This window comes from Hibiscus syriacus, unplaced genomic scaffold, assembly GCF_006381635.1.
Source record: "Hibiscus syriacus cultivar Baekdansim isolate YM2019G1 unplaced genomic scaffold, ASM638163v2 tig00110865_pilon, whole genome shotgun sequence".
In the NCBI taxonomy this organism is placed as follows: Eukaryota; Viridiplantae; Streptophyta; class Magnoliopsida; order Malvales; family Malvaceae; genus Hibiscus; species Hibiscus syriacus.
The window spans coordinates 3,106,211-3,178,299 of NW_024062894.1; the positions used below are offsets into that span (position 1 = coordinate 3,106,211).

The 72,089-nt window shown below is 33.0% G+C and overlaps 2 protein-coding genes, 2 non-coding genes and 1 pseudogene across 6 annotated transcripts in view; 2 read left to right on the forward strand and 3 right to left on the reverse strand.

Annotated features, from left to right (window-relative positions):
• The window catches only part of LOC120143997 (NAC domain-containing protein 72-like), a 1,587-nt gene extending 1,546 nt beyond the window's left edge, over positions 1-41 (reverse strand). The window contains exon 1 of the mRNA XM_039158177.1: positions 1-41. This exon is cut by the window's left edge and continues 591 nt beyond it. The gene's annotated coding sequence lies outside the window, so the exon portion shown is untranslated.
• A 20,881-nt stretch (positions 42-20,922) lies between these two features.
• Positions 20,923-43,669, reverse strand: LOC120143984 (annotated as a pseudogene).
• A 687-nt stretch (positions 43,670-44,356) lies between these two features.
• Positions 44,357-49,313, reverse strand: LOC120144003 (formin-binding protein 4-like). 3 transcript variants are annotated; one of them, XM_039158179.1, is made up of 10 exons: positions 49,080-49,313; positions 48,811-48,894; positions 48,122-48,246; positions 47,107-47,858; positions 45,648-46,948; positions 45,422-45,501; positions 45,223-45,318; positions 45,067-45,140; positions 44,737-44,869; positions 44,357-44,547 (listed from the first exon to the last, which is right to left on the reverse strand). In XM_039158179.1, exons 1-10 carry the CDS (start codon positions 49,162-49,164, stop codon positions 44,464-44,466), a joined length of 2,814 nt encoding a protein of 937 aa, XP_039014110.1. In that variant the 5' UTR covers positions 49,165-49,313; the 3' UTR covers positions 44,357-44,463. The 3 variants fall into 3 exon arrangements, with proteins under 3 accessions (XP_039014110.1, XP_039014109.1, XP_039014111.1); XM_039158178.1 differs by having other exon boundaries at positions 48,811-48,897; XM_039158180.1 differs by lacking the exon at positions 48,811-48,894 and having other exon boundaries at positions 49,080-49,312.
• An 18,273-nt stretch (positions 49,314-67,586) lies between these two features.
• LOC120144021 lies at positions 67,587-67,779 on the forward strand. Its single transcript, XR_005518007.1, has one exon. It is a non-coding gene; the product is annotated as a U2 spliceosomal RNA (small nuclear RNA).
• Positions 67,780-70,803: 3,024 nt separating this feature from the next.
• Positions 70,804-70,997, forward strand: LOC120144020. The gene has a single exon (XR_005518006.1). It is a non-coding gene; the product is annotated as a U2 spliceosomal RNA (small nuclear RNA).
• Positions 70,998-72,089: the final 1,092 nt, after the last annotated feature.

Genomic DNA, 72,089 nt, shown 5'->3' on the forward strand with positions numbered 1-72,089 from the left:
CAAAGAAAAGAGCTGTTCTAGCCAGGGAGAAAATAGAATGAGAAAATTTGAATTTTTTTTCTAGTGCTGGGAGGGGCAACGTATTTAAATAGAAGAAACGAATATCGTTGAGCGTACGGTCGTCCTTGTCTTATTTTCGAAATGGAACACCACTTTATTCTTATCACCATTAAAACCCCGCCACGTGGCTAACATCTTGCGGCCGACCTTATCCGACCACGAGGGTGCACGAACCACCACCAAAAACTACAAAAGCGTATCAATTCTTAAAACACGTAAGGTAACATCAAATTCATATTATAGATAAAAAACTTTTATATAAATTTGGAATATATGTATAATCAAATAATTATTTTATAATTTTAAATAGTTGAATATTTAATAAAATAATAATTTATAGATGATCATTCTATAAATTTAAATAATTAAAAGATTCAATAAAATAATATTTTATAATTGTAATGAAGGACGAAATTATTAAAGATTTGGAAGGAGTGTGCCCCAACCTAGAAATTGATTATATAATTTAAATATTTATTAGATAATTATGAATTATTCTCTACTTTAAAAAAATATATTTTATTCTTTTCAAGTTAGTATTCTGACTCCGTCTCTATCAAAGATTATTTATGTATTTTATTTTATTTTTTTATATTGATATATGAATAGAATATATTAAAAATCCCATCTAAAATATCTTTTATATATATGGCATACTTAAAGTTTGTATTGTGTTACATAATATTCAAAATTATTAAATGTTGGAGCATTAGCCAGCTATTGCATACAAATGTGGGAGTTAGGCTAGATTTTTTGTGACGAATATCAATTTAGGACAGAAAGAGGGAGAAAACTGGTGGCCATTTTCTTAGGTAACACGTTCACCGTTTCCTTTTTTGTCTTTTTCCACATCCGGATTAGGGTTTCATGCATTACATGGCTTTGGACCATTTTTAGTAGTTGTAGCATATTAAAACAAATATTTTGGTAGATTCTTCTCGCCTTTTCTTCTTTTATTATTTATTCAAGTTTAATGTTTATCAACACATGTAAAATTTTGGTAGGAGAAAATTTCTAAATTTTATAAGGGAATGAATTTATCAATTTTACGGGACGAAAATAAATTAACATCAGAAGATAAATATAAATAAAAGTCTAGAATATATGATAATTAAAATTTTAAAGACAGTTGAAACTTACATCAAAATATAATGTTCCCCCAACTTTTAGATCATAATTGAAACAAACAAAACTAGGGTTTAATATAATACGTTTTCAATTCTCAAGATTGTGATTGGTTCATTCTAAATTATCCAAGTCTATATATCGATCATTTTGAAATGACCATCCAGCTCAGTTGGTAGAGCACAAGGCTCTTAACCTTGGGGTTGTGGGATCGAGTCTCACGGAAGGTATTTCATAATTTGGAGGTCTCTTACGGAAATTGCTCTCAACCTGGCGTTGGGGGCAGCCTACTATCCTACCTCCCCCTTACCCTATTACATATGGGAATAAGGGTCATCTATATATCGATCATTTAATTTATTATTGCTTACTAATAAAATTAGGGTTTTATGACATGAATTAGTTGATGAATTTACTTCCTACTCAAATTCCTTTTTGTATTGTGAAGGAGAAAAAATATAGGTAGGCGATAGGATTATTAGCTGTCATAGAGTTTGAAGATTGTTGAACTGCTCTTCTTCATTCTATAAACATGTAGAGTGGAAGGATGTCTTTTTGAAATGTACAAAGAATCAAAAGGGGGTGCTATTGATGTTCAAGTGAAGTCATAATTATTGATGACAAAGAAAGGTTTGGCAGAACATATGTTTTATTTCAAGCTTTTAATCCTCTTGTTTCGAAAAGGTTTGCTTTTCTTTTCACTTTGGCAATCAATGAATGGTGTTTCGATTGGTTGATTTTACAAATACATCCTCCTCTGCAATTATTGCTCACCACTTTTTCTCTGAGTTCTCTTACATGTTTATAGAGTGACTTTAATTTCTAACGAAATTTTTTAAAAATATAGACTAAAATTTTAATATTTTTCTTTAAATAAGTATATGATTTTTTCTCCCCTTAAACACATCAAATTAAATCTAACCATTTTTTTTATTTCAAACCAAATGCTATTGTTGGAAAGGCAGAGTACATCGGGATGGAATTGAAACAAATTCAAACTGTAAGCCAACTGTATTGAATTGTTAGGCCTAATTGTAAATTTTTCAATTAAGAAATATAAAAATTCAACACATTTTATAAACGTGGAAAATGGATTGGGCATGTTTCAAATTTTTTTTGTCGATGTGCAATGTTTCTAATCGGGTACTGTATTTTTTTGTGGTAAATAGCAGAGCAGCCCTTGTGTGATTTAAATAATAATTTAAAAATAATAGCAAAGCAGCCCATGCATCGACAAGTCCCTGCACTTTTTTCAAATGTGTGTGTGTTTTTTTTATCTTGAGGTCAACTCCTTTTCATAAATTTTCCAAAATTTAGTTTTTTTAAAAGTTATTATCGTCTAACTAAAACTATAAATCTTGGCATATACAAATAGTTAATGAATAATAATTGAATCTTAATATTTTTTTTGTTTTGAGATTTATTTGATGTATTATTTGTTGAATAGTGTAAGGTGATGTATATGTTCAAAATCTTTCTACACCATTGATAATGCACACATATATTCCTTTTAACCACCAAGACCAATTTAATGATTTCATTTATATGATCAATTATAAATTTACATATCTTTGTTTAGGTATATATGGAATTTATGATTTTACTAACATTGCTAATGAAATGAAAATTGAAGGATTAAATTGATAGAAAAACTAATAAAAGAATACAATTGAGAATTTTTTTTGCTTGTTATAAATTAGAAAATTTATCCAAATTGTATGCTTCATTAAAAACTTTCCTAATCCTAAATGAAAGAAAAGAGTACGTACAACCCGGATGGAACAAACCAACAACAAACTATAAACTTACAATCCAAATAATACGGCTAAACAAAAATCAGGAATAAACTGCCAACAAGAGACAAACTCTCCAATACACTACCTCACATAACAACAACAACAACAAAACCCAATTCCCATATGCAATGGGGTAAGGGGAGGTAGGGTAGTAGGCTGCCCCCAACGCCAGGTTGAGAGTAGCTTTCGTGGAAGACCTCCGACAGTTAGAAAAATTAAAAATATAGATAAAATGCAAAGCATGTATAAATAAATACATAAATACATAGTTGAACAATATTCATATGCAGTCATAAATATCATTAATATTATATGCGCGTTTGAAATGGGAAGTAATCCCTGCAAATAAATCCCTGCGAAAAAATCTCTGCATATAGACAGAAACGTAAGACCCGACTAAATTTAAAAGTGAAGAGAATATTACACAGAAGTCCACGATAGCAAGCCCAGTTCTAAGCCTTCATAAATACCAATAACAGAAACGTATAAAAAGTAGAATTCATGGAAATTACTACAAAGGCATTAAAAGAAGACAGAGATGATACACCCTAGAGATGTGACCCACACTACTCGACTACCCCTAGTCTTTAGTCTCCATACTTTCCTATCAGAGGTCATGTCCTCGGTAAGGGCTAAATCCATCAAATCAGATCTCAAGTAGTCTTCCCACTTCCGCCTTGGTCGTCTTCTCCTTCTGGCACCGTCGACTGTAATCGACTCTACCCTCCTGACCGCATCCGACGGTAGTTGCCTAAGGACATGCCCAAACCACCGTAGTCTTCCTTCCCTCAATTTTTCAGAAATAGGCACCACCCCAAGGACATCCTAATAGTAGAGTTTATTGTCATATCCCACAGAGTCCTACCGCATGTCCATCGAAGCATTCTCATTTCTGCAGCCTCTATCCTCCTTACATGATCCTTCTTGGTTGCCCAACATTATGATCCATACAATAACGCTGGTCTTATTGCCATTCTATAAAATTTTCCCTTAAGTTTTAGAGGCACCTTCTTGTCACACAAAACTCCAGTAGCAGCCCTCCACTTTAGCCATCCCGCCTTTATACGGTGTGTTACATCATCATCTACACCCCCATCTTTATGTATCATAGACCCTAGGTACTTGAAACAATCCTTTGAGGGGAGAACGTGTCCTTCTATGCATACTTCTACATCTTAATCGTTTTGGTCCCCACTGAAGTTTGAACATAAATACTCTGTCTTTTCAATATTGATCCTTAGACCTTTTTCTTCCAAAGCTGTCTTCCAGGTAATCAGTCTATTATTCAACTCAGATTTTGTTTCAGCAACTAGGACAATGTCGTCAGCGAAAAGCATACACCATGGTACACCGTCTGGTGTCGCACAATAGATGTCGTCCATAATCAAGGCGAAGATGTAAGGACTAAGAGCCAACCCCTGGTGGAGTCCGATTTCCACCGGGAATGCCTCGGTGTCGCCAACTGTAGTCCTAACGTGTGTAGTAGATCTACAATACATATCACGAATCGCACAGATATAAGCAGTTGGGATCCGTCTCGTTTCCAAAGTCTTCCAAATCGTATCTCGGGGAACGCTATCATAAGCCTTCTCAAGGTCAATGAACGCCATGTGAAGATCTCTAGACTTTTCCCTATATTTCTCCATGAGTCGTCGAAGTAGATGAATCGCCTCCGTGGTAGACCTGCCTAGCATAAATCCAAATTGGTTTTCCGAAACCCTAGTAACTTGTCTCAACCTAGCCTCTATCACCCTTTCCCATAGCTTCATGGTATGACTGAGTAGTTTAATACCTCTGTAGTTACCACAACGTTGGGGATCTCCTTTATTCTTATAGATTGGTATCACCGTGGACTCTCTCCACTCCTCTGGCATCTTGGCAGTCTCTAAAATAATATTAAAGATGTTGGTCAACCACTTAACTCCCTCTTCTCCTAGGGCCAACCACACAGTGATAGGAATTTAATCAGGACCGACAGCTTTGTCCCTTCCCATCTTTCTAAGAGCCATTTTGACTTCCTCAAACCCAATCTTACTTGTAGGGCAGTCATTGTCCGTAGTATGATGGTCGGCTGACCCATCAACGGTACTATCTCTACAGGGAGAGGCACCCTCATTAAATAAGCCAAAGAAGTAACTACCCCAAACCCTCTTAATATCATGATCTTTCGCTAGCAGAACACCATTGTTATCCTTAATAAACCTAATGGTACCTAGATCCTTTTTCCTATTCTCCCTAGATTTTGCAAGCCTGAAGATGCCGTTTTTTCCTTCCTTGGTGTCTAATCTCTTATACATTTCCTCGTATGCCTTATCTCTTGTACTATCTCTACAGAAACGTAAATTTCACGCTTGTTAATCAGAAATTACACCTGCATATGGTGTACGCACCGCTCCACCATCAAAAGAAGTTCCAATCAGATTACATAGTAGCAAGACTAACCCTTAACATAAACATGTGTGTGCACGACAAATAAAGGATCGCAAGGTTGACATCCCCAAATCACTCCCTTACTTGTATAATCATCAAATGTCGAAATAACCAAAATAAAACTGAAAAATACTCAACACTGCTAACTCACCAAAAATTTCGAAAATCTATTGAATAATTCGAGCAAACCATTCACGGAAATAAACCAACTGGAAATCAATCCGCAACATGGAAAAACCACAACGTCATCTAACAGCACACACATGATCGCTCTATCAGACTTGAGAACAATCAAGCGAACCAAATAAAAAACATCCACCTTCGATCAAAGCGTACAACAGTAAATTCAAACTCCTAACACTGGTATTCAATGTCTCCATTTTTTAAAAACACGAGACATTCAGTCAAGCTTTTTAGAACAATTGAATTGTCGCAGCAACCAAGAATATACAAGGACTAAAGTAGGTATTAAGCCTTAAATTTTCCAACCAAAATGATTTTTCATAAAATATATGGGAAATCTTTGTTAATGTGATTTCTCAATCTAAACATTTAGCTCAAAAAGGAAAAAAAAAAGACAAAAGAGAACTCTGTAGTCGCCTAGTTAGGTGCAAACAAAATTTGATTGATTAAAAAAATTAATCGTTTTGACTCGACTCTTAATTTCATAAATTTGACTCTTTAATTTCATAAACTTGATTTGATTCGATTTTTTTTAAATTCGAGTTGAGTTATAAAATATAACTCGAAACTTTTAATAATTAGTAGATTAATTTTCAAATTTGAGTTGAATAAATTGAAATCAAGTCGTACCATAATATTATAAATGTTTATAATTAAATTTAAACAAAAATTCGAATAACTCCACTCGACTCAAATTTTATAAACTTGAATCGAATCGAAAAACAAAAAATAAAAATTTGAGATATAAAATAAGACTCGTCAACTCAAATAATTCAAAAAATTTATATACGACTCGATCAAATATTCACCTTACGCCTAACTATCCTAAAACCAACTAACTAAAAATCAATGCTTAACCAATCAATGTTGCTCATTCTTATTGGTTTCTAGATTGACCAATAAAAGAAATATCAGTGCCTAATCTAATTAAGCAACTAAGCTGTATTAACCAGTTTATATATATATATATATATATATATATATATATAATGAATTAATTTATGTTACTTATAAAAGTAAGTGGATAGCTTGCACCTTAGGAAAGACATGTTTGTTACACCAAGTAAAAAATGTGGTTCATGTTGTGTTGATTTAGAAAAACAAGTCACATGATGCTCCTATGGAAAATATCCTGTGCTTTGTATGGCACAAAAAACAAGACAAAGGAAAGGAGACACAAGCCTACCTGGTTTGGTTGGGTTGGGTGCATTTGATAGAGCAATGAAGAAAACAAAGTAATAAACATGGCATTTTCATTTTTGGTTAAGGGATTGGCTGTCTAGAGTTGTCCAGCAGGAGGCCAACAATTGGGGAGGGAGTTCAGGAAAAATAAATAGCTAATATTTAGTTGCATTTGGATTTTGATCTTCAACAAAATAAATGAATTAATAGTTAATATTTAGTGGAATTCGAATATGATATATAATGAAATTAATCCCTAACTTGTGGACAGTCCTTTGTCCAAGTATTTTAAGCAAAAAAAATAACCACAGCACAATAGCCAATGCATACAAGCACCCTTATGTGTAACTATGAAAAAGGTTCCATCAAATTCTCTAATTTTTTGGTGAGCCCAATTCTTATGAGGACCAAATAAGCAATTAATCGGTACAACACTAGCATAATTTTCAATGCAACAACAGACAATATTTGCCCGTTTAGACCAACGGAGTTTATGGCCGGAAAATCTCCTAAGAAGCAAAATTTTATGGGATCACAACCACCATACGCTTCATCAAGACTTATATTATGGATAATGAAATGTTTTCGACCATAAAGATCAATCATGCAACCATAATGTTTGATCTCAGGAATAACTGTTGGGGAAACTGGGTTATTTCCCACACAAACGTAGTTTCAAAATTAACCTAAAATATCAAGATCAAAACCATCAAATATTGCATAGCGGATAAACTCATCAAACTATTGATTATTGAAACACAATGGAAAACCGAATAAAAAACAATAAAAGAGAGAACACACCAAATTTACGAGTTCGATGAGAATATCGTCTACTCCTCGGGCACCACACCAGATGATAACTTCACTATCAACAAATATTACAACAAATGGAATTCTTTAGAATTCCCAAAGTGAGAGAATGAAGAAAACAAGAGGAAGAAAAAACTTGTTTTAGGATGATTTCTAATGAAATACTTAGGCCTATTTATAGTTGAATTTTGAAGACTAAACTTATAAATAACCTAATATTTTAGGGACCAAATATGAAAAATAAGTTGGCCACCTACCAAAGATTTTTTCAATGTATACAAGTTAGCCACCAACCAAAGATGTCAACTTTGCCAACTTTCAATTTTGCCAACTTTTAACTTTGCTAATTTTTCAAGCCAAACATAACAAATCTTCACATTGGCTTGAAATTACCAAGCCTACTCAATTTCTTTAACTCCCCAAATTTCATGAAGCTCTTTTAAGGTAATGTCTCTAATTGCGCTCACAAGCGCCATACACCCAAAGGTGTTCAAACTTTCAGGATGTTAATCAAGTTCAAATAATGATTGAACTTGATTACTGTTACCACCTTGGTCATCATATCTGTAGGATTTTATGATGTCGTAATTTTATGAAGTAGAATCTTTCCTTCTTCAAAGATCTCCTGCACAAAGTGATACCTCACGTCAATATGTTTAGTCCTTGAATGGTAGACTTGATTTTTCGCTAAGTGAATAATGCTCTGATTGCCACAATAGAGATTAATGTGACTTTGAATAACTCTCAAGTCTTCCATCAACCCATTAAGTCAAATTGCTTGCTTCACAGCTTCTGAAACTTCCATGTATTCTACTTCTGTAGTAGACAAAACCACCGTAGATTGCAAAGTAGACTTCCAACTTACTGGGGCTTCAGCAAGAGTAAACAAATACTAGTAGTTGATCGACGCTTATCCAAATCACCAGCATAGTCGAAATCAATATATCCAACCACACACTGACCAAGTGCTTCATCCTGTTCAAAAATTAAACCAACATCCACAGTTTGTTGGAGATACCGTAGAATCCATTTCACAGCTTGCCAATGTCTTGCTCCAGGATTATGCATGTACTTGCTCATAACTCCAACTGCTTGTGAAATGTCAAGACGTGTACACACCATTGTATACATCAAGCTCCCAACTGCATTATCATATGGAAATTTTTTCATATACTCTCATTCTTCGTTAGTTTTAGGAGATAATTGAGAACTAAGTTTCAAATGAGAAGCCATTGGGATACTTACATGTTTGGTATTTTCATTCATGCCAAAACATTGTAATACCTTTCTCAGATACTGTTTTTGTGTTAAGCAAAGCTTCCCTCTATGTCTATCTCTGCTTATCTCCATACCAAGAATTTTCTTAACCTCACCTAGATCTTTCATCTCAAACTCTCGATTCAACTGAGCCTTTAATTTATCTATCTCCTTTTGACTATTCAAAGCGATCAACATATCGTCAATGTACAAGAGAAGATAAATAAAAGATCCATCTTTGAGCTTTTGCAAATATACACAATGATCATATTTGCTTTTAGTGTACTTTTGCCTCCTTATAAAGATATCAAATCGCTTGTACCACTGCCTTGGAGATTGATTCAATCCATATAAAGATTTGTTCAGTTTACAAACCCATTTCTCACAACCAAAATCTTTGTATCCTTCTGGCTGAGTCATATAGATCTCCTATTCTAAATCATCGTGCAAGAAAGCCGTCTTTACATCAAGTTTAGCTAGCTCTAAATTCAACTATGCTACCAAGGCCAACAATATTCTAATGGAGGAATGCTTCACAACAGGGGAAAATACTTCATTATAGTCGATTCCTTCCTTTAGAGCGTAACCTTTAGCTACCAACTGTTCCTTGTAGAGAACATCTTTCTTGTATGAGATCCATCTTTCTTTGCAAATACCCACTTGCATCCAATTACTCTTTTACCTTTCGGTAATTGTGCTAGTTTCCAAGTGTTTTTCTTTTTGAGAGATTGCATTTCTTCATCCATGACACTTTTTCACTTATCACTTTCCAAGCTTTGTATTGCTTCTTGGTAAGTGATATGGATATCATTATCAACAACTAGAAGAGTATAGGCCACCATATCAACAAATCGAGCAGGTCTACGAATTTCTCTCCTTGGCCTTGTAATTGCAAGTAGTTCTGGTGTCTCTAATGGTTCTTGGGTTTGAACATCTTCATCTTCTGATTCTTCTATTGGAGTTGAAGAATCAGCTGTATCAACTTCTGGGATCATCGTCTACTGAAACTCCACCTGTTTTGGAGTATGCTACACCTGCTGTGGAGTACTACTTGTCTGGACAACTTCATTTGTTAGCTTCTTTACTAGGGAAGATTCATCAAAGGTAACATCTCTGCTACAAATTATCTTCTTGGTGTCTAAACACCAAAGGTTGAATCCTTTCACTCCATGGGTGATTCCCATAAAGAGAGTATTTTTTGCTCTCGGATCATGCTTGGATTCCTTCACATGATAATAAACAGTGGATCCAAATACATGTAAAGAATCATAATCAGTAGCAGGTTTTCTAGACCATATCTCTAATGGTGTTTTCCTCCTATCACTGATGACGGCAGACGATTGATGAGATGGCCAGCATATGTCATAGCCTCAGCCCAAAATGTCTTGCCTAACTCAATATTAGACAACATACATCGAACTTTCTCTAATAGTGTTTGATTCATATGCTCTGCCACCCCATTCTGTTGTGGTGTATTTCTAACAGTGAAATGTCGAACAATACCATACTAATGGAAAACGTCAAAGAATAAGTCACTTTTATATTCCCCTTCATTGTCCGTCCTAAGATGTTTGATCTTTCTACCAGTCTCGTTCTCGATCATATTTTTTCATTTATGGAAAATTCGAAGCACTTCATCTTTAGACTTCATCGGATACACCCAAACTCTTCTGGAAAAGTCATTTACAAAAATTACAAAATAATGGTTTCCTCCAAAAAATGATGTCTTTGAAGGACCCCATACATCTGAGTGAATATAATCCACAATACCTTTTGTATTATGTATAGTGGTGCCTAACTTCACTCTCTTCTTCTTTCCCAGAACACAATGCTCGCAAAATTTCAATTTGCAAGCCTTTGTACCTTTCAACAATCATTTCCTTTCCAGAATTTGCAAGGATTTCTCTTCAGCATGTCCCAACCGCATATACCACAACTGGGTTGTGTCCAAATCATCACCTCCGGAAGCTGCTGCAACTGCTCCAATAGTTGTACTACCTTGGTAGTAATACAAATTATTTTTCCTGATGCCCTTCATCATCACAAGTACGCCAGATGTTACTTTTAAAACTCCATCTCTCATAGTGGCTACTGAGCCTTTGGATTCCAAGGCTCCCAACGAGATGAAATTTTTCTTCAAACTCAGAACGTATCGGACATCAGTAAGAACTCTGGTTGATCCATCTTAATTCTTCAATCGAAATGAACCTTTCCCAACAATTTTATAGTCATTGTCATTGCGCATATAAACAACTCCTGTATTTAGTTATACTAAATCGGAGAACCACTCCCGATTAGGGGACATATGATAGGTGCAACCCGAATTTAATATCCATTCATCTAAATGAAATGTTGTTGATGAAGCAACCAATGATATGTCAGAGTTATTTGCATCATGCTCTGCAACACGTACATCTGGAGCAGCTTTTCATTTCTTCTTCAGCTTCGGACAATCTTTCTTCTAATGGCATTTCTCATGACAAAAGGCACATTCATCTTTTCCTAGTCTGGACTTCGACTTTGATCTCCCTCTCCACTTTGGCTTTTGACTTTTCAAGCGACCTCTTGCCACCATGGCCTCCGCTGCTTCGTACTTGCTCTCCTTCTTGGTTTTCTTCCTGAGCTCATAACTATACAAAGCAGCAGTTACATCTTTAAGGGTAACATTTTCCTTACCATGAAGTAACATTGTCTCAAGGTTCTCAAATTCATCTGGAAGAGATGACAACAACAACAAGGCCAAATATTCATCTTTGAAGGTTTCATCCATGCCCAATAAGTCTGCCACTAGCTCATTGAACGCAGTGATGTGTTCATTCATACTGGTGCCTGGTTGATAATCAAATCTGAACAATCTTTTCTTTATGTGGAGACGATTTTGAGAGCTTTTCTTTAGGAATTTTTCCTCCAATGCTTTCCACATCTTACTTGCAGAAGTCTCGTTCTTGAGCCATACTTCTGCTCCATGGAAAGATAAGATCGAATCGTGTTGTATGCCAAACGATTGATTATTCCCCATTGTTTCTCCTCCACATATTCGGGATTTTCTTCCTCAATGGCGATGTCTAGACCTTGTTGGAATAAAGCGTCTAACACCTCGCCTTGCCATATGACAAAATGACCGGATCCATCGAACAACTCCACCGAGAAATTTACATTTGACATTACTCTCCTCACTGGTCCAGATGAAGAGCTTGATGCTCAACTGATCCGTATTTTGACATTTTAATTCTAACAAACAATATTCAATATCACAAACTGTATCTTTTCAGCAACGGAACCACCAGGATAACCTCAACCGAAGCTCTGATGCTAATTATTGGGGAAACCGAGTTATTTCTCACACGAACATAGTTTCAAAATTGACCTAAAATGTCAAGATCAAAACCACCAAAGGTTGCACAGCGGATAAACTCGTCAAACTATTGAATATTGAAACACACTGGAAAAAACTGAATAAAAAACAATATAGGAGAGAACACGCCAAATTTACGAGGTTCAACGAGAATATTGTCTACTCCTCGAGAACCACACCGGATGATAACTTCACTATTAACAAATATTATAAAAAATGGAATTCTTTAGAATTCCCAAAGTGAGAGAATGAAGAAAACAAGAGGAAGAGAGAGCTTGTTTTGGGATGATTTCTAATGAAATACTTAGGCCTATTTATAGTTGAGTTTTAAAGACTAAACTTATAAATAACCTAATATTTTAGGGACCAAAGATGAAAAATAAGTTGGCCACCTACCAAAGAATTTTCCAATGTGTACAAGTTAGCCACCAACTAAAGATGTCAACTTTTCCAACTTTCAATTTTGCCAACTTTCAACTTTGCCAACTTTCAACTTTGCCAACTTTCAATTTTGTCAACTTTCAACTTTGCTAATTTTTCAAGCCAAACATAACAATAACACCATAGTCTCTAGTCATGCCGGAAAATAACCGACAACCATCATCGATAAACCCCATTTAACTACACGCATACAAGAGCCCAATAAAGGTTACTGTTGAGTTAATCGATCTATGGAATTGGCCTAGAGGGTGGTGAATTGGCAATAAAAATTTTGGTGAAAGCTTTTGCAGAAAATTGAAAATATTTGCACAACGATTTAGAGTTGTTCGACTTTCTCAACCAAAGTCTACATCCACTACCTTAGCTATCCACACTAAGGATTTTTCAACAAATTCACTAATTTGTTCTTTCTTTTGAGGAAAAAGAGTAACCTTACAACTCCCTCAAGAATTATACCCCAAATTCTTGAGCACACTCTTTTTCAAAGAGAAATACACAAATTTGCAAACTTACAAGGAAAACCTCACAAGGTAGATTGTTTGCACAATTCTAGAACAAAGAAAGAACACTCAAGGATAAATACAATAGAGCACAATTGGTGTTCTTGAAAGAATAATGAATATTGAATGAAAAATAGGCTTGAAGTGCTCAAACAATGAGTTTGATGCTTTCTCTTGATTCTCTTTTAATTCTTGATAATTGTTGTTTCTTGTTGTTGATCAATGACTTCTAAGCTTGTTTAAATACTCCTACAATTGATTATGAACGTTGGGGATGATTAGTGGAGTCAATGGAGTCGTTTTAGTGTGAAATCAATTAATAAAACAACTTGGAGTGTGAGGGGAATCGGTACACCCTCATGGGGAATCAGTTCCCTAAGTGTAAAATTCAAATATTTCGGCCGTTAAATAGGGGGAATCGGTACCCCCTTGGGGGGAATCAGTTCCCTCCAAGCATTATACTTTTCTTGGAGCCAAACCATTTAGGGGGAATCAGTACCCCCTTTGGGGGGAATCGGTTCCTTATGAGCAATCTGGAATTTTTAGCTTTGAAATAGTTCGAAATACTTTGTAAAAATTGTTTTGAAATTATTTTAAGATTAAAACTTAATTTTACACTTGAGTAAGGATTAAAAATGACATTTGAAAGATTTGGAGTAATATTTTGATATTTTAATAATTATATCGAATATACTCGGAAAATCGTTTGGAAAATCTTAAAATTCATTTAACTTAATTTTTTATATCGAAATATCAAAATATTTTCAAAAATATCTCCCTTTTTGATATAACAAAACATTTTATTAATTTTAAGATTTTGAAATCAAGTTTGAAATTACTCCCCCTTACTCTAACACTTCTCCCTTTTAAAACACTTTAACACTTCTCCCTGTTTTTGTTAAATCAAAAAGACTTTTAAAAGATTTTAAACAAGTTTTTGAAAAACATTTAGCCAATTGATATAAATAAATATAGCGTAAGGTGCTAAGATCACAATCAAGAGAAACGTTAGCCATTAGTTTCATAATCAATATTCATAAACATCCATATATCTAACATGATGTAAATGATGCAAGAATGAATAAATTTAACCAAACCAAATATATAGAAATACAAGTTCAAACATCCATAAACCATGAAATAAGTTCAAATATCCAACAACCAAAGTAAAAAACAATCCAAAGTAAAACAATCATGAACATCAAAATGTTTCACAATTCAAAGTTCTGAGTTCGGGATGATAAATCCATTGGCTCGTTTCCTTATCCAAAGTAAGATTGATTTGGTTTTGAAGAAGGATAGGAATATAGGAAGAGACTCTAAGATTGAGTTTGATAAACAAATTACTAAGGAGACAACCATAAACCAAGGTTTCTATATTCTTGAAAGGAATAGTGTTTATGGAAACTCACTAAAGATGATATGTGGCAGATTAATCTTCTTTTTATGTTGGATATAGTATATCCACCATATATCTATGTTCATAAGGGATGAGTACCTACCTCCGGATGGTCTAAACCACCAAGAGATCATATAATGAAGGATTCTATCACGATAAGTTTTTAGGGTACTCTCACTATCCTTAGACTTAGAGGGTGAATCCACAGTCTTTTTTTCATTAAACCTGAGTTATCTAGTCCAAAATGGGTAGCGATTGTGCCGGAGTTAATAAAAATGAATTGTCCTAAAAGATAGGATCGAATTCCTATAATTTCAGATCGACGCTCATTTTGGACACATACCACATTGGAATAGAAAAATGCGAACTAATTGATGATAAACCAAAGGTTTGAGTTTAAAGAGTTTATCAAACTTCTAGGATTTAAGAGTAGGAAGATATTGGAAGTCCATATCTTCTATAGCTTGGATCGAGGGATACGTTCTTCCTGGATTTTGTATGACTCAAAACAAGTATGGTACCTATGATATATATATTGTTTACGACCAGGTACGTTGAAACAAGAGTTTAGAATGGTCATATTTGGTTTATTTGGATTGGGTGGAGGAATAAGAGGTCGGTTTTGACTTGAGTGACTAGACAATGTCCTAGGTCGTTTAGGATTTGACATGGTTTAAGAATCGAAATAGAATATGTAACATGTAAATTTAAACACATGTATGCAATATAATCAAACCCAAAACTCAAATGAGTCATCAATATTTCAAGGTTCTCTAAACCGAATCCTAAAGGGAAATGTTTTGAAAAACTATTTGGAAAATAATGTTTGAAAATCATAATATGTATAGTTTTTATGAAAACAACATAATTGAATCAAAAACATCAATAACAACAATTCTCGATTTTTTTATTTCGAAATTAAAAGATAATTTGAAAAATTGAGTGTTTTTGACGAAATTGGTTGTAAAATCATCATATAACCAATGCCCGATGTAATGTTCATCTTAGAACTAATCAAAACTAGTCCTAAGTTCAAAAATCAATAAAATTGAGGATTTTGAAATATTACCTTGAAAATTTGGATTTTATGAGAATGTGATGTTGTTTGCAAGGATTAGAAGTTGAAGAAAGATCTAATTCCGACTTGTATTTGATGATTTTGGAAAAAATGGAGATTTAGAGAGAAAGAGAGGATGAACGACGTTTAAGATAGAAGAGAGGGTTTTGAGAGAAAAGGTTTTTCTGAGCGTTTAATAACTAGAACCCGTGGGGGTATCAATTTCCTAAAGGAGGGAATCGGTTCCCATTCAAAGGGGGAATCAGTTCCCCTTCAAGGGGGTATCGATTCCCTCTGCACTAAAATTTGATTTTAAACAGTCAAAATGCTAAATTAATTTTCTCTAGTGGTATTGGAAACTCATATTACGAAAAATTAACTATGTTCAATCAATCAAATTTATCATTAAAATTTATTTGAACATATAATCAATTTTTTACAAAGAATCATAAACTCCCCCTAATTAATAACAAATAATGCAATCAAAATTTATTATAAGCATTTTTTATTTATTCTTAAAAGTGCTAAAATTATTTTAAACACTAAGTGAAGATAGGTCAGTTAAACCTAATTCTCTCCTAAGTGTCCAAAATCTTTCATTGTCTAAAGGTTTTGTAAAGATATCCGCTAATTGGTGCAAAGTATCAACAAATTCTAGAACTACATCTTCCTTAGCGACATGGTCTCTAATGAAGTGATGTCTTATTTCAATATGCATAGTTCTAAAGTGTTGGATGGGATTTTTAGTGAGACAAATAACACTAGTATTATCACACTTGATAGGAATGGTACCTACTTCAATTCCATAATCAAAAAGTTGTTGTTTCATCCATAAAACTTGTGCACAACAACTACCAGCTGAAATGTATTCCGCTTCAGTGGTAGATAATGCAACACAATTTTGTTTCTTTGAAAACCAAGAAATCAACATATTTCCAAGGAATTGGCAAGTACCGGAGGTGTTTTTCCTATCTAATTTGCATCATCCATAATCCGCATCAGAGAAGGCATGCACGCTAAAGCTAGAGTCTCTAGGATACCAAAGTCCTAAACTAGGAGTGTCCTTAAAGTATCTAAAGATACTCTTAACAGCTAGTAAATGTGATTCCTTAAGCATGATTGAAATCTAGCACATAAGCAAACACTAAACATAATGCCTGGTCTACTTGCAGTTAGATAGAGCAAAGAGTCAATCATTAACCTATATAATTTAACATCCACACATTTACCTCCTTCATCCAAGTCAAGCTTTGTAGAAGAGCTCATTGGAGTGTCATGAGGTTTCCCATTTTCCATTCCAAACTTTTTGAGCATATCTTTGACGTATTTAGCTTGATTGATGAAGTTGTCATCTTTTCTTTACTTGATTTGGAGTCTCAAGAAAAATGAAAGCTCCCCTATCATGCTCATCTCGAATTCACTTTGCATTAGCTTAGAAAATTCTTGGCAAATAACATCATTAGTAGAACCAAATATTATATCATCAACATAAATTTGAACTACTAATAAATCTTTACCTTTATGCTTTAAAAACAATGTAGTGTCAACCTTCCCTTTTGAAAATCCTTTTTCAATTAAAAAGTTTGACAATCTTTCATACCAAGCTCTAGGAGCTTGTTTTAAACCATAAAGTGCTTTTGTCAATTTAAGAACATGATTTGGCAAATTGTTTTCACAAAGCATGGTTCTAGCCATTTCTTCTAAAGTTTAATTTTTCCTCTCAACAACTCCATTTTGTTGAGGGGTTCTAGATGCTGAAAAATTATGGCTAATACCATTAGAATTACAAAATTCAGTAAATTCAAGATTTTCAAATTCAGTTCCATGATCACTCCTAACACTAGTTATAGAGTAACCTTTTTCGTTTTGGATTACTTTTGAAAACGTGATGAATTTTTCTAATGCTTCATCTTTAGCACTTAAGAATAGAACCCAAGTATATATAGAATAGTCATCTACCAAGACAAATGCATATTGTTTTCCACCCAAGCTAGTAGTCCTAGATAGCCCAAAAAGATCTATATCGATCAATTGTAATACTCTACTAGTTGATACATCATTAATGGACTTAAAGGAAGCTTTTCTATGTTTTCCTTTAACATAAGCATCCCAGATTTTATCGTTATCAAATTTTAGCTTTGGCAACCCTCTAACTAAATCTCCTTGAATCAATCGTTGCAAAACACTCATACGAGCATGTCCTAGTCTCCTATGCCATAACCAACTATCATGCTCATCCTTAGCAACTAGGCATAAATTAGTCATATTGATAGAATCTAAATGCACCATGTGAATGTTTCCTATTCTATGACCAACAAGCATAATCAAAGTAGATGCAATGTCAATCAATTTTGCAATCACTTAATTTAAAAATAAGACATTGTATCTTTTTTCAAATTCATCTAATCGGATTATGCTTTAATCCATTCACATGCAAAACATTATGCAATGTTGATTATCGAGATTAAAAGCACATGCATAAAGTTTTTGAAAATGTTATGCATTAAAACTAAAAAAAATGCATAAACATTAAGAAAAATTTAAGGTAAAAATTTTGCAAAAACCAAAGTTCTTGAAAAAAAATCGATATCAATTGTTAAAGATATATAAAAAAGAATTTTGACCAAAAATTAATATGATGAACTAGAGTTTATAAAACATTACCAAAAATTACTATGTTCATCATACAATATTTTTAAACATACATGAGATAAAACATAATCATTTAGAATTATTTAACATTTAAAACCTCATGCACGCATAAACTAAATGAGCAACCAAATAAAATAAAAACATTAAGTTTAAAGGTTACCCATTCCTTTTTCATGTGTGGCTAGAGCATCTTGAATATCATCATCTTCATCACCATTGCTCCAACACACCTACAAGAGACATTTAAGTAGATTTTGGTATCCAAATTGCTTTGGATCCTTGAACATTAGTTTCAATGCCTCTTGTTCCTTTTGGAACCCATACTTGTCTAATTTTAAATCGTTTTCCTTTCTTTAAAGGACAAGTATGTTCCTTATGACCATGATAATGACAATGTGAACATATTCTCATTATTGAACTAGATGAATTATTTAAAATGATATCTTTTTCTTTTGTTAAACATTCAAGCTTAACTTTCAAATCGAAATTTTCTTTTTCAATACTTTCAAATTTCATTTTTGAAAGCTCTAAATCCTTCTTCAAGATTTTATTTTGATTTTCAAAATCCATTTTCGTTTCTAAAAGAAGTTTGCTTAATTTGAAAATTTCTTTTTCAAAGTTTTCAGATTTTATTTTTGAAAGCTCTAACTCCTTTCTCAACATTTCATTTTGATTTTCCAAGTCTGTTTTAGCTTTCAAAAGAAGATCATTTTTAGCAATAAATTTAGAAATCAATTTATTGTATTTGGAGTTCATGGTCTCAAACTCCAAAAATAATTCATCATAAGCATTTTGTAACTCATTAAAAGATTTTGAATTTAATCTATTTGAGTTATAAGATACCTTTGGCTCTGTGAGAGCTAATAGAGACATCACCTTTATTGGTTCTTCTTCTTCCTTGTCTCTATAGATCTCCTCAAGCTTATCTCACATCTCCTTGGTATTTGAACAAGAAGAAACTCCTTTATATACATTAGGATCAATTGCACAGCACAACATGTGTATAGCCTTTGTATTTTGTTGAGCTTTATTCCGTTCTTGATCACTCCACTTCTTTGCCTTCTTTGTAGGAGAAGAATATCCTTTCTCGATCATCATCCAAGCTTCCATATCAAATGCTTGGATAAATATCATCATAAGCTTCTTCCAACGATGATAATTTGTTCCATTGAAGTGTGGAGGCACATCAATTGGTCTGGATTCTTCTATGGAGAATGAACCGAAAGTGGACGCCATCTTTATCGATTTAACTCTTCCCGGGTCTACTCAAGAGGCGGTTAAACCTTCAAATGATTCAAGCTCTGATGCCATTTGTTGAGTTAATCGATCGATGGAATTGGCCAAGAGGGGGGTGAATTGGCAATAACAATATTGGTGGAAGCTTTTGCAGAAAATTGAAAATATTTGCACAACGATTTAGAGTGGTTCGACTTTCTCAACCAAAGTCTACGTCCACTACCTTAGCTATCCACACTAAGGATTTTCCAACAAATTCACTAATTTGTTCTTTCTTTTGAGGACAAAGAGTAACCTTACAACTCCCTCAAGAATTATACCCCAAATTCTTGAGCACACTCTTTTTCAAAGAGAAATACACAAATTTGCAAACTTACAAGGAAAACCTCACAAGGTAGATTGTTTGCACAATTCTAGAACAAAGAAAGAACACTCAAGGATAAATACAATAGAGCACAAATGGTGTTCTTGAAAGCACAATGAATATTGAATGAAAAATATGCTTGAAGTGCTCAAACAATGAGTTTGATGCTTTCTCTTGATTCTCTCTCAATTCTTGATAATTGTTGTTTCTTGTTGTTGATCAATGGCTTCTAAGCTTGTTTAAATACTCCTTCAATTGATTTTGAACGTTGGGGATGATTAGTGGAGTCAATGGAGCCGTTTTAGTGTGAAATCAATTAATAAAACAACTTGGAGCGTGGGGGGAATCGGTACCCCTCATGGGGAATCGGTTCCCTAAGTGTAAAATTCAAATATTTCAACCGTTAAACAAGGGGGAATCGGTACCCCCTTGGGGGAGAATCGGTTCCCTCTGAGCATTCTGTTTTTCTCGGAGCCAAACCATTCAGGGGAATCGGTACCCATTGGGGGGGGAATCGGTTCCCTATGAGCAATCTGAAATTTTTGTCTTTGAAATGGTTCAAAATACTTTGTAAAAATTGTTTTGAAATTATTTTAAGATTAAAACTTAATTTTACACTTGAGTAAGGATTAAAAATGACATTTGAAAGATTTGGAGTAATATTTTGATATTCTAATAATTATATCGAATATACTCGGAAAATCTTTTGGAAAATCTTTTGGAAAATCTTAAAATTCATTTAACTTAATTTGTTATATCGAAATATCAAAATGTTTTCAACAGTTACCCCAATAGGCGTCATCCCATTGACAAATCCCGCCGAGCTTGTCCATGGATTGCAAGCCCTTGTATCATAGCTGACCACGACACGCACACCCTTCGTTCTTCCATCTCCTCAAAAATCCTTCAAGCAACGGCGTTCCACATACATGTTATACATCCCAAAAAACCCTCTAATGTCTGTAAAACGCTCATGTTTTGCTTAAGAAATGTCGATCGTATCTTCATGAAATTTATAACCGATACATGGTATACATCCCGACAAAATCTCCACTGATTTCTAGATTTCATTGTCTACTTCAAGATGCCAATCAAAGGATCTTATTTGAAGAGTTCCAGATTAAGCCAGTCCCTGCAATCAGAAAGATAACATGTAAATTTGGCTATATTAGAAGAGAAAAGAAGAGAAGACAGTAGGGATTACATCTTAATATCGTCAAGGTGGTCATCAAAATCTACAACATCCTGCCATTTTTCGGATGAAATGTAATCCGACAAAACAACATTAGCAGCTAGCTCCTTTATTACCAAACGGCTGCCTCCATCTGGTCCAGCCAGTTTCCAGTTCTTGGATGCATCCCGTATATAAAACTTATACGTGGCAAGGCAAATATTCCCATTAGCCAAAGGCATAGTATAGGTTATTGGATCATAAATCATTATCAATCCAAAAAAAATGAAGGAAAACAACTCAAAATGACCAGAGAGTTGAATCAAAAGTATATTACAAAAGATCCAATTGTACTTAAACGATACCTACTGGAGGCCATTCGATGAAATTAATGCACAATATCTGACGGTCACTACATTTATTCGACACAAATAAAACAGTTCCACATTAATAGGCAACAAGAATACTACGAGTACCTATTTCACTAATAGTACTGATATTGTTATGCTTGATATGTAGCATCATATCATAGGGATTAAATGAAGTCTGAAGCATCAAAAGCAAGAAACTGAGGATGGGGAGAGGGAGAGGGATGATTTGGATGATTCACATATAAAATAAATAAATCAGATAACTACAACGTTCACATTTGTTCCACTGCTATTCAATACTTCAAAAAATCTGAGAACTGATATTGCAAAAGGCAATGGGCTCTTGCTCCGATCAATTCAAAGAGATGTAGAAATTTTGTTAAGATTTTCGAAGCTCAATTTGATCAACCGGAAATTGCACAAGGGGGTGAATTGGCAAAAAAATTGTTTAGGGAGTAAGAAAAGTAAAAGATAGAAAAATTGACACAACGATTTATAGTGGTTCGACTTCTCAAATGAGTCTACCTTCACTATCTTAGCTCCTCACTAAGGATTTTCTAACAAATTCACTAATTTGTTCTTTCTTTTTTCAAGGACAAAGAGATAATCTTTACAAGACTCCCTAGCTTTTCAAATGCCCAGCTAGAACTAAAACCCCTTTACAAAGAAAAGAAATGTAAACAAATAAAACCTCTAAAAAGGAAGGTGTTTACAAAATTTATCTCACAAGAACAACATATTTACAAGAGAATAGGAATAAAGAGTGAAAAACTCTTCTCTTGTGTTTGATTGCTTGGATAGGTGTTTTAACCCTTCTTCAAGTGTCTTGTACTTGTATTTATATGTTGGTATGAGTTTGTGGCCTTTTCTAGCCGTTGGGAGTGATTTGGAGCCATTGGGGATGTTTTTCTCTGCAAAATAAAACTGCCCAGTACAGATGGTATCAGTACTCCTATAGGGAGTATCGGTACTACCTTTGTTATTTTTAAATAAAACTAGTTGTTACTAGCCGTTGGGCCTGATGGTATTGATACTAAGCCTATGGTATCGATACTACTATGTAAAGTAGTATGGGTACCCCTTTGGGTATCAGTACCATTTTTGTATTCTGGAATTTGAGCAATGCTGGTAGTATCGATACTACCTAGTGAGTATCGATACTTCCTTTACCTTTGGTATCGGTACCATATGAATAGTATCGATACTGTTCATGAGGTATCGATACTGTAAGAACAATATCGATACTTCTTGTCCAGAAAAGCATTTTGTGCTCAATTCCAAGTTAAATGGACTTTGAATTATTTTTTTGAAAAACTTTGAAAACTTTGAATAAATTCAATTCAATTCCAAAAACATTTTGCCTTAAATTGTTATATTAAAATACAGTTCAACAATCTCCCCCTTTTTGATATAACAAAACATTTGAAAAATTATTTTTGGCAATAATTTCCCCTTAATGAAAAGGATATTAATTGTTGGGAAATGTTCAACTCCCCTTTTTCATTGAGAAATTAAATTTTCAAACTCATACTTCTCCCCCTTTTTGTTATATAAAAAATATTTCAACTTTAAAGTTCAAAAATAAAATTGGAGAGTAAGTGGTAATTTTGACATAAAAAGCATTTGAAAAATCAAAAGCTCCCCCTCAATAAATGCATTCCAAACAAAATTTGACTTTAAAAGCTTGACACTTAAAAAATTGAATTTCAACAAAGAATAACAAACATGTTCGTAGCACATGAAATTCAATTTATCCAAGTCTAAAATACTTTATGCAATACCAATTGTTGAAATTATGTGCATATGCATAAAGTTATACAAAACAAATGTTATGCAAAAAAAATTGATATCAATTGTTAGAGAGATATCATTTGCATTCTAAACCACATGCATAAACATTTAAATTTATGTCAAAAATTAAAGTTTGTAAAATCAAAGCATTTGAAATTTTGATATCAATTGTTAGAGAGATATCATTTTCATTTAAAACCAATTTTGACCAAAATTCATTATGATGAACTAAAATTTTAAAAAAAATCATTAAAGCTTTAAAGTGTTCATCATAACACCTTTTTAACATACATGAGGTAGAAATGATTTAAAATCAAAACTTATGCATGCTTAAATCAAAATGAGCAACCAAATAATCAAAAACAAAGACATTAAGCTTAGAGGTTACCCATTGCTCCCACACACCTACAAGAGACATTTAAGTAGATTTTGGTATCGAAATTGCTTTGGATCCTTGAACGTTAGTTTCAATGCCCCTTGTTCCCTTGGGAACCCATACTTATCTAATTTTAAAAGATTTTATTTTCTTTATAGGACAAGCATATTCCACGTGACAATGAAAATGACGATGTGAGCATTTTGCCATTTTTAAACATAATGAGTTGTTTTAGAAATTATTTATTTTTCTTTTGTTAAGCTATCAAGCTTAACTTTGAAATCAAAATTTTATTTTTCTACATTTATTTTTACTTTTAAAATTTCTAAATCATTTTTCAAAATTTCATTTTGATTTTGAAAATCAACTTTGGCTTTCAAAATCAAATCATTTTCAACTTTATATTTTGAAACTAATTTCTTATATTTGGAATTCATGGTCTCAAATTCCAAATACAACTCATTATAAGCATCTTGTAACTCATCAAATGAATGTGAATTTAATTCATTTGAGTTAAAAGATACATTGGGCTCTTCATGAGCCATTAGAGACACCACCTTTGTTGGTTCTTCTTTCTTGTCTCCATAGATTTCCTCGAGCTTATTCCAAAGCTCTTTGGAATTCGAACAAGAAGAAACTCCTTCATAGATATCAGGACCAAATGCACAAAAAAACCATGTGCATGTCCTTGGCATTTTGTTGAGCTTTCTTCCGTTCTTGGTCACTCCACTTCTTCATCTTCTTTGTTGGAGAAGAGTATCCATTCTCGATCATCTCCCATGCATCAAGATCATTAGATTGGATGAATTACATCATTATTTTCTTCCAATGACAGTAGTTTTCTCCAATGAAATGTGGAGGCTTGTTGATCAGTTGGGAGTCTTCCATGTAGAACGAGCCGGAGGTATAAGTCATCTTCTCGGTTGCTTTGGGAATCAGTAGAGCTTCTTCCAGGATCGTCTCAAGGTTGTTAAACCTTCTAACCAGTCGAACTCTGATACCAATTGTTAGGATTTTTCGAAGCTCAATTTGATCTACCGAAAATTACACAAGAGGGTGAATTGGCAAAAAAAATTGTTTAGGGAGTAAGGAGAGTAAAAGATAGAAAAATTGGCACATCAGTTTATAGTGATTCGACTTCTCAACTGAGTCTACCTCCACTACCTTAGCTCCTCACTAATTATTTTCTAACAAATTCACTAATTTGTTCTTTCTTTTTCAAGGACAAAGAGATAACTTTTACAAGACTCCCTAGCTTTTCAAAGGCTCAGCTAGAACCAATACCCGTTTACAAGGAAAAGAAATGTAAACAAATAAAAACTCTAAAAAGGAAGGTGTTTACAAAATTTAGCTCACAAGAACAAAATATTTACAAGATAATAGGAATAAAGAGTGAAATACTCTTCTCTTGTGTTCGATTGCTTAGATTGGTGTTCTAACCCTTCGTCAAGTGTCTTGAACTTGTATTTATATGTTGGAATGAGTTTGTGGTCGTTTCTAGCCGTTAGGAGTGATTTGGAGCCATTGAGGATGTTTTTCTCTGCAAAATAAAACTGCCTAGTACAGAGGGTATCGATACTCCAATAGGAAGTATTAGTACTACCTTTGTTATTTTTAAATAAAACTAGCCGTTGGGCCTGACTGTATTAATACTAAGCCAATGGTATCGATACTACTATGTAAAGTAGTATGGGTACCCCTTTAGGTATCGATACCATTTTTGCATTCTGGAATTTGAGTAATGCTGGTAGTATCGATACTACGTAGTGAGTATCAATACTTCCCTTACCTTTGGTATCGATACCATATGAACATTATCAGTACTGTTCATGAGGTATCTACACTGTAAGAACAATATCGATATTTCTTGTCCAGAAAAACATTTTGTGATCAATTCCAAGTTAAATGGACTTTGAATTTTTTTTTTGAAAAACTTTGAAAACTTTGAATAAATTTAATTCAAGTCCAAAAACATTTTTCCTTAAATTGTTATATAAAATATAGTTCAACAAATTTTATACATGGAACCGATAATAGCAATTGTATTTGCAGCCTATACTTCTAGCACGGTGTTCAATCGGTTAATTTAGTTAACCGACTAAACTAAACTATCCAAAATTCATTAACCGATTTTTTCCTTTAAATGTTAACCGAATCGAATTTGTTTCGAATAATTTTAACCAATTGGTTAAACGAAATTTATATTATTATTTATTATATATTAAATATTTAATATCTTTGGTTCATTCGGTTAAAATCAAAATTAAACACCTGATAAGCTAAATAATATATAAATAATATATTAAATAATTGATAATTTTAATTAATTCAGTTAATTAACTGATTTCAAATAGAATTAACCAATAATCAAAGTCTAAAAAACCATTAACCGATTAAACCCATAATTAACCGACCGATTAACCAAAAAAATTGATATGGCCGATTAATTCAATTTTAACCAAAATATGAACACGCCTATGTGTCTACTGTGAGTTGTGGATATACTTAGTTTATTTGTTATTTGTTAGTTTAGATTATGTCTCTAATTTAAATTTCAAATGTTTGTATAGTTGTTAGGAACCCTATTAGGGTAAAATTCTAGTCTATAAAAGACTAACTTTGTATACTGTAATCTATGAGAAAATACTGAAAAACAAACTTGTTTTTAATTTCCACATGGTTTCAGCTTAGGTTCCGATTTCTAAAAACCTAGCGATGACCAATTAATCTTTAAATGATGTCCACTTAATCACAAAACCTACTTTTGGTTTTGATGATGTTTCTGAATCCTTGAATTCGACTGTCACATGCAACAAATTACTTGACCAAAATTTTCTTCAATGGTCTGAAACAAAATCTGAGTTGAATAATAGACTGACTACCTGGAAGACTGCTTTGAAAGAAAAAGGTCTAAGGATCAATATTGAAAAGACAGAGTATTTATATTCAAACTTCAGTGGGGACCAAAACGATGAAGATGTAGAAGTATGCATAGAAGGATACGTTCTCCCCTCAAAGGATTGTTTCAAGTACCTAGGGTCTATGATACATAAAGATGGGGGTGTAGATGATGATGTAACACACCGTATAAAGGCGGGATGACTAAAGTGGAGGGCTGCTACTGGAGTTTTGTGTGACAAGAAGGTGCCTCTAAAACTTAAGGGAAAATTTTATAGAATGGCAATAAGACCAGCGTTGTTGTATGCATCAGAATGTTGGGCAACCAAGAAGGATAGAGGCTGCAGAAATGAGAATGCTTCGATGGACATGCGGTAGGACTCTGTGGGATATGACAACAAACTCTACTATTAGGATGTCCTTGGGGGTGGTGCCTGTTTCTGAAAAATTGAGGGAGGGGAGACTACGGTGGTTTGGGCATGTCCTTAGGCGACTACCATCGGATGCAGTCAGGAGGGTAGAGTCGATTACAGTCGACGGTGCCAGAAGGAGAGGACGACCAAGGCGGAAGTGGGAAGACTGCTTGAGATCTGATTTGATGGATTTAGCCCTTACCGAGGACATGACCTATGATAGGAAAGTATGGAGACTAAAGACTAGGGTAGTCGAGTACTGTGGGTCACATCTCTAGGGTGTATCATCTCTCTATTCTTTTAATGCCTTTGTAGTAATTTCCATGAATTCTACTTTTTATACGTTTCTGTTATTAGTATTTATGAAGGCTTAGAACTGGGCTTGCTATCGTGGAATTCTGTGTAATATTCTCTTCACTTTTAAATTTAGTCGGGTCTTACGTTTCTGTCTATATGCAGAGATTTTTTCGCAGGGATTACTTCCCATTTCAAACGCGCATATGATATTAATGATATTTATGACTGCATATGAATACTGATCAACTATGTATTTATGTATTTATTTATACATGCTTTGCATTTTATCTATATTTTTAATTTTCTGACTGCCGGAGGTCTTCCACGGAAGCTACTCTCAACCTGGCGTTGGGGACAGCCTACTACCCTACCTTCCCCTTATCCCATTGCATATGAGAATTGAGTTTTGTTGTTGTTGTTGTTGTACTCATCTCCGGCAACAACTTGATCTCTATGATGCTCATGATTGGAAAACTCCGAATGATGTAGCCCTTTACAAAATGATCACTGTTCAGCTAAGGATCTTTCAGTTTCTAAATAGATTAAATAACGACGTGGATATTGTTTGTGGCAAGATTCTTGCCACAAACCTCTTTCTTTCATTCGTGAAGTGTTCTCTGAGGTTTGAAGGGACAAAAGCAAATGGACATTGATGCTTGATATTGTTGTTGTTGATGGATCAAATTTTCTCACTCATTCATCCTCTACAAATCGAAACCGTAAAGGAAATCCATGTGTGATTACTGCAAGCAAACATGACTTATCCGTGATCAATGCTGGAAGCTTCAGGGCAAACCAGTGGATTGGAAACCTTCTTCTAGTAGATGGTCACCTTCTTCTAGTAGATGGTCCAAGGAGACGCACACTAATCTAGCCAACAGTGACATGACCAGTAGCTTTACCGAACAACAAATTGATGATCTGCATCGACTGTTTGGGCAATCTCTTGGTCCTTCGAATATAAAACTTGTTGCTCGTAATTCTCCAAATGGCACCACTTTTTCTGCTGCTCTTCACGCTACAAAAAATGAACCGAATTGGATAGTTGACTCTGGGACTTCTGATCACATGACCGGCAATCGAGATCTTATTTGTGAGTTTTGAGTTCCTTACAATTGTTCCTCCATTTGAACAACAGGTAGTTCTTTGTCTAAAATTGCAGGAAATGGATTTATTTTTATAAATGAGGACATAATTCTACAGAATGTTCTTTATGTTCCTAACTTATCGTGCAAACTCCTATTAATCAGTAAATTATCTAAAGATTTGAATTGTATTGCTACATTTACTGATCATACTTGTACTTTGCAAGCAACGGACTCGGGGAAGACGATTGGCAATACTAGACTATCAAATGGGCTCTATGTTCTCCCTCAACAGCCTTCACCTAATTCAAGTGGTTCTTTTTCTTCCAATTATGCTTTTCCCTTAGAAAAAATGATGACGTGATACTATTGCATTATCGCTAGGTTGTTTCCACGTTTATTCATAAATAAAAAGCCTAATTCCTTTTACTGCTCCATATGTAAATTGTCTAAACACACAAAAAGCTCTTATCCACCATCATTATATAAACATTCTAAACCTTTTTCATTAATCCACAATGACATTTGGAGCCCTCTAAGGTCAAAAATATTAATGGCTAACGTTGGTTTATCACCTTTATTGATGATCATAGTAGTACCACTTGGACTTGATGAAAGAAAAAAAATCTGAAACTATCCATCCTTCTAAAGTTTTTATGCTATAGTTGATACCCAATTTCAAACTCAAATTCAAATCCTACAATCCGATAATGGGGAGAGTATTTTGCAACACATTGGGCGATTTTTTCTGAGAGAAAGACATAGTACAAATTATTTCTTGTATTAATACTCCTCAGCCAAACGGGGTTGCCAAGAGATACAAAGATCATAGTAGTTCCTCTCAATGAACATAATTTTGATGATTTGCCTATTGCTAAAAGGAAGGGTGTTAGGAAATGTATTAAACATCCGATATAAAGATTTGTTTACTTATGGTAAATTAGCGCCTTCTTTTAAAACTTTTACAACCAACTTAGACATGGTGCAAATACCAGCAACTATAGAGGAGGCTTTACAGGATTCGAAATGGAAAACGGCAGCTGAAGATGAACTTGGAGCTCTTAAGAAAAATAGCACGTGGATCATGGTAGATCTACCAAAGGGGAAGAAACTTGTTGGTTGTAAATGGGAATTTGTTGTGAAGTACAACTTAGATGGCAGCTTTGAGAGGCACAAAGTCGGGCTTGTGGCCAAGGGCTTGACTCAGACCCATGGAATTGACTACAAAGAAACGTTTGCACATGTAGTTGAACTCAATATTGTGAGATTTTTGTTTGGTCTGGCTATTTATAAGGATTGGGGGCTACATCAATTGGATATAAAAATCTTTCTAAATGGGAGGCTAGAAGAAGATGTATATACGAGGCTTCCTCCTGGTTTGAAAATAGACTCAAAGACTTAAAAGGTTTGCAAATTGTAAAAGGCTCTCTATGGTCTTAAACAACCCCCATATGTTTGGTTTGAACGATTTACAAAGGTAATTCTTAGTGATTGTTACAAGCAATGTCATGTTGATCATACACTCTTTGTGAAGATAGCATCTAATAATAAACGTGTCATCCTAATTGTGTACGTACATGATATTGTTATTACTTGTGATGATGTGTGTGAGATTGACAGGTTGAAAAGATTTTTGAACACTGAGTTCAAGATAAATGAGTTAGGTAAAGTATGACATTTATTGGGAATGGAAGTTGCTTGATCAAATTCAAGAATTGTCATTAATCAAAGGAAGTATGTTCTTGATCTCATGACCAAAATTGGGGTGTTAGGTTGCAAGCCTGTGGCAACTCCGATGGATACAAGTTTGAAGATGAAAAAGGAACACATGACAGATCTCGTGGATAAGGAGAAATACAAAATGTTGGTTGGAAAACTGATTTACTTGTTCTTAACATGGCCTAATATAACATTTCTTGTTAATATTATTAGTCAACATATGTCTGATCCTAGAGAAGATCATCTTGTTGGTGCCCATAGAATGTTCTTAACATGGCCTAATATAACATTTCATGTTAATATTATTAGTCAACATATGTTTGATCCTAGAGAAGATCATCTTGTTGGTGCCCATAGAATATTATGGTACTTGAAGTATACTCCTAGTCATGGTTTAATCTTTCAAAAATCTGAAGATAGAACAATAAAGGTGTATACAGATGCGAGCTAGGATGGAGAGTTGACTAAGATCAACTATTGGTTATTGTACTTTTATATTGGGGAACTTAGTGACATACGAAGCAAGAAACAATCTATTGTTTCAAGAAGAAGTGCTGAGGTGGAATATAAAGCTTTGTCTATTGGAATTTGTGAAGGGATGTGGTTGATGAGGCTACTTGGAATTAGAATAAGGAACTGAATCAAGATGACAACTCCTCCACTTTTAGTGAATAATCAATATGCCATCATGATTGCTATAAATCTTGTTCATCATGAACGTACTAATCAACAGTTAGCTGATGTGCTTATCAAAATACTACCAAGAGCAAGTTTTTATAATTTTATGTGCAAACTGGGATTATATAATGTATATTCACAAACTTGAGGGGAAGTGTGACTTGTGGGTATAGTTAGTTTATTATTTTGTTATTTGTTAGTTTAGATTAGATTAGATTGACCTTATCTCTAATTTAAATTTCAAATGTTTGTATAATTGTTAGGCACCCTAATAGGGTAAAAGTTTAGTCAAAAAGACTAACTTTGTATACTGTAATTTATGAGAAAATTCTGAAAAACAAACTTGTTTTCAGTCTCCACGACTACGACAGAGACCAATACACAAAATCTATGAAACCCCAAGGTTAACCATGTTCTCAAAAGATGATTTTGATAGCTCCAATCATGAGAAGCAAGCCAAAAAAATTATATGCATATACAAAGAAATATAACCTTAAGGAACACCAACAAGCCCCTGATTTTAACTCCTAAACAGTACGTTCCATATAGAACTAATGCCAATAATCTTCTTGACCTGTATATAGCGATTTCACCCCAAATTGTTTCTCCCTACTTTAATAGTGCTAATTTTCTAACTCATTGCCGCATATAAATATGATCTCTCAGGACTTCCTATATTGCTTCTACTTTAAAGTTTACTTTAAGTACCTCAGTAATCGTGTCATGGATATGAAAATGTGACCTTCCAAATTTATGGAAAAACTTAAAAAAGGCTTAACTAACTGTACTATATTGGAAATATACACATATATGACACCTCATACTCGAATCCAAGTAACAAAGGTGGAGTCTTACCCCATCACCTTCCTCAAATCAATCAAAAAACAAGAAAGCAACATTTAACGAAAACTTAAAACATCACAACACAAACTTGCATTACAGGACTCGGTCTTTCTCCTTGGACAAAGCTTCAAGCTTTTTGTTATCCAACTACAAAAGAGAAAATCACAAGCAAAACATAAACTTGAGACATAATAAATAGCCATAACCACCAAAGCAGCATATCACAACACATATATAGGCGAGCATGTCACACACCCAATTTTCAAATTAAAATTTATTAAATAAATTAATTGATTTTAGGGATTAAATTATGTGTTTATGAAACTTTCAGGCTAATTTTGAAAGTTTGGAAAGTTCAGGGAATTATACCTGAATTTACCCAACTTACTAGTCATTAGAAAAAGATGAAAAATAGGGGGACTGGGAAAGTTTGAACCCGAGACATAGGGTATGGTAGGACATCCCCTACCATCTACCCTAGGTCACTATTTAAGTTTAATAATAATAAATATATGTTTTATTATATTTGGGTTGGGTGAAAACCTGTTTTATTCCAGAACCCCTGATCGAGGAACAAAACCCCCAAATTCAACCTACCCCAAGCTATTCATGTTGTCCCTCCGACCAGCTACCTCCGAACGACAGTTGAGTACACCGCCGTTACCAGTAGATCCAGCGTCCTCTAGCGACCCGTCTGAAACACCCCAACTCGTATCCGACCCAGATACGAGTCCGAGATGTCACATTGACTTTTCAAACCGTTTACTTTTATAAAATAAATGAAAATTCGAATTTATATTGAAATATGAATAACTTATATTAAATATAATAAAATCGATTTACAAAACCGATCAGAGCATGTTCAACTAAATCTTTAATTACATGCCAACTATACTCATTAAAATGAAATACATACAAATCATTACTTTTCTGATCTGACCTTCGAAAAGGAGAAGCTGACCTATTTTAACCCCCATTGCTCCTTACTCTTCTCAGAACTTATGTGTGAAACATTCACATGCTAAGTCGTTGACTTAGTGAGGCATATAAAATGTATAATGTAACTTTAACTCCTAACAATGCATGGATATTTAATTCTATCATAATATACCAAATCATATACTATTTCATGTAACAAATATATACATGCACATATATCATCATCTCCATTCTTAATATTATCATATATTATTCTCATTAATCCCTTTTGTTATCTAAACTTGTACTTAATACTTATACACATCATATCATACATTTCACACAACAAAACACATAATAATACATACACTTTATTTATGTTATATCTTTTAATAGCACATGTACACTTGTGAGAACTAAAGATATGAGTACATTGAGGTTGTGCACATATATTGTCACCACAGCTCGTACAAATTCCCACTAGGGGCATATAAAAATTTATCCCGAAGGACCACGTATATGTCCCGAAAGACCACATATATGTCCTGAAGGACTACTCCTTAAGGATCACATATATATTCCAAAGGACCAAATATGTGTCCCGAAGAACCGCATATATTTTCCAAAGTATTACATATATATCCCGAAGGACCACGTAGAACCCTCGACTCTTGGCATGCCAACTATACCTCTAGCTCTCATTTCACATAACATGGGCATTATCATTATGTTTGCCACATATTCACATATTCATATCATATAGGCACATAATCTCATAGCTTCTTTCACTTATCTCATGGTCACATTTTCATATGATCACATAAGTCATATCTCATAGAGCTCATAACCTTTCTCGTGTAATCACTTATACCGTATCATATAGCTTACACTTGGTTCTCTTATGTTCACATATATCATATAATTCTTTAGCTCGTAGCTTATATCGCATATTCATATAATTCCTTATGTTCATATCATATAACTTATATCATATTCTTATATAGTCACATAGACCATTTATACTAGTTCACATGGCTTATCACGCTAACATGTATTCACATAGATCATGTAACATATACAATAACCTATCACACATATATTCATATCAAACACATGCTTTTATTTATGAATTCATGCATTCTACTATAGGAAATAGACTTGTCACAAGTCTTATTTCCATTAAATATCATATACTAACTAGTATGCACTCACCTGGCCTCACTAGTCAATTCAAGCACTAATAACTCTTTTTTTTATCGAACTTATCTCTTTGACTCATCTGGTACTTGATTTTGATTGATATCTACACCAATGAACATTTGATAAGAATATTAGAATTCTAAACCTTATGAATCGATCATTAATAATCTAAACTAAACGAAGTACTTATTTTAAATTTCATCTTTGAGTAGTATCGGTACCCAAGGTATGGTACCGATACTTCCCTTGTTCTGGTATCGATACCATGCTTTGGTATCGATACCCTTTCCTGGTTCTGAAATCCTTATTTCAAAATGGTATCTATACTTGCCTTAGGGTATCAGTACCCTTGGTATTGATCCTACCCCTTTATGTATCGAAACTCCTTGAACAATTTATCAACTTTGGCTTAATGGTATCGTTACCCATACCCCAAATATCACTCATTTTCTCTTTGAAGTATCGATACTGAATGAACAGTACCGATACCCCTTACCAAGAATTTATTTATCTTACCCGAAAGTTTACCAAACTTACTTAAATCTTCTATTATAATCTCCTTTTAACCCTTAAGGCTTAACTACACCTATTCAAATCAACTTAGATCACTTTAATTCATCCCAATATCCAATATTCCACATCCTCACTTGAATTCACTAATCATGCCAATTAATCAACATTTTCCAAATTCAGTTCTAATACTTTGAATTTCTTATTTCAGTTCATGAAAAGTCAAATTCAACTTCAAAATTCATTTACTCCTTTTCCAATAATTCACTCAAAAACTCCTTTTACTTAATCTCTTATAACTTGCAAATCTTTTTATTTCTAATTCTCTTTAAACTTCCTTAAGCTTTCCTAATACTCCAAGAATCAAAACCTACTTTAAAAGGAAATAAACAATTAAATTGATATCAACTCACCTTATTACTGAAAGCACGGGAGGAAGAAGATAACCAAGTCTCCAGACTTTTCTTTTATTTCTTCTCATCTCCATGTGTTTTATACCACTTAATAAGGGAAGATAAGAATATTTCCTTTGAAAATACCATAATACCCTTCCAATAATCCAAATTTGATATCAAGTTCGAAACAAAATTTCCAAAATAGATCTTAAACTTTTCAATTTTCCTAAATTGATCACCAAATTTCAAAAACTTTATTTTTAGTCACTAACCCGATTTTTGGGATGTTACAAATCTCCCCCTCTTAAGAAAATTTGCCCTTGAATTTTCACTGCACATATAGATGAAAATACTGTCTACACATATATTCTAATGTTCTCATGTTACCTCCTCAATTTAATCTTTCGTGTTTACCATTACTAAACTTGCCTTTCACTCCTTCAATTCTTCACTACCTTTTTCCTTTATACATACATATCATGTCACTTATCATGTAGACAGTAACCTCAATTCTTATCACTTAAAATCATAAATCCATTAATTTCCTTCATCAATCTCTAATTGCCTTGCAATAATAACCAAACCTTTATTTCATTATCATTTCAAAAATAACACGTCCGTCATTAATACTTGATCAAAGAGAATATAATAACTCGACTATATCTTAAACTTCCTTAATACACTTTACTAATCTTTATATCTCTCTGACTACGTCTACTTGATCAATCAACACAACCTTAAATCTTCATCATTTATAATTAAGACATACATTTTAACGAATCAAATAATCTCTTTATATAACCTTATGTACTTTCTTTCTTATGTATCCAACTTATAATCTACACCTTAATATAATCATTGTCATACATGATCCTTTAAACTCCATCTTTTAATTTCCTTACCTATTTATTCTTCCAGAACTCAAGATCTCCTTGTAACATAGGTCATATCTTTTCTTTAGTGCTCTCATACTCTTTCTCATATCACTTATCTCTATTTAGCAATCTTTATCAAATCTTCATAACTTTGCTAATCCACACGACTTGCACAAAACCTTATTCTTATAAAATCCTTATCTTCTTAACTACGTCACATCTACATGATCCATATACACAACTATGCATAAATGCATGCCATACTTGATTAGCTCCATCTGATATTTTCTTTAAATCTTTTAACTCTATATACTTATCATCACATAACCTTGTTAATCAGCTATAACTCATTCAATCTAGAGCTCAAGTCCTCATCAAATCAATCATTTATATTCTTTTTGTTGAAAATTAACTCAGCGGTAACTTGCTCAACTTACCACACCTACACACTTACTCATACACAATGCAATTCCTTTGGTTCGAACTCAAACATTCTAACTTCCTTTGACTTATAAAAACAATAACCCCATCACTCGATCTTTTAACATTCTCTTGATAACATTTATCCACTATACGCTAATTTGCCCGCGTAGCAAAGAAATTACTCCACTTCAGAGCAATAAAGACCCTCTAACGCTATTCAGACGCATTTTCAACCTCCTGAAAACAACTTTTGATCTGTAAAGGAACTTCCTGAGGTGTTCGCTCTTAATTCTGCCTTGCCAGGGCAGGTGAATTGGTGCTACCTTCAGGTATATTGCCTCTCACATCACTTTGAAACTCTCATAATCATATTTCTATTATAACATAACAATCATATTCTTATAACAAGACAACACACTTCTTACATTATCAGATAAAAAAAGTGTTGGCATGTACACATTTTATAACTCCTTTGACTTCGATTTAAGCCTAGAATCGGTTAAACCTTAGCTTTGATACCATTAAATGTAACACCTCCAACCTGTATCCGACCCGTATACAAGTCTGAGATGTCACATTGACTTTTCAAATCGTTTACTTTTACAAAATAATTGAAAATTCGAATTTATATTGAAATCTGAATAACTTATATTAAATACAATAAAATCGATTTACAAAACCGATCAGAGCATGTTCAACTAAATCTTTAATTACATGCCAACTGTACTCATTAAAATGAAATACATACAAATCATTACTTTTCTGATCTGACCTTCGAAAAGGAGAAGTTGACCTATTTTAACCCCCATTGTTCCTTACTCTTCTCAGAACTTACGTGTGAAACATTCACACGCTAAGTCGTTGACTTAGTGAGGCATATAAAATGTATAATGTAACTTTAACTCCTAACAATGCATGAATATTTAATTCTATCATAACATACCAAATCATATACTATTTTATGTAAAAAAATACATACATGCACATATATTATCATCTCCATTCTTAACATTATCATATATTCTCATTAATCCCTTTTATTATCTAAACTTGTACTTAATACTTGTACATATCATATCATACATTTCACACAACAAAACACATAACAATGCATACACTTTATTTATGTTATATCTTTTAATAACCCGTGTACACTTGTGAGAACTAAAGATATGTGAGTTCATTGAGGTTGTGCACATATGCTGTCACCACAGCTAGTATAAATTCCCACTAGGGGCATATAGAATTTGTCCCGAAGAACCACATATATGTCCCGAAATACCACATATATGTCCCGAAGGACCACTCCTTAAGGATCACATATATATTCCAAAGGATCAAATATGTGTCCCGAAGAACCGTATATATGTTTTAAAGGATTACATATATATCCCGAAAAACCACGTAGAACCCTCGACTCTTGGCATGCCAACTATACCTCTTGCTCTTATTTCACATAACATGGGCATTATCATTATGTTGTCACATGTTCATATCACATAGGAACATAATCTCATAGCTTCTTTCACATAGCTCATGGTCACATTTTCATATGATCACATAAGTCATATCTTATAGAGCTCATAACCTTTCTCGTGTAATAACTTATACCATATCATATAGCTTACACTTGGTTCTTTTATGTTCACATATATCATATAATTCTTTATCTCGTAGCTTATATCACATGTTCATATCATTCCTTATGTCCATATCATATAACTTATATCATATTCTTACATAGTCACATAGATCATTTATACTAGTTCACATGGCTTATCACCCTAACATGTATTCACACAGATCATGTAACATATACAATAACCTATAACACATATATTCATATCAAACACATGTTTATATTTATGAATTCATGCATTCTACTATAGGAAATAAACTTGTCACAAGTCTTATTTCCATTAAACATCATATACTAATTAGTATGCACTCATCTGGCCTCACTAGTCAATTCGAGAACTGATAACTCTTGATCGATCTTATCTCGTTGACTCATCCGGTACTTGCTTTTGATTGATATCTACACCAATGAACATTTGATACGAACATTAGAATTCTAAACCTTATGAATTGATCATTAATAATCTAAACTAAACGAAGTACTTATTTTAAATTTCCTCTTTGAGTAGTATCGATACCCAAGGTATGGTACCGAAACTTCCTTTGTTGTGGTATCGATACCATGCTTTGGTATCGATACCCTTTCTCGGTTCCGGAATCCTTATTTCAAAATTGTATCGATACTTGCCTTTGGGTATCGGTACCTTTGGTATCGATACTACCCCTTTATGTATCGATACTCCTTGAACAATTTATCAACTTTGGCCTAATGGTATCGATACTTATTCAACAAGTATCGATACCCATACCCCAAATATCACTCATTTTCTCTATGAAGTATCAGTATTGAATGAACAGTACCGATACCCCTTACCTAGAATTTATTTATCTTACCCGAAAATTTACCAAACTTACTTAAATCTTCTATTATAACCTCTTTTTAACCCTTAAGGCTTAACTACACCGATTAAAATCAATTTAGATCACTTTAATTCATCCCAATATCTAATATTCCCCTCACTTGAATTCACTAATCATTTCAATTAATAAACATGTTCAAAATTCAGTTCTAATACTTTGAATTTCTTATTTTAGTGTATGACAAGTGAAATTCAACTTCGAAATCCATTTACTCCTTTTCCAATAATTCACTCAAAAACTCTTTTTACTTAATCTCTCATAACTTGTAAATATTTTAATTTCTAATTCTCTTTAAGCTTTCTTAAGCTTTCCTAAAGCTTCAAGAATCAAAACCAACTTTAAAATGAAAGAAACAATCAAGTTGATACCAACTCACCTTATTACTGAAGGCATGAGAGGAAGAAGATAACCAAATCTTCAGACTTTTCTTTAATTTCTTCTCATCTCCACATCTTTTATATCACTTAATAAGGGAAGATAAAAATCTTTCCTTTGAAAAGACCATAATACCCTTTCAATAATCCAACTTTGATATCAAGTCCTAAACAAAATTTCCAAAATAGATCCTTTAACTTTTCAAATTTTCCTAAATTGATCACCAAATTTCAAAAACTTTCGTTTTAGTCACTAACCCGACTTTTGGTATATTACACTGTCCCCTTCCGACAATGCCCTGAATCGGCCATCATTTGAGCCTAAATCAAGAACGAAACCCATCGAACTCCGTCAGATTCCCTCCCTCGATCAACCTTGCTCGGGCCGACGGTGTAAGTCACCGCCACCTCCAATCAGAGCGCCAGGCCGTCGCGTCCAAGACCCCTCAGTCAATTCATCGAAAGGAGCCGCCCTTTTCCATATAGACGTCAAAGAAGCTCGGCTGAAAACACCCACCCAGCTGCTCGGTTAATTGCAAAATGTAGCCACCACGGTCGTTCCCTCGCCTCACGGCTTGTATCATCGGACTCACCTCCTCCGTGAGCCCAAAACTCGACTGAGTTTGTCGTCCGAAGTTGCTCTGTGTCTGATCGTCGTTTTGGGGTAAGCATTCGAAAGTTTTTAGGTTGATTTAAATTGCTTTGGATGAATATTGCTTTATTGTTGAATTGATGATGTTGTTTTCGTGCTCCCAGAATGCTTGGATGCCACCTTTATCCCGTCGCCGCCATCACTCGCCGTCACGCGCCATCGCTTGCGCGTGGGGCTTGTCCCCCAGCTCTGGTTTCTTCTAGAAATGGTCCAGGTGGACCAAACCGGCCCAACCCAGTCTGAATCGGGTTTGTTTGACCCGACCGAGTCAACCCAAACCGGTCAAGTTGAGTCAACTCGTTCGAGTCAGCCCGTTGACTTTGACCGTTGACTTTGACCATAAAGTCAAAATTTTCAATAAGTCATATTTATTTTTTTCAGCATCTTGAGTTTGAATCTGAAGTCTGTTTTGCCAAATTCAAACTCGGTAAGTTATTTTTCAGTGTTTTATCTTCGAGTTCAATTTGGTTTTTTGATTAAATTCTATTTCTGATGTAAATTTATTTGTTATGTATCCGAGACATTATGGGACAATTAATTAAAGTTTGAGGACGAGCGAATGAAGTTTAAATGCTCGATGGATATGGCTCGTAAATTGAGGTAATACTTTACTACCCATTGCATGTTGTATGGTACAAGTTAGGTATTGGTTAATGCATAAATAAATATGATTTGGGCTTGGAATAAATATTAATTATTTTATACCTATATTGATCCCGATAAAATGTCGAAAATGCCATTTGAATACAAATATGACATGATTTACCCTTGATAGCAGAAACGGCTTGGAATAAATAAATGACCTTGGATAAACTCTTAAAATACTTTAAACCTAGACATTGAACTGCCTCTAAAGGTCTTGGAACATGACCCAAGCTCGTCGTTCTCTCTAGATACAATTGTAATATAGAAATAAATAATATCATTGGTATACATGTTTGTCTCCTCAAGATTCGTTCTAATGGTCGCATGATGGTGACTAGTTCAATTAGTGTAATCAGTATTGAGATGTGAATATTTGGAATGATATCAGTACAAATGATTAGTGAGTACTGCGGTGTTGATATCTGTCCAACCTTATTTGACCCAAAACCTTGTTAATTCGATATAAATCTCGAATAAGACAAATTATCATTAAATTATTAAGTATTTTTTCAAGACCAAAATGACAAAAATAACCCTATAAAGTAAAATTACAAAAATGCCCTTACATTGCAAAAAGACCAAGATTACCCCTAAAAAGTGAAAAAAACTTTAAACAGATATATCCGACCAAATTACCAGAAAAGATACATATGTTTGGATTGATCAGAATTACTGAAATGTCATCGAGCTTCGAAATAACTAAAATAACCTCTAATGTTCAAATGACCAAAATATCCTGAACTCTAAAAGAACCAATATACCTTGAAGTCTAAGATGATTGAATTAACCTCGACTGTTAAAGCGACCCGTTTTTCTAACGACTTAAAATAAGTGGATATCTTTGGTAGATTCTTAGAATCGCTGATAAATCTAAGTGTTATATCGCCATTTGAGGTGAATCGCGACCCAAGTATGTCGGCCGTTATGGATATTACTGCATCATAAATAAATTAAACATCACTGAAATATTTGTTTGTCATGTGAAGATCTGGTCGATGTTGATTATAAAGGAGGTTCGTTCAACTAGTACAATCAGTATTGGGGAGGGAATACATGTTCGTCTCCCTAAGATCCATTCAACGATGATTCTGAAGATGATCAGTTTGACTAGTGATGTCAATATTAAAGTGTGAATATCCTTGAAGTGCATCGATTTGACTGGTTGGCAGATATCACAATGATAGGATTTGTTCAGTTCGAGTTGATTCGATATCCTGATAAATCGACATGAATCTTAAATGCCATGAATCATCGTTTCACCCTTATTAGAATAAATTACTAAAAATTCTCCAAGAACCAAATGTCCAAATTGCCCTCGATTTCCTGAATAATTGAATCACTCATGTCATATTTGAAATCTTAAGTACTCTGATGCAAAAGATTCTGAATACTCCTGACTACTTAGTGCCTTAAAAAATATCCGAATACTATATGATCTTGATAAATTACTTCTCGAATGATGATGAATCTGTTAGCTATCAAACCCCTTTTTATAGGGATCTTGATTCTAAAATCCTATCAATTTACAAAAGTTTCATGGTTCTCTACCTGATAAATACCAAGTACCTCTAGAAAAATAATTGGATCCTCTAGTGTGTTCCCTATATGCTATATGATTATCTTACCTGTCCTGAAATGTGATTTACCGAAGATATTGTTTTATCGAATCTTTTAACTGTTCGATATTCTGACTTATTGATGTATTGAATTACTCTTTATGAACTATGGCTACATAAAATGTGCTCTCTGGTTACCTGTTTTCAGTGGAAAATATGATCGTTCCTGATTTATGGTCATGGAATCTTTTGGTTACTACTTGAACTGTTTTATTGGGACACTATCTAGGTAGACTGGAGTATGGAGGTTCAGCTCTAATCAAGTAGGTAATTCCTTACGAACCTAAGGTATTCCTTGGGTAGGCTCTAAGGCCCCAAGGCACTCCCTTAGTATGGGGACTGTATTATGGTGAATGGATCGAGTGCATTCATGTGATTTAAATAACTACATTTCATTCTGACAACATTCTACTAGATACTGTATGGGTAGGATTCTGGAGTATGGAGGTTCAGCTCTGATCAAGATGATAATTCCTTACGGACCTAAGGAGACCCTTGGGTAGCCCCATAGGCCCCAAGGTACTCCATTAGGGTGGCTTCTTTGTTGTGTGCTTAGGGTAAGTCCTTATGGATATAGTTCTGGGAAAATTGCATATAGGTGTCCGGTTGGAGTGTATTACTGTGGTTTTTAAAATATGTTTTAAACTACTAACCGTTTTAAAGAATCTATATACATTACTCTGTTTTGTTGGAACACACTAGACATCCTATTCTAATCTCTTGAACTTGGTCCTCTGAACGTGTCCTCTTAACTGAAATCTTCATATCTTTTATTTGAAGAAATATCAATAGAACCTCAGCTCATCCCGAAAACCTATAGACTTCTGAATTAATAAGGAAAATTTTATGTTTTTCCACTTATCTGCATGTCATTCAGCATCACTTGGTAGTTCTGTATTACTGAGCTTCCCAAAGCTCACTCTTTTACTCTCCATTTCATGTTATAAGGTTTGATCTAGTGCAGCTATCGACATCTATAGTGGGAGTTCTTTTGGCTTGGGTTGAAGAGTACGGTACAAGTGTAATTAGAGGGCATGTAGACCATATTTGATTTTTATACTGAGTATGAAACTTGTATGATTTTAATTCTGCTTGGGATATATGATTGGTTTTCTGAACTTGTATTTTAATTATAAATTGTTTTATGATTTTACGCATTTTAACAGAAATTTTATTTTTTCCTAGACTTTTACTGTGGGTCGCTTTGGTGACCCTAATATGACATCTCAGACCGGATCGGGTCACCTATATCGGTATGAGGGTGTTACAGAGCACGCGCAAACACACATATATTTATTCGATTAGCTATTAGTAGAACAAACAAAATACATACCAAGAAAACAACAGCTCGGGGAAAGTACCGGCAAATATGATCACCTATATTCTTTGCCACAATTCCTAGTTCTGCATCAGCAAACCTCTCGTTTGCATGGAAATAACCCACAATTCCCGAGACCTTGGACCCATAATGTTCCTCTATCTGATCAAAACCAAACAATCAAAACACTTCAAATTGCAAATAGATTAGCCCAAAAGGATCTTTTCTTCCTTTTTTTTAAGGAAAAAATACTTGACCAAAACAACAGAAAAAATTAACAACACAAATGAATCCTTGATCCAAGCCTAATAATTAAACCATCATAAACCTCTGATTTTTCAAACTAAGTTTTCCAAGAAAGAATTTATTAGAAGAATAAGAAAAATATATAAATATATTTAACCCTAAAAAAGTGTATTGATACCATGATGAAGGCGATCTCAAGAGGAGGCAACAGGGAAAGATTAGAGTGAAATAGAGGGACTGATTCGATGATCTCAACGACGCTTTCATTTTGCGGGTTGACTCGGCCAAGTAAAACGCCGTTGACCGCCGTGGTTTTGTGCTTCAGAGCATGTAGAACCAACTTTATGTAAGCGTTCTGTAAGATCTCGTACTTCAACTCGGCCACCATTTCTGTTTTTTCTTTAATTGCTTAGACTAACTGAGTCGCCGATTTTTTTGACTGCCGGCAATTGAACAAGAAGAATAGACAGAAATGTGAAAGAGGAGCTTAACGCCAACAACTCGGCGGTTTAATTACATAAATTCTTGAAAAGATTTCCTATGCCAAAATTATAAATTGAAAAATACGGATCTCAAATACATCTATCCATCTTTGTATATAATATGAATTTTAGTCTAATGTTATCTAAATTTTGATTTTTAATAAAAATTATTCAAACATTAATTTTGTGTAATTATATAATTAATATTTTTATTTTAATTTAATTGAACACATATTACTTAATCTCAAAATTTTGAACGCGCATTATTATTATTATATATAGTCCATTCATTATATAAAATGATCAGAAAATTTAATTAATAATTTTTAAATAAAAATTACATTTTTAATACATGATCTTTGTTATATTTTTCAAATAATCCTCAAAATATAAACTCAATTTTAGGCTTCATGGTACAAAAAATTATTTTTCATAAAAACTTTTAATTCAAATAATTACGTGTATACATTATAATAGATAAAATAAATTTAAAACAAATACTACTTTTTATTTGCTACTTGCGTAATTTATTATTTCAATTCTAATTTAGACTAAAAATTACCCCTTGAATTATGCACTTTGTACAGAGTTGGCCCATAAAGTAATTTTCAGATTTTTGTTTCGTTTTAAAACTTTCTCAAGTCCAAGTAACATCCTGATGCCATGTTTTTGTTCTCACTGTTGAACACTGATTTTGAATGAGGGTGTTGACGTTAAACCAAATGAAGGGGGGCAAAACGAATCATTAAATTATAATCGATATATTGATCCAACTCAAAATTTGTAACAAAAGAAAACTGATATAATCAGAGCCTCGAAACTTATTTTGTCGGTCTAATCCAAGTCGTCTCCGAGGTGTTCACGTTTACGTAATAGATCTGTTTCGAAGCTTCATCTCGATATGCCTGCAGAATGGATAAAAATCAGATCCAGAAATTCGATTAGCAAAATGAGAACACAGAATTAGCCATGTGTTGATAACTACTTGAGAAAGAAAATCCGTTTTGATCCTACAATGTTGAAGCCACTTGGGAGGTGTTTCAACTGATCATGCAAAACAAATAACCGAAACTATAAAAGCAATACTCATTTACCTGCCATCCGGCAGGTAGACCTCTCGAGAGTTCATCTAAATCGGGTTGTTGGTTTCCATCAGGAAGTGCCTCTGAGGAAGCCTCCGGTGATTCTTTGGCCTTTTGTGCTCTTCGCCGCTTTACTTTTTCACGCCTATTGTTCATTATCAAGAAGAAAGAAAGCATATCACCGGAAAGTAAAAGGCCAAAACCGGTTAAAAAGAAAAACAGTACAAGAAAACTTATTTGTACATATGGGAAAGATCTATATAATACATAAGCACATAAAAGACGCAGGAGTACTAACACAAGTAAAAAAAAGAGTAGCTTATGCAAATTTTATATACATACCAATCACCACCCAAAGGCTGAAAATTTGCATTATATTTAGCCTCTCCACTGGCAAGTTGCTGAGCATAACATTCCTGAAATCAAAGAAGATAGTAAGTCACAGGGACGCTTTGAAAATGAATAAACAATTATTTAATATAGGTTCATTTTAGAGACCGCTATTTCTTGTTTTCGCTTTTGTTCTAATATCTCGTTCGCATTTTCAGGCTCATCTTTTGCATCCTCTTGCAACTCCTCTTTGACAGCTTTCCACTGATAAAACAAAAGCGTTAATTCTACTCATTTTAAAAAAAAACACTAGAACTATCAAGAACGAGAGAAAAAAATCTCCAGAGTAACAGGAAATTATCTATACCTTATCCACCAAAGAGGAGACCTTCTTATTAGACCTCAAGGATGATGTGACAGCAACCGTCTTCTTTTTGGTTCGTGCAGCTGAAAAACAAAGGATATTGTATCATAATCAATTTCAGTAAACATGTCACGACCATCGGCAAGTTTAACATGTCATAAATGAAGTTGCTAGTCAAATACACTTTCTAGGGATCAACCGACCAATCACTGATAACCCAAAATTATACCTTTAGATTGAGCCTTCGGAGCTGATGATGAAGTCACAGAGGCCATGGATGCGGCAGCAGCAGCAGAACTTTCTTTAACAGAAACAGTTGCAGGAGCTACAATAGCGGCAAAGGTAGAAGAGCTCCCCACTGATGCTACCTCAGTCTTCTCATTAACAGTAGGATCATCTGCACGCAGACCAGGTTCTGCTAATGCAATATCACCACCAGGTCCAACTTGATTTGAAGCAATAGTATTGGAACTGATAGTACCCATTTCACTATGCAACTGAAAAGATTCAGTACCACTGGCTATAGGCACAGAAGACGCCCTTCTACCTTGAAGATCATAAAATATTACAGGTTCAACAGAGTTAACAGAAACTGATACACTTTCAGAGTATGTGTTTGGAACGGCTTGAAAGTATAGTGATGCTTTGGCTACAGCAATTTGAGATCCATCAGCGTGTCCATAGAAGCCACCAATGGGGATTTGATTAACTGCATGTCCATAATACTGATAACCAGGATCAGAATAGGTTAGGTTGTATTGTTCTGCATAAGTGAGAGGTGTATGAGATGGGGGAAGAGGATATTCAGGAGGCTCATCAGGTGGTGGTGGAGGAACTTGTTCAATATTAGGAGGAGGTGGTGGAATTTGTTCAGTATCAGGAGGTGGAGGAATCCACTCCTCATTTGGAGGTGGCGGAACAGCTGAGTAATCAGCAGAAGGCTTTAGTTGCTCTAGAATGTTGGGGGGCACATCTCTGAGCACCACTGTGCTAGGTGGCATTGCATCTTCAACTTCCATGTCCACATCCATATCATCCTCCTCTTGGTCATTGACTCCAGTCTTAGAAATTTCTTCATCATCAAGTTCACAATGTTCAGTAGGTGAACCAAAAGAAGAAACATGTACCATGTGGGCAGCATTGATGGAGGGTACTTGATTATTTACATCACTAAAGCCAACTGTTAATGCAGCACCATTAATAGAAAGCTGAGAAGTGTTGAGAGCAGAGGCACTTTTATTGAGGGCTCCATCTGCTTCAACTTCGTTGCATTTAACTTCCTTTATATTGAGCTTTTCTTCAAAAGAGTTGGGAGCTTCTTCAGCCTCTTCCATAATAGCCGAATTTGCAAGCTGGTAAATTTTATCGTTAATAACACCTTCAAGCCATTTAAGCTGCCTTTCACAGTGTGTCCAAAACGGTGTTAAAGATGATTCATATGAAAGCAATGATTTGATATCAGAAAGTCTAATCTCAACTTCTAAAATACATTTAGACATCCAGCCCTGACCTTGCAGATTGTCTTCGGAACTGAAAATATTTTCATGTTAGAAACACAAATAACAACAAAAACTAAAGAAATTCTGGTCTTCTACATTAAACAAAAGAAATATAAAAAAATATATTGGCTGGAAATAATAGAAAATAAATGGATAGTAGATGAATGAAGGCAACTAGATATTCCTTACACTTTCAGTGACTTCAGTCTCTCAAGTAAACACTCCCCTTGTCTTAGAAGATGAATGGGGAGATCGGTCTCTGTTTCATCATCATCATTAGCAAGAACATCATGTGTAGAGTTTCCAGAGTGATCTAAACTCCCACCAGACAAACAAGTATCAACAGCATCTAAGCTACTTTGAAAATCACTTCTACTGACATCAGAGATTTTATCCTTCAAAACTTTGTTTTTGCATCCTCCGGCTCCGACCGGCTCATCTAACTCAGGCTCATTGTCATAAACATTGCTCTGAAGAATCACATTGTCAGCAATTGATTGGGCACTTACAGTTGAATTCAAATCATGTGCATCCACTTGAGCCACCTCCATATCTTCAGCACTAGGTGCTTTCAGGTGAGAAGTTGATTGGTTTAAATTATTCAAAACAGCAGGCAGCTCCCATGAAGTTTCACCAGTTTCAGTGTTCCAGTAGTAATACTGATTACTCTCTTCATCCATTACAATCCTCCAGCCTGAACCCACATTTTGAGTAACCTGTACTTCAGAAGTTCCAGCAAAAGAATCTTGTTTGATAGAATCATTCTCGACTGATTCATTTGTGACATAACCATCTCCTTCGTTATCAATGCCTACCAAGTTCAGGACAGAGTTCAAAGTAGAATCTTCCTCTGTTTTCTGTTGATTGACCTTTAGAGTATCAAGGCTTTCACCTGCATCAACTTCTGTATCTTTGCAGGTCTCACTTAGGGGACCCTTACCCTAACAAAAGTAAGCAATGAGAATGTGAATGAAAACCACATGCCATTTCAATTTAGCAAGTTACTAATCTAACCCACAATGCTCCCACATTATCCAGATAAATGAGTAAAATTCAGTTACAAATCGTAGATTTACATAATAGAAAGAATAACTCGGACTGCAGCCAGCACAACAAGATAACCTCATATCCAGGCCAAAGATTCACACCTAGGCCTACTACAAAACATAATTTCAGAAAAAACAATGAGGGAATCCAAAATCACCTGGTCATCATGGTCAGAAAAGGAACCATCCAAAGTTCCATGCTCTTGTTTTGTATTCGATTCCTCATCCAGCTCATCATCACTATACTGGCCAAGTAATAGCAAAGGATTTGGTGGTTGTTGACCTGAAGACACGACATTAATATGTTAAATTTTTAAACTACAATTTATATTTAATGATTGTCACTGCATCTAAACCTTAAAAATAGGCTGAGAAAACATTCGTTTAGGATAGGTCAGCTAGGTAACAGCTTCCATAAACGAAAATATAAATAAAAGGCTGGACAAAGTCCATATGATAAATTTTATAGATGCATTAGGAGCATTATGTGAGCAATTCTTGATGGCCACCTGTTACAAATAAAAGAAAGATGTCAGTGGAGGTATGATGGAAATAAAGCCAAGAGACATACGAACCGAGATAAAATGTTTCAGAAGCAATCTGCAAACAACTTGGATGCAGCGAAACAGAGCATAACAGATTGGGACTCGTTCAAAATATCACATTGATCGGGCCCAATCAGTTCCGTATGAGTGTTCCCAAGACCACAGCTGACACCCTACAATCTGAAAACATATTCTGGGGCAAACAACATATATCTCTGGCATAAACTCCAATTTCCACCAAAATAAGGAAGAGCACTCATGCTCTCTACATAGTCCTTTTGAAGAAATCTGACGGAACCCACCTGGAGAAGATGGTGATTTGGGCAACCCAGCAAGACGTTTCGGTTCCCCATCAATTTCTTCTTGTACTGAGGAGCCACCCAAATCTTCTAGAAGTTACAATAAATGAAACCGAAAGTTACAACATACTCAGTTTATATCTTTATTCACTTTTTAATAGCTCTAATGTAACTTCTTCAACTTATAGCTGGTTGCTAATTTACGGGAAAAATATTGAAAGCATAGACTTTCTCAACTACCAAAAACAATAAAGGGAGACAAACAAAATTACCAGAGGGTTCCGCGAAGAGATCGAGCTTAACACGGCGGCCGGCGTTGTTCATAGCAGCTAAACGACGTTCCTTTCTCTTCCCCATGGATTTGATTGTGAATTCTGATTCAAAGATAACAGATTTTGTATATAAAAATAAAAAATTACTAGGGTTTCTTCTTTGATCTGGAGAAATTAATTTGGGGATTTTCCTTTTGTCCTCTTAAAGCTTCTTTGATATTTTGAATCCTAAAGGCATTATGACTTCAATGAAAAGGAGGCGTCGCGGGTTTTATCTTGCTCCCGCATCCCTGTTTCCTTAAATTGATATACGGCGCCGTCTCCTTCAAATTTCCTTGCATCTATATCTATAAGCTATGCGTATCTACCTTTCTCCTGCAATAAAATTATAGGTAAACCATATAAATAATCATCATGATATAATATTTTTAAAGAATTATTTTTACATTAATAAAATAATAACGCATTATATCATCTTATTAAAGTGAAATTTTTTAAAATATGAGAAAACCTGTATATACAAATTGTGAGAATTAACTTGGACCTCCAAAAGTAAGTATTTAATGTTTAACCTCTAAATTAAGGTAAAGAGATTATATATTTTTTACAAAAATAATATAATAGGTAAATTATTGTGAAAACATATTTGAAAATAATAATACAAACTTTCTAACATCAATTATACATGAATTAAAAATATAATTATAATAATATATTAATTATAAATAAGTTATAAAATATTATAAAAATATATTTACAATACATATTTCTTTTATTTTAAAAACAAAATATTATTAATCCTTGTTTTTCTCATTTTATTATGTAGTTGTTAGTCTTTCTTTTCTTTTCTTCTTTTGTAATCCTCAACGATACTAATTTTAGGGTCCGTTTATTTCACAGAAAATATTTTACATAAAATGAATTACATTTTTTGAAAAATAATTTCTGGAAAACGTTTTACTATGTTTGCAATATGTTGTTTAAACCATTTTTTTCTCTAGTTTATGATTTTTTTTAAAATTATTTATTACAAATATTAAATACAATAAATAATATTATTTATCATAAAACTTAATATTATTCTTTATAAATATTAAAATAATTTACTTATTATTAAAATATTTTTTTAAAATTTTATTAATAAAAATATTAATATTGGTATATTTTATTGAAATAAAAATATTATAAATTATATTAATTATAAATAAAAGTAATAGTATTATATTATATTTTAAAAATATTAATTAGTATATTTTAAATATATTTATTAAAATATTATTAGATTATTATATTAATATTAAATATATAAATAATAATATTCATTATTAATAATTTAATAACATTATTTCTATGAAATTAATAAATAATATAAATTTTATTAATAGTTTATTATATATTATTAAAATAAAAATATAATATCTTATATTATTATAATATAATTGATTATTTTATTATAATATAATTGATTATTTTATTATAATATTAAACATATTATATTATATTATTAGAAATATTAATAAATATATTTTAAATTTTAAATTTTTAATAATTAATATTTTGATTAAAATGATATTAGAATATTTTATTAATATTAAATTCATAAAATAAAATTATTTTTAGTATTTATTCTTTCAAGTATAAAGTTCGGAAAATGACTTACGGAAAATCAGACCGTAAGTCATTTTCCAGAAAACACAAAAGAAATTCTGTTGACCAGGAAAATGTTTTACGTTGACCAACCAGTTTTCCTTCAACCAAACACTGGAAAATGAGGAAAACATTTTCCGAAAAACATTTTACGTGAAACAAACGGACCCTAAATACTAACTTGCAACCATTGTTTCGAAACTCTTCTTGTAATATTGAAACGCCTAAAACATGTTTGAAAATATAAATCGTTGGAGGCACAAAAGTATTGATATTGGCACATGTGTTTTGGAAACTCACAGACGGGCATCGAAACTCTTGAATGTTGGGAAAGCTTCTCTTGATGTTCTTGAGCTACTATGCGGTCCTTTTTATATACTCTAAGTAATTTCTAGTCGTTTGGAGAAGTTGGAGGTAGCTTCTAGCCATTTTAAGCATGAAATTTGTGATTTAAATACTCAATTGCAACCATAGTTTTGAAACTCTTCTTGGAGAATCGAAACTCCTAAAACATGTTTGAAAAATATCAATCGTTAGAGGCCCAGAGTATAGATACTAGAACATGAGCTTTGGAATTTCACATACGGGTATCAAAATCTAACATTGGTTTTCGAAACTCTTAAGCACTATGGAATGGAAGTTCTAAAACCAGTGTAAGAGTTTTGAAACACTTAGGAGAAGTTTTAAAACTTCACACTTAGTTTTGAAATCTAAGGCTCAAGTTTTCACATTTTAGGGTGTTTTTGGCTCTTTAAAAAATTTTAAGTTGGATATTTAAGCCGAAACACAAAGAAAATATTTTTGACATAATTCTTCTTTACAAAATTGATTTGAATAATTTTTGCAAAAATTTCATAGCAAATTTGCAATTTCTACAAGCATTCTTATTTGCTTGCTTCTGAAATATATACGAAGTAGATTGTTATTTTTTTAGAACGATAAAATCAGTTAATTGATGAGGGAAAAAAGATATTAAATACAATATTTTGGTTCAAGTAACTGTAGATTAACATTTTGGACTAAAAATTCAGTTTTCTAAACATACAGGGACTAAAATGTCCCTTTGAATAATAGAGAGACAAAAAAAATGATGGAGTAAAAGAGCTTCTAATAGAGTTTAGCTTGAAATACACATATGAGTATTAAAACTAATAATATTTTGATGATGTAACAAGTGGGTTTGTAACTGATATTAATGTGATGAATGCAAATATGAAATAACATGTGGTTGAAGTTGTTGATGGTGTAACCATGAAGAGAATGGCATTGGCAGAGATTGATTATCTCCAATGAAACTGCTTTATGCAAGAATCGCCTTTAAAACCAAAGCTGTTTATTTCCAGAAGCAGCTTACCTTAAAATCATTTCTACGCTCAATATGCTTGTCCCCTTAGTTTTAGAATCATTTCTTTAAGTCACCATGATACCTTAAAATTGGGGGTTGAATTATCAAATTTATGTGTCACGAGGGCAGTCCGACCTTGTTACCAACTGTTACATTAGTCACTGGTACAAAATTATTGCTAAAAATCTCATTCGATTTATCACTTCAACCAATAAATTTTATCGACAATTCATATAGACACTTTTCGTGCCACTATAACAACTAGTGTTGCACATGTATTTAAGCCTTCCATGTACCATATCATATACCATATCATACCACATATAGGTGAATAAAAAATAGTGGACACAATTTAAAGCAAATGTTGGAAATTTATCGAAAAAAGTTCGCGATGCTAATTGTTCAGAAATGACCGATCATACATCTCTAGAACGTACAAACTTTTAATTAACACAAAGAACATCGACAATAATTACACGAGAACCCATAATAGGGGATTAACCAACTCCTATGTTTTTAAATAGAATAAGGTTTGTGCAAACCCGCACTCGAACCGTACACTTACGAAAACAATAAGCAAGTAACAACAACCGCTTCAATGCACGACCACCACCAACGAATCTTGAGCTTCAAGAACACATCAGAACGCATAAATAACAACAAAATTGGCTGGAAGTTAAACTTAAATCATGCATCAAAAAAGACGCCAAATTTCACTACAAAACACGACGAATCCACATTTCGTATCGATGATTTCTTAACTTAACTGACACATTTTATACCATCAAGACCGACACCTAAAAGCGCTATTAATATCATCAAGAATTTCTAATCTCAACCCTAAATCACCATATTAAACATATAAAGTTCCTTAATTCTATCGAGACCTAATTTTCAGAATTTCAAGAACAAAACCGCAATATGATACAAAAATCGGTATGAAATCCTTTATACCTGTAGCCCACATATTTTACACTTAAACGAAAACAATGTAGTTAAAATTCAACGTTAGTTATGATTTCGTTGAACTAAATTAAATCCAATATATTATTCTTAATTATTAAAATAAGGTATATAAAACATATATATTTTGTAATTAAAAAAAGAATTTAACTACATAATCACAAAAAGGAATAATGCTTTTGGAGCGTCAATTTTGGTCCTCGTTCCAAAATATTCCTCAACTTTAAATTCAAAATTCAAAATATTTTAATCCTCAATTTTCCTTTCTAAAATATTTTTCTGAATTAATATTGAAAACACGTTTTCCCCCAGAAATCGATATGCTATTCGATAACTATATTTATATCGATAAGTACCAAGCCAAAACCCAAGATGTTTCAAGTTTTTATATGTAAGTTCGATGTTTCGATATACTTGAGTATGTAAAAAAATTGTGTAGAATTGATATATAAGAGTTATGTTGTGATTTTGTATGCGTTTTTATGTTAAAAGTGTAGTTGGTTTGATTTATGGTGTTTGAATGTGTTGACAGTAGTTTTCGTCCGAGTGACGTTTATATACGTCTACATATATAATATTCTATTATTAATATTATTATTTACAAAGCCCGAAGGCCCGTTACAAAGTAAGACACACATGCCCAAGTGACAAGCTCAGTTACAACCCAACTCGGGCTAGGTCCAGATTTGGGTTACAATTGATTCAGGCCCAATTTCAGTAGGCCTGCGAGAAGCCCATCAGTAGGTAGGGTTTCCACCAACTGTTTCAGTGCCGTCGTTCCTCCACAGCCGTTCGATCAGAGGTAGATCCAAGAACCAGAAACGAACCAGCAGGAACCCTAGGGTATCATTACCACCCTAGGGCCTATTCCGGTCACCGCATCCACTGCTCTAACCAGACGCTGCCACGACGATTGTCGGCTCTTCAGAGTTATCCCGAAGGTTCCAGAAGATCAACGAGAACCGCACAACACACTAGTCTATGGTGAATCACCACCATAGGTTCGGTGACTCACCAGATTTCCTCATTATTACAGAGGATCTCTGAGGGATATAAATAGCCTAACCCTGCAAGGAAACAAGAAAAAGCAATAGGGAAACAGAGACCAAAAGTATCCAAAAACACACACAATAAAAAAGAAGAGTCTGAGAAGCTTACTCAACCGTAGAAGCTTAATCATCGTCAGAACCACCGTGAAATTGAAGGTAAATCCTGTGGTATTTTTTAGATCTAGGACAATCTAAAGACTTTTAGGAAGATTAGAGGTCGGATTTGGGACGAGGGAAAGCAGATCTACGTTTTGATAGGGTTTGGTATTTTTCTGGCGATCGGAGGCGTATGGTGGCTGGCCGGTGGCCGAGTTTCCTCAGGCAAGGAAATTTAGAGAGAACTGAGAGAGTTCTCTTGGTTTAGAGAGAAAAGAGGAAAGAAAGAAAAGAGAGAGTTTTCCCTCAAAGGGTCGAATTTAGACTATTTATACCCCTCCCATACGGTGTCGTTTCGGGAGAGGGGCTTCTGTGCAATTAACACGTGGTTAAATTATGTCTGCAATACCTCACTTTTTGTAATCCTTCCATTTTGGTCCCGAAATCAGGTTTTTCATACCTTTTAATTTTGTTTTCATATTTTAATTATTTTTATTTTAGTCACTCTTATGTTTATATATATAATAAGGTAAAATCGTATATTTAGTCCTTTATATTTTTAGTAGTTTATATTTCAGCCCTAATCGTAATAAATGTTAAATTACAATATTAGTACATCATTCTAGTAGTGTTTAGAATTAGGTAAATTAGTTTACTATTTTATGTGTTAATTATTATTTTAAGATTAATTATAATATTAACACTTTTGCATATTAGGTTAATTTTAAATCTAACTTATATAGTTTTAATATTAAATATTATAATAGGATTAGTAATATTTACATTAAATAATATTTAGTATTTATCTATATTAAGTTATTTGTAAATTAAATTAATAATTTATTGCAAAGACTTTAATTAATAAATATCGGTAGCAATTTTAGGCGTTATGAGGGTGTTAATCCTTCCCCATACGTAACCGACTCCAAAACTCATTTTTCTGGTAAGTAGACCCGAGTTGTATTATTTTAATATTATTCTTAGGAATTTTATTAGAATAATATAACATTTTGGTGACCAATCTCACCAAATTAAAAGATTGGTGGCGATTCTACAACTTGGTATTTCATCTGATTCAGGGAGGATAAACTCTTACTTTTTCCAGAATAGTTACACACTTTGAGGTTTACTATTTTCACTCTCCGTCGCCGGGCAGAGAAACGTCTCGACAACTTGGCGACTCTGCTGGTGAATTTAAAAGAGAGTTCTGCCACCAATTTATTAATTAGTTGTCTTTGCAGTAAATAATAAATTTGTTTTAATTATTTTTATTATTTTACTAACTTTTGTTTTTTATGTGTACAGATTCAATTTTGGGTCATTAGAATAGAATAATAGGTTATATATTATTTTATCATTTTTATGCTTTTCCTCACCCACTGTGCACTGTATTCATGACATGAGCTAAAACCACGCTCTTATCCTATTTAAGTGAATGAGAAACTACTCCCTCGTGTGGTTTTCACCTCCGTATGGGATAGGGGACCATTCTTTGAGCTCACACCTTATATTCCTCGTGTGGTTTTCACTTCCGTATGGACATAAGGAAGTGTGTTCCTTCGAATTGAACTTAATCCAAAAGTCTGTAATGGATCAGGATTAAGGGCTTGACAGTCCAAGGGGACACAAACAAAGGACAATTCATTGACCCTTTTACCCTAGAGCTAACACCCAACATATAATAAAACCTAGAACTGAAGTCTAGGTGAAATCTAACCTAATTGAGTACTGAAAGGTTATCACACAAGGAAAAGCATGTTGAGTCTTTTATTTATTATTATTTTCTGAATAAATGCATGCAAACTAGAAATCATGTGGTTAGGTTATTTTTCCAAATAAAGCTTGGAACTAGAAAGCATGAGGTTAGGATATATATATATATATATATATATATATAATAAATAGGATCTTTCCATTTCACTAAGTGATACTAACCAGTTTTCATATATATTCTGAGGATGCATATATTAATTGTTTGGTTTGTATTTGCATAATCATGACATGATCAAGGGTGTTGATTCAAGAGTGATTAACAAAATCGAAGGTTTTCATTATGAACAAAGGGTTTTATGATAAAGTGAATTGCAAAGTAACCAAAGAAGGGTATCTTAAGGAAGCTCTTAAAACAATGGAGGGGTATGCACATAAAAATCCTAGTAGATTGGTGCCAAAAGCATTTTATGTTAAGAGCATCAATAGAAACTTTCACAAGGGAGAAAGTTTTTATGAAGCTCAAGCCCGTTTTTGGAAAGACGAAAATAAGAAATTGAGCATAGAGGTCGAAGCCATGCTTAATGATTTTCGAAAAGTCAGTCAAACCTTTAAAGATGTTGGACTTGGAAATACTCCAGAGGAATGGATGACAGAAATCATTAAACTAAAAAGTGATGCTGATCACTAGAAAACGCTACATGAGGATCAAACAAAGAAATTCTTCTATGACTTTCAAATTGCTGAAGAAATATACAATGCAACCATCACCAATTTGGAAAAATGTCAAGCTGAAAACCAGATATTGAAGAAGGATATATCCAACATGGAAATTTCATATATGATCAATCAATGTTAGATTAATGCTGAATTAAAATCCACTAGAGCTCAGAGCCACACATTGATGAAGATGGATGATTATGGAAATCTATTTCAAGAACTTCTTGAACATAAAGGTTCTCTAATAAAGAAAAATGAGCAATATTGTCTACAACTTCAAGAAATGGCAAGTAAGATTCAAGAAAAAGAAGATGACATGAAGAAAGCTGCTGCTCAAGCAAGTAAGGTAGCCCGCAATTTGGCAGACTTAGTTGGTTTTACAAGAGAGATGAAGCCGGATAACGACTTGATTCTAGAACATAAATGGAAATTAACTTGGCTTTTTAAGGAAATAGAGAAATTAGGAGGGAAAGTTATCCCTTATATGTAATGATCTTTTGATGTACTAAAAAACCCCTTTTGTGTTCAATGGAAGATGTTTTAAGATGATCACTCTTGAGTTACACTCTTTTATACATTTACATTTGTATTTACATTTATGTTCTGCATATCATGATAACATGTGTCAATCATGAAAATATTGGAATGTTCAGTAAAAGATTTTGGAATCAGGAATTTTGAAAGTACACTAGAGAATCAGGGGCAGATCTTAAAAAAGATTGAAAGTAATGAATGAAATATTAGCTCAAATTGGAAAGATTGAAAAAAATTCAAGAACAACTTGTAGAAACCAATGAGAAATGCTTGAAAAAACAAGAAGGTTCCAAGCTGAGTCCAGGGAACATATATCTAAAATGATGGGTATGATGGTTACTCTGATATATGGGGAGAAAATGTTAGAAGACTCTATGGAGCATGAAAAGATGAAAGCCTTGGGAAAAAGTCTAGATTTCAATAATGTAGTTACTAATATGATAACAAATGACCAAGAACCTGTTGTGGAATGTAGAAATCCAACTCAGCTTTATGGATTGGGAAATATGACAGAAAACATGGACATTGAAGTTGGTTCAAAGAAGAGAAACATGGAAAAAGTCCCATTGAAAATGGATAAAAAGGGCAAGAAAGAAGAAATGATGACACATCCTATTCCAATTCCAATTTCGTATTCAGAGTTGTTACTCTTTCTCTTTGAAAGTGGTCTTGTAACACCAATCCATCCTAGTACTTATTTGCATCCAAATTGGAAAAATATCAAGAATCCATGCAATTATCATTCTGGAGATTTTTGTCACTCTACAGAAAATTGCATAATGCTGAAATTAAAAGTCCAAGACCTGATGACAAAAGGGTTGTTATGTTTCCAAGATGGGAAACCTAATCTCCTCAGAAATTCAAAACCGGTTGAAAAAGAGATATTTTCAAGTCATCATCTCTCTTAAGAAGATGGTCAAAAGTCAGACATTCAAAGCAAACATTTTCAGGAAAGCAATAGTAAAGAAACGATCATACAAGGGAATCTCTACCCTGCTTTCCTTCGATCTCATGCAACAAGTTATATGCCAAATTACACAAAGCCCAACTTATTGCTCCATGTCTAGCTAAACCTTTGGTACCTCATTATCCAAGATGGTATAATGAAAAGATCTGTTGTGAGTGTCATATTGGAATCCAAGGACACTTCATTGAAAATTGTGGTAACTTCAAAAGACGAGTTCAAGAGCTTCTGACTCATGGAATTATATAAGTGGATGCTAACAGTCAATCCATTTTGATCAAACATTTGGGAGTCAACCTCAAAAATGAAGTTGATAGTGTCAAAATAAATGGAGGACAAGGTAAAGCCAAGAAAGATGAAATATGTATGACCGACTTAACTCTTGACACTCCTTTGATGGATGAAACAAAAAGAAGAAAGGAAAGGTAATTCGAGACTGACCTACAGGTTTAAGAAGAAATAATGTAGATACAACCTTGGAGACACCTATATAAGATCTTCTAAAATCAAGAGAAGTAGAGGGAAATTTAAAGAGAAAATAGAATACTACTCCAATTATAACTGCAAGAAACATCAAGAACCAGGATACAACAATCGCCACTAAAGTAATTTATTCTGAAATTTAAACTGAGCCCAACTGTCAGTCAGGAAAGATGATGATGGGATTTGATCAAGAAATAACTCAGGAGAAAGCTGAGATTTGTGATCTAAAAGCTCATCCAAAGAATCTACCCAATAAATGATCAAGAAATGGGGGGCAAATATCGACAAAGATCCTGTTTTAACTATACACTCGACATCCAAGGAATAATGGGGTAGTGGAAGTTGTTATCTACCACTATTGTACCTTTCATTTTGAAGCATATTGTTTGAACATGTTTTTGTTCCTTTCTCCGCCACTTTTGTAACAAAAATGTGTTGCTTTTAAGGTTATGAGCATTGAATCAATTTTCAATCTTGTAGTTCTTTGAATATCATTAGATTAAAACTCTTTATAATTAGAGTTATACATCTTTGACAAAGTATCAAGAATGAAAACCAGTAAAAAAGGGACCCTGACCTTACCTCAGATGAAATATACCCGACATTACACCCTTCCACAAATATGAGAGAGCTTTCTCCAATGCAAGGAATTAGACAAAATGCTTGTTATTGATATTTAGAATTATACAACGTGGGACATCTTTTGTAACATTGCAAAGTAGACTAAATTACTTTTCTATTAATGAGGTTCGACGATGAAACCTTTTCTAATCTAAGTTAGTTGTTTATAAATTGAAATTTGGTAATGAGATTTTATGAATTCCACCAAACACATAGACTATAACAGGTTCTTTTAAAAAAGGGTAATAGTCATATATGCAGTAAAGCTATCCCTATAAAACAATTGGTTAATAGCCTCGGCTTTATGGATAAGTTTCAATTAGCTCAATGAAGGCTAATTTCAATAAAGCTGAATTCAGCTAGCCAAAATGGCAAAAGAAGAAGTTGTTGTAAAATGAAATAATTCTTGTTATAGTCTATTTTACACATGTGCACATAAATCTCATTGTAGACCGATATTTTCACACTACCTTGGGTAGAATCAAGGATTTCAGATAATTGAAATGGAGGTATTCTAGAAGGTCTAGTAACTGTTATGCTAGTTGTGTCATTTTGTATACATCTAGTTAAAGATACCAAGTCAAGAAAGTGAGGCATGTGACAATGTTCACAAAAGAGTGAGAAAGGAGTGACATCTTCACTAAGATATAACCATAGAAAATAGGAAAGCCAACCTAAAACTAACTTCTCAATCTTGATACATGTCAAAGAACTATAACTCTGAAATAGTAAAAGTTATTGATTCTTTTGATATTTTTTGAATTCATGTTTATGATTAGATTCTATTATGAACCTATAAGGGGCAATATTTTCCAAAATTCTTTCATTCTTTGATAAAGAAAGGAGGAAGAACATTTTCAAACAGGATTGTCTCAAATAAGAAAAGAATCCTGAAGCAAGTTGATGCCTATTCTACCTATTTGATAAAAACAATGAGCAAGACAAGAATGATGAAACATTTCACATCAATTGGCTCGAGAAACCAAAGTCTGGGGAATTAGACTCGTAACATTCCTTTATGACAACCAGTCAAGAAGAAGATAATGACCTCCTTCAGAAAAGGCACATATCTCAGACATTTGTATCCTAAGAATTGGTCACTTCTTAAGTTGTGACAACATGAAGAGAATCCCTCAAAGTTACTTAACAACACTGTTGTTTAGTAAACACCAAAATGAGAGCATTCCAGATAAAGAGATTTGGGCATGAATAGGGCCATGAGTACCCACAATAGGACATTATCAAAGTTGGATCACGAGGGAATCACAAGATTCAAATTAAATGGACATTAAGAGTGAACCTTACAACTTGGAGTGTTGGGGTATGCCGAAGGCCCATTTCATTTAGAAACAATTTATGTGAGGCATGCTGAAGGCCCATTTCAGACAAAAAAATCCAACATGGTATTTTAAACAATTACATCAGTATGAAGAATATTAGAGCATTTTGGAAGCTCACATCAACAAGAAACAGATGCTGGGGCATGATGAACCCTTATCATCTTAAGGAAAATCATGAATTTGAAAAAAAATTTCCAATGAGACAAAAAGTTATGAGGAATGAAAATGGTGAAACAATGACAATCGAGTTGACCATACATCACTGCTTTGTCCATCATATGATTACATTATCCTCACAAGAAAGGATGAATGTGTTGTCAAATGTTCCTTGATACGATGCTAACAAATTAAAGCATCCCATTTATATTCTTACCGGAATATCATTGTGATGTCATGCAAAAAGCTTTAAACATCATGCAAAAAGTTCACTGGTTGAAAATCTAGGAAGAAATCACAGGAAATAATGAATGTGTTGTCAAATACGGACAAATAATTATTGTACTAAACCAATGTTACGGTCATGTGGTTAACTTAAGATGAAGTTTGTCCTCAACTCCAAGGTAAGAATAAATGATGAAGATTTCTTTCCACGAAGAAGCGTTGGAACTTTAACAACAATAAACTAGTGAAACAAACTCAGATTGAATGAGGAGTTGTGGTTAAACATCTTTAACATGTTATGATCTGAATAATATCGTTCGAGATCTGATTAGACGTGGAGACATGAAAAGAATTAGGATAAATCTTTCTTGTGGAATGTTTCAAGAGTCAAATCAGAACAGACGTGGCTGATATCTTGATTAAATCTCTGATGAGTTTGGCATAGTTATGTCTACATTTTGTAAAGATGATATATTCTCTTTTCAAAGATGAAAGCTTTATCGGATTTCTACACAAGTTCAGGTAAAGACAGCTGGTTTTATCAACAAAAAAGAGGTAATAAGGTCATAATTCTGAGTATGGCTGGAGCCCATGAATGAAATAGTTCTTCTGAAGGCAAAAGAAGATACAAAGTTACAAGTTGATCAGATGATTCTTCATAAATGCAAGCTTGATAGCTTAATATACTACACTGATGATTAAAGCAAACCCTGGAAAGGAATAATCAAGTTCACCATTTCGGATCCAGATGATGATTAAATCAATTCATGCAACCATCATTTGCATAAAGATCATGCATTTCATTGAATTTGTATAAATACATTTTTCATAAAAAAGATACAGGGAAAAAATACCTTACGAGTATAAGGTAGAATCCAAATCACAAATACATGAGTTATGTTTGGAGAGGAAAACATCTAAAGAATAGATTAACGTAATCCAAAGAAGAAGCATTATTTTTGGGGTATGCCCAACTAACAAGTTGTTCAAAAATGAGAAAGTTTCTCATTTAATTTAATGTTTTAGAAAATGAAATTTTTGAAAAATAAGAAGTTTCTTACCCAGGAAATTATTTCCCACGAATTTGTAAATCCTTCGGGTCATCTGTAAGTCTTTTGAGCATGATGCTTAAAACTTCCGTGTCATTTATAAAGCCTTTGGGTCATTTGTAAAGCCTTCAGGTCGTTGGTAAAGCCTCCGAGTCATTTGTAAAGCCTCCGAGTCATTTGTAAAGCCTCTAGGTCATTTGTAAAGCCTTCGGGTCATTTACAAAGCCTATGGGTAATTTGTAAATTCCTTGGGTCATCTGTCAGTCTCTCAAGCAAGATGATTCTTCTCAAGTAAAAATTCGCTCTCCACAAAAGAGTAGTGGAACGAATTTTTCAACAAAGTTTGAAACCTTCACGGAAGAGTAGTGAAGCAATCTAATTCCCAGTCTAATCTTCATGGAAGAGTAGTGAAATTAGAATCTTATCAAATCATCCTCAATTTTCACGGAAGAGTAGTGAAGCAAAAGAAAGAACAAAGTCAAAATTCGCTCTCCACAAAAGAGTAGTGGAACATATTTTTTAGCAAAGTATGAAACCTTCACGGAAGAGTAGTGAAGCAATCTAATTCCGAGTCTAATCTTCACTGAAGAGTAGTGAAACATATTCTGTTCAAGTCATGTAAGTTCAGCCTTCACATAAGAGTAGTGAAGCAAATCATTTGCAAGTCAACCTCAACCTTCACAAAAAAGTAGTGAAGCAGGAGCAAGATTAGATTGAAATTCGATCTCCACGAAAGAGTAGTGAAATAAATTTCTAGCAAAGCAAGGAGTTCACTCGGCGAAAACTTTTTATCTTTTTATCTTTGTTTTATTCTTGTTTATACAAAAATAAGCAAATGGGGCAGCTATCGACAATAGTTTTTGTCCGAGTGACATTTATATACGTTTATATATATAATATTATATTATTAATATTATTATTTACAAAGCCCGAATGCCCGGTTACAAAGTAAGGCACACATGCCCAAGTTACAAGCTCGGTTACAAGTCGGTTACAACCCAACTGGGGCTAGGTCCAGATTAGGGTTACAATTGATTTAGTCGGTTACAAGTCGTTCCTCCACAGCCGTTCAATCAGAGGTAGATCAAAAGACCATAAACGAACCAACAGGAACCCTAGGGTATCATTACCACCCTAGGGCCTATTCCGGCCACCGCCTCCACTGCTCCAACCAGATGCTTCCATGATGATTGCTGCCTCTCCAGAGCTATCCCGAAGGTTATAGAAGATCAACGAGAACTGCACAATACACTGGTCTATGGTGAGTAACCACCATAGGTCCGGTGACTCACCGAATTTCCTTATCATTACAGAGGATCTCCGAGGGCTATAAATAGGCCGACCCTACAATGAAACAAGAAAAAGTAATAGAGAAACATAGGCAAAAACTATCCAAAAACAACACAACAACATCGACAAAAAAAGTAAAAAGAAGAGTCTGAGAAGCTTACCCAACCGTCGAAGCTTCATCATCGTCAGAACCACAGTGAAATCGAAGGTAAAGCCTTTGGTATTTTTTAGATCTAGGACAATCTGAAGGCTTTTAGGAAGATTAGAGGTCGGATTTGGGATGAGGGAAAGCATATCTACGTTTTGATAGGGTTTGACATTTTCTGGCCATCGTGTATGGTGGCTAGCCGGTGGCCGAGTTTCCTCAGGCGAGGAAATTTAGAGAGAACCGAGAGAATTCTCTCGGTTTAGAGAGAGAAAAAGGAAGAGAGAAATGAGAGAGTTTACCCTCAAAGGGTCGAATTTAGGCCATTTATACCCTCTCCCATACGATGTCGTTTTGCGAGAGGGGCTTCTATGATATTAACGCGTGGTCAAATAATGTCCGCAATACCTCACTTTTTGTAATCCTTCCATTTTTGTCCCGAAATTAGGTTTTTCGTACCTTTTAATTTTTTTCTCATATTTTAGTTATTTTTCTTTTAGTCACTATTATGTTTATTTATATATTAAGGTAAAATCGTATATTCAGTCCTTTATATTCTTAGTAGTTTATATTTTTGCCCTGTTCGTAATAAATGTTAAATTACAATATTAGTACATCATTCTAGTAGTGTTTAGAATTAGGTAAATTAGTTTACTATTTTATGTGTTAATTATTATTTTAAGATTAATTATAATATTAGCACTTTTGCATATTACGCTAATTTAAATCTAAATTATATAGTTTTAATATTAAATATTATAATAGGATTAATAATATTTACATTAAATAATATTCACGTTAATTTTATGCGTTATGGGGTGTTAATCCTTCCCCATATGTAAACGACTTCCGAACTCATTTTTCTGGTAAACAGAACCGAGTAGTATTATTTTAATATTATTCTTAGGAATTTTATTATAATAATATAACATTTTGGTAACCAATCTCACCAAATTAAAAGATTGGTGGTGACTCTACAACTTGGTGTTTCATCTGATTTAGGGAGGATAAACACTTACTTTTTTGAGACTAGTTACAAATGTTGAGGTATACTATTTACACTCTCCGTCGCTGGGTAAAGAAACGTCTCGACAGAATGAATTGAGTTATACGACATCATTTTAGAATTGCTTAGTTTATTGAATTTATGATATATATGGTATGATGGTGGGTACTAAATGGCAGTACCGATATTTAGTTGATTTAAGTTATAGGTCTAAATGATATCGGCATAGGAGGGATGAAACAATTTATTTGAGTCAAGAAATTTAAAAAATTAAAGGCGAGATCATCAGCTGACTTACTACGAATTTTTGGATGAGATTCAAATATTTTTGGGATGAAAAATGTTTTCAATACCTCTAAAAATTATGGACCAAAATTTTTGAATTCTGGACCAAATATTTTCAAAACTCTGCCCTTAATTTTTATTTTTTTAGAGTTTAGTATAGAAATCACAACTTGATCAATTGATGTTCGATTTAGTTTCTACTTTTTAAATTCATAATTTTGATAGAACATATTTTAAACATAGGTTTAGTCAATAAAAATTAATATCTTACACATCAGTGACATTTACTAAAAAACTAAACACGAGAATCACAACAAAGACCGTAATTCTTAGCTATATCGCCAAATCAACAACACCACTTAAGAGCATCAGTTACGATGCTCAAAATGTGTTTGTAAGCAAAAATGGATATGAAGAAGTAAGGTAGTTAAAACAATTTCGAAGGTAGTTATTAAAATTGATAAAAGTCAAAGGAATTTGCAAGAAGAGTTCACGACAAATTAGTTAAAAATTGTTCTTGGGAAAATACCTATGTAGATTTAACAAAATATTTAAAACAATTTAGAAGGTAGTTATTAAAATCGATAAAAATCAAAGGAATTTGCAAGTTAGTCCTTTCTTCAAAATCAATTTACACTTTAAAAATCATATTTTTAATTTAAAAAATATTTATTATTATTTGAAAAAAATATCTTATAATATTTAAAAATTTTCATTTTACACAAATTGTGAAATTAGATCTGATTCTACCGACCTAGATTTTGGGAAGTTACATTCCAGCCATTAAATTTAAGCATTAAGGATCTGTTTGTTTCACAAAAAAAATGTTTTCTGTAAAATGAATTACATTTTCTGAAAAATAATTTCTGGAAAACGTTTTACGATGTTTGGAAGATGTTGTTTGAACCATTTTTTACTAGTTGACGAAATATTTAAAAATTACTTATTACAAATATTAAATACAATAAATAATATTATTTATCATAAAACTTAATATTATTCTTTTTAAAATATTAAAATAATTTATTTATTATTAAAATATTATTTTTCTAATTTTATTAATAAAAATATTAATATTGGTATATTTTATTGAAATAAAAATATTATAAATTATATTAATTATAAAATAAAGTAATAGTGTTATATTATATTTTAAAAATATTAATTATTATATTTTAAATATATTTATTAAAATATTATTAGATTATTATATTAATATTAAATATAAAAATAATATTATTCATTATTAATAATTTAATAATATTATTTCAATGAAATTAAAAATTAATATCAATTTGATTAATAGTTTATTATATATTATTAAAATAAAAATATAATATCTTATATTATTATAATATAATTTATTATTTTATTATAATATTAAAAATATAATATTATATTATTAGAAATATTAATAAATATATTTTAAATGTTTTAATAATTAATATTTTGATTAAAATGATATTAGAATATTTTATTAATATTAAATTCATAAAATAAAATTATTTTGAGTATTTATTCTTTCAAGTATAAAGTTCGGAAAATCAGACCGTAAGTCATTTTCTACAAAACACAAAGGAAATTCTTTTGACCAAGAAAATGTTTTACGTTGACCAACCAATTTTCCTCCAACCAAACACTGGAAAATGAGGAAAACATTTTTCGAAAAACGTTTTACGTGAAACAAACGGACCCTAAATACTAACTTGCAATCATTGTTTCGAAACTCTTCTTGTAATATTGAAACGCCTAAAACATGTTTGAAAATATAAATCGTTGGAGACACAAAAGTATCGATATTGGCACATGTGTTTTGGAAACTCACAGACGGGCATTGAAACTCTTGAATGTTGGGAAAGCCTCTCTTGATGTTCTTGAGCTACTATGCGGTCCTTTTTATATACTCTAAGTGATTTCTAGTCGTTTGGAGAAGTTGGAGGTAGCTTCTAGCCATTTTAAGCATGAAATTCATGATTTAAATACTCAATTGCAACCATAGTTTTGAAACTCTTCTTGGAGAATCGAAACTCCTAAAACATGTTTGAAAATATCAATCGTTGGAGGCCCAGAGTATAGATACTAGAACATGAGCTTTGGAATCTCACATACGGTATCAAAATCCAACATTGGTTTTCAAAACTCTTAAGCACTATGGAATGGAAGTTCTAAAACTAGTATAAGAGTTTCGAAACACTTAGGAGAAATTTTAAAACTTCACACTTAGTTTTGAAATCTAAGGCTCAAGTTTTCACATTTTAGGGTGTTTTTGGCTCTTTAAAAAATTTTAAGTTGGATATTTAAGCCAAAACACAAAGAAAATATTTTTGACATAATTCTTCTTTACAAAAATGATTTGAATAATTTTTGCAAAAATTTCATAGCAAATTTGCAATTTCTACAATATAGTAAGGGGTCGTTCTTATTTGCTTGCTTCTGAAATATACGAAGTAGATTGTTATTTTTTAGAATGATAAAATCAGTTAATTGATGGGGGAAAAATATATTAAATACAATATTTTGGTTCAAGTAACTATAGATTAACATTTTGGACTAAACTATTCAGTTTTCTAAACATACTGGGACTAAAATGTCCCTTTGAATAATAGGGAGACAAAAAAATTGGAGTAAAAGAGCTTCTAATAGAATTTAACTATTAGTAACTTGAAATGAGTATTAAAACTAATAATATTTTGATGCTGTAACAAGTGGGTTTGTAACTAATATTAATTTGTTGAATGCAAATATGAAATAACATGTGGTTGAAGTTGTTGATCGTGTAACCATGAAGAGAATGGCATTGGCAGAGATTGATTATCTGCAATGAAACTGCTTTATGTGAGAATCGCCTTTAAAACCAACGACCTTGAACATTAGAAAGCATACCTTTCTCGGCCTTTTGGCTAAGATAAGTGTAGTATCTGTTCTTATCAATTTAATATCTAATACGTGGGCCAATGTCCACACGATATTAAATTTATTTTTTGAGGGGAGGGTCCACCATAGTAGCTTGCTACTGGGACTCTCGAGCGTCGCCCTAGCGTTGCACTATTGCTCGGGCCTGGCGCTCCCCACCCAATCCAAAGTTTAATGTTTCTATTCCGTTATTTGATTATGAAAACCATGCCTCCTTAGTTATTGTTAAAACTTTGTTCTGGTAATTTAACTTCTAAATTATTTCCTTTTTAGTTATTGTAGTTTTTAAACCATGTAACTTTCTACGCTCAATATGATTGTCCCCTTAGTTTTAGAATCATTTCATTATGTCACCATGATACCTTAATATTGGTGGTTGAATTATCAAATTTATGTGTCACGAGGGCAGTCCGACCTTGTTACCAACTGTTACATTAGTCAATGGTACAGAATCATTGCTAAAAATCTCATTCGATTCATCACTACAACCAATAAATTTTATCGACAACTCATATAGACACTTTTCGTGCCACTATAACAACTAGTGTTGCACATGTATTTAAACCTTCCATGTACCATATCATATATCATATCATACCACATATAGGTGCATCAAAAATAGTGGACACAATTTAAAGCAAATGTTGGAAATTTATCGACAAAAGTTCGCGATGCTAATTGTTCAGAAATGACCGATCATGCATCTCTAGAACGTACAAACATTTAATTAACAGAAAGAACATCGACAATAATTACACGAGAACCCATAATAGGGGATTAACCTACTCCTATGTTTCTAAATAAAATAAGGTTTGTGCAAACCCGCACCCGGACCATACACTAACAGAAACAATGAGCAACTAACAACAACCGCTTCAATGCACGACCACCACCAACGAATCTTGAGCTTCAAGAACACATCAGAATGCATAAATAACAACAAAATTGGCTGGAAGTTCAACTTAAATCATGCATAAAAAAGACTCCAAATTTTAGGGTCCGTTTGTTTCACAGAAAATGTTTTCCGTAAAATGAATTACATTTTGTGAAAAATAATTTCTGGAAAACGTTGTACTATGTTTGCAAGATGTTGTTTAAACCATTTTTTCACTAGTTGATGATTTTTTAAAAATTATTTATTACAAATATTAAAAACAATAAATAATATTATTTATCATAAAACTTAATATTATTCTTTATAAAATATTAAAATAATTTACTTATTATTAAAATATTTTTTTTAAAATTTTATTAATAAAAATATTATTATTGGTATATTTTATTGAAATAAAAATATTATAAATTATATTAATTATAAATAAAAGTAATAGTGTTATATTATATTTTAAAAATATTAATTAGTATATTTTAAATATATTTATTAAAATATTATTAGATTATTAGATTAATATTAAATATATAAATAATATTATTCATTATTAATAATTTAATAACACTATTTCTATGATAATATAAATTTTATTAATAGTTTATTATATATTATTAAAATAAAAATATAATATCTTATATTATTATAATATAATTGATTATTTTATTATAATATTAAAAATATAATATTATATTATTATAAATATTAATAAATATATTTTAAATTTTTAATAATTGATATTTTGATTAAAATGATATTAGAATATTTTATTAATTTTAAATTCATAAAATAAAATTATTTTTAGTATTTATTCTTTCAAGTATAAAGTTCGGAAAATGACTTACGGAAAATCAGACCGTAAGTCATTTTCCAGAAAACACAAAGGAAATTTTGTTGATCAGGAAAATGTTTTATGTTGACCAACCAATTTTCCTTCAACCAAACCCTGGAAAATGAGGAAAATATTTTCCGAAAAACGTTTTACGTGAAACAAACGAAACCGAAATACTAACTTGCAACCATTGTTTCGAAACTCTTCTTGTAATATTGAAACGCCTAAAACATGTTTGAAAATATAAATCGTTGGAGGCACAAAAGTATCGATATTGGCACATGTGTTTTGGAAACTCACAGACGGGCATCGAAACTCTTAAATGTTGGGAAAGCCTCTCTTGATGTTCTTGAGCTACTATGCGGTCCTTTTTATATACTCTAAGTGATTTCTAGTCGTTTAGAGAAGTTGGAGGTAGCTTCTAGCCATTTTAAGCATGAAGTTCGTGATTTAAACACTCAATTGCAACCATAGTTTTGAAACTCTTCTTGTAGAATCGAAACTCCTAAAACATGTTTGAAAATATCAATCGTTGGAGGCCCAGAGTATAGATATTAGACATGAGCTTTGGAATCTCACATACGGGTATCAAAATCCAACATTGGTTTTCGAAACTCTTAAGCACTATGGAATGGAAGTTCTAAAACCAGTATAAGAGTTTCGAAAAACTTAGGAGAAGTTTTAAAACATCACACTTAGTTTTGAAATCTAAGGCTCAAGTTTTCACATTTTAGGGTGTTTTTGGCTCTTTAAAAAATTTTAAGTTGGATATTTAAGCCGAAACACAAAGAAAATATTTTTGACATAATTCTTCTTTACAAAAATGATTTGAATAATTTTTGCAAAAATTTCATAGCAAATTTGCAATTTCTACAATATAGTAAGGGGTCGTTCTTATTTGCTTGCTTCTGAAATATATACGAAGTAGATTGTTATTTTTTTAGAATGATAAAATCAGTTAATTGATGAGGGAAAAAAGATATTAAATACAATATTTTGGTTCAAGTAACTGTAGATTAACATTTTGGACTAAAAATTCAGTTTTCTAAACATACAGAGACTAAAATGTCCCTTTGAATAATAGAGAGACAAAAAACATTTGATGGAGTAAAAGAGCTTCTAATAGAGTTTAACTTGAAATACACATATGAGTATTAAAACTAATAATATTTTGATGATGTAACAAGTGGGTTTGTAACTGATATTAATGTGATGAATGCAAATATGAAATAACATGTGGTTGAAGTTGTTGATCGTGTAACCGTGAAGATAATGGCATTGGCAGAGATTGATTATCTCCAATGAAACTGCTTTATGCGAGAATCGCCTTTAAAACCAAAGCTGTTTATTTCCAAAAGCAGCTTACAAATGAGATGCTGCATGTAACGTCCCACATGGTTGGGGTACGAAGGGATGCATCGAGAAGCTGCTTATAAAATCAACGGCCTGAACATTTGAAAGCATACCTTTCTTGGCCTTTTGGCTAAGATCAAGTGTAATATCTGTTCTTATTAGTTTAATATCTGATATGTGGGCCCATGGTCCACACGATATTAAATTTATTTTTTGAGGGGAGGGTCCATCATAGTAGCTTGCTACTGGGACTCTTGAGCGTTGCCTTAGCGTTGCACTATTGCTCGGGCCTATGTGTAATTAACACGTGGTTAAATTATGTCCGCAATATCTCATTTTTGTAATCCTTCCATTTTGGTCCCGAAATCAAGTGTTTTGTACCTTTTAATTTTGTGTTCATATTTTAATTATTTTTATTTTAGTCGCTATTATGTTTATATATATATTAAGGTAAAATCGTACATTTAGTCCTTTATATTTTTAGTAGTTTATATTTTAGACTTATTCGTAATAAATTTTAAATTACAATATTAGTACATCGTTCTAGTAGTGTTTAGAATTAGGTAAATTAGTTTACTATTTTATGTGTTAATTATTATTTTAAGATTAATTATAATATTAGCACTTTTGCATATTAGGTTAATTTTAAATCGAACTTATATAGTTTTAACATTAAATATTATAATAGGATTAGTAATATTTTCATTAAATAATATTTAGTATTTATCTATATTAAGTTATTTGTAAATTAAATTAAATTTATAATTTATTGCAAAGACTTTAATTAATAAATACCGGTACCAATTTTGGGCGTTATGAGGGTGCTAATACTTCCCCATACGTAACCGACTCCCGAACTCATTTTTCTGGTAAGCAGACCCGAGTTGTATTATTTTAATATTATTCTTAGGAATTTTATTAGAATAATATAACATTTTGGTGACCAATCTCACCAAATTAAAAGATTGGTGGCGACCCTACAACTTGGTGTTTCATCTGATTCAGGGAGGATAAACACTTATTTTTTCGAGACTAGTTACACACTTTGAGGTGTACTATTTTCACTCTCCGTTGCCGGGCAGAGAAACGTCTCGACAGCTTGGTGACTCTGCTGGGGAATTTAAATGAGAGTCATGCCACCAATTTATTAATTAGTTGTCTTTGCAGTAAATAATAAATTTGTTTTAATTCGTTTTAATTATTTTTATTATTTTACTAACTTTTGTTTTTTATGTGTACAAATTCAATTTTGGGTCATTAGAATAGAATAATATCTTATATATTATTTTATCCTTTTTTATGCTTTTCCTCACCCACTGTGCATTGCATTCATGACATGAGCTAAACCCCCGCTCTTATCCTATTTAAGTGAATGAGAAACTACTCCCTCGTGTG

Coding starts and splice junctions, on each gene's coding strand:
- LOC120144003 (XM_039158178.1), bottom strand. CDS start 49,164: ATGGGGAAGAGAAAGGAACGTCGTTTAGCTGCTATGAACAACGCCGGC. Junction 48,247..48,810: donor CAAATCACCATCTTCTCCAG/GTGGGTTCCGTC, acceptor TCGTGTCTTCAG/GTCAACAACCACCAAATCCT. Junction 45,141..45,222: donor AGCGAAAACAAGAAATAGCG/GTCTCTAAAATG, acceptor CTTTGATTTCAG/GAATGTTATGCTCAGCAACT.